The sequence below is a fragment of the Jaculus jaculus genome, chromosome 9, assembly GCF_020740685.1.
Source record: "Jaculus jaculus isolate mJacJac1 chromosome 9, mJacJac1.mat.Y.cur, whole genome shotgun sequence".
NCBI lineage: Eukaryota > Metazoa > Chordata > Mammalia > Rodentia > Dipodidae > Jaculus > Jaculus jaculus.
Genome location: NC_059110.1, coordinates 85,937,287 through 86,009,375, shown reverse-complemented (window position 1 = coordinate 86,009,375; position 72,089 = coordinate 85,937,287). Strand labels below are relative to the sequence as shown.

Genomic DNA, 72,089 nt, shown 5'->3' with positions numbered 1-72,089 from the left:
GTTAGAGGCCCTGGAGTGTCCATTCTCTCTGTCTGTCTCTCTTCTCTCAATCTCTCTCTCTCTGCTTTCAAATAAATATTTTTTTAAAAAAAAAAAGATATATTAAAAACTATAGGGAATAAGCCAGGCGTGGTGGTGCACACCTTTAATCCCAGTACTCGGGAAGCAGAGATAGGAGGATTGGCATGAGTTCGAGGCCACCCTGAGACTCCATACTGAATTCCAGGTCAGCCTGGGCTAGAGTGAGACCCAACCTCAAAAAACAAAAACAAAAAACAAAAAAAAAAACCTATGGGGACTTTTAAAGATGGACTGAATGCACTACATTTTACATCATGGATGGTTATCAGTTTATGGGGGCCAGGGACGGAATGTGGTGGTGTCCCCCATGAACTTAGGTGTTCTGAATGCTAGGTTCCCAGCTGATGGAGATTTGGGAATTAATACCTCCTGGAGTCAGTGTATTGTTGGGGGCGGGCTTATGGGTATTATAACCAGTGCCCCTTTGCCAGTGTTTGGCATGCTGTCCTGTCTCTGTTGTCCACCTGACGTTGGTGAGGAGGTAATGTCCACCTCTGCTCACGTCATTGTTTTTCCCTGCCACCATAGAGCTTCCCCCTTGAGCCTGTAAGCCAAAATAAACCTTTTCCCCACAAGTTGCTCTTGGCTGGGTGATTTCTACCAGCAATGTGAACCTGACTGCAACAAGAATGTTTATAACAATGCTATTTATACTAGCCAAAAGGTGAGAAAATATCCAAGCGATTAGCAACACTAGAATGGAATTTTCATGGACTAGGCTGCAAAATGGTTAAACTGAACTATGCTACAGGAATAAATAGGACTACCAGGAGAAGAGCGATTGAGAGAGCCGGGGAGGCCTCAGCGCTGCTCTGTAACTGGATCAGTGTGACAGACTGCTGCAGTCAGGTTCGCATTGCTGGCAGAAAACACCCAACCAAGAGAGCCTGTGGGGGGGGGGGGAGGTTTATTTTGGCTTACAGATTCGAGGGGAAGCTCCATGATGGCAGGGAAATGATGGCATGAGCAAAAGGTGGACATCACCACCTAGCCAACATAAGGTGGGCGATAACAACAGGAGAGAGTGTCAAACACTGGCATGGGGAAACTAGCTATAAAACCCATAAGCCCACCCCAACAATAAACTGCCTCCAGGAGGTGCTAGTTCCCAAATCTCCATCAGCTGGGAACCTAGCATTCAGAACACCTAAGTTGCTGGGGGACATCTGAATCAAACCACCACATAGGTGTATAGGTGTATGTATTTTATAAAAACTCATCAGTCGGGCACGGTGGTACATGCCTTTAATCTCAGCACTTGGGAGGCAGAGGTAGGAAGATCTCTGAATTCCAGGGCAGTCTGGGCTAGAGTGAGACCCTGCCTCAGTCTCTTGATGGGAGCCAGATATTGTGGCACACACCTATAACCCCAGCACTCAGGATAAACAGGAAGGAGGTTTGTGAACTCAAGCTCAGATGGGCTACACAAGGAGACCCTGTCTCAAACATCAATGGCTAAACCAAGCAAATCAAACAAAAATCTAGTTGGGCGTGGTGGCGCACGCCTTTAATCCCAGCATTCAGGAGGCAGAGGTAGGAGGATCACCATGAGTTTGAGACCACCCTGAGACTACATAGTAAATTCTAGGTCAGCCTGGGCTAGAGTGAGACCTTACATTGAAAAAGTAAAAAACAATTAATTAATTTTGGTCTGTAAGGCATGAGATTGGGATTACTGAAGGCTTCTGAGAAAATTTATCTTTGATCATTAGGACAGCCCTGAAGCCTTTCTCTGTGTGTTTATTTCTGTCTCATCTCTCTGTCTCTGTCTCTGTCTCTCTCTGCACACCCCCTCCCTCGACGGCGCGCAACAATGAAGAACACAGCCCCAGTGGCTACTGGACAACATCCAACGATGATGAGAGCAGCCAGCCTCAGAGTGAAGTCAGCACTGAACAGCATGGAAAAAAACCAGGTCATTGAAACATCACTGGAGGGAACAGTCCAAAGCTTACGTTACCTTGTTAATTTCTGTTAAATGGATTAAATAATTTCCTTATTGTCTGAGGTAGTTGCAGCCACTTTCTATTATTTGCAGCTGAACTTATAGTAACTGATATAATGGAGCCAGAGGTGTGAGGGCACAGACGATATGAGGAAGACTTCGCAAGATTCAGCCAAGACATGGATTCAGTGGTGTGTGAGAGAGATGTCAGGATTGGTTTCCAGTCGGATAAGGTGGTTCACTTAAGAGGTAGGCAAGAGGAATAGGAGTGCAAGGTCCTCCTCAGTGATTTATCTATATACCTGAATATAGCTATATCAATGGCTAGCCTGGGCTACATGAGCCATTAATCTCAAAAAAAAAAAAAAAAAAAAAGGAGCCAGACATGGTAGCACACGCCTTTAATACCAGCACTTGGGAGGCAGAGGTAAGAGGATTGCCTTGAGTTGGAGGCTACCCTGAGACTATATAGTAAATTCCAGGTCAGCCTGGGCTACAGTGAGACCCTACCTCAAAAAAAAAAAGGTGACACTGGACCCAGCCAGCCATACATCTAGCCAGCCAAGCAAGAGGTTCCATTGGTATAACAGTGGCATGTCTGTTTTGGGGATAACAAACTGCTCTGGACTTGACCAATCTGTTTGGACTTGAGGCCCACTCCACAGGAGGGAAAGCTAGTTAAAAGCCTATGGCTTGGAAGGTTGTGGGGCTCTAGGGAGAAAGATACTACTGTTGCATTTAACAAAAATGTTAAAAAACTGAACCTATGAAAAAATTAGGCTTTTGGGTTTTTTTTTGTTTGTTTGTGTGTTTTTTGTTTTTGTTTTTTTTTTTTTGAGGCAAGCCCAACAGGTTGGCCTTTTTGTTGTTGTTGTTTTGGGTTCTTTTTTTATTTTTTTGGTTTTCTGGGGTAGGGTCACTCCGTAGTCCCAGGGTAGCCTTGAACTCTCAGTGATTCTCCTATCTCTGCCTCCGAGTGCTGTGATTAAAGGCAAGCACCACCACGCCTGGCCCCACAGACATTTTATTAAAAATACCTCAACAGGACTTCCGGTTAAGATGGCATATGAACCCCGCCAAAACAGCCTAGGGGAGAGAAAGCCAAAAAAAAAAAAAAAAAAAAAAAAACCAGCAAAATACACTCTTCTAGTAAAAAGTGAGGTGTATAAGAAATTACCAATGGCAGCAGAGAAGTAGGAGAGATCCAGAGCATCCGGAGCCCGCACAGGCAGGCAGAAGCGGCTCCAGCAGCAGCAGCACCAGATCCACCCCGCCATAGCTACAAGGCTCGGCTTGAGCTGCAGGAAAAGCCAGGTGAGGGGATTTTCCACTCACACCGGAGCTCTTCGCAAACTCAAGCAATGTGGAGAACCACAGTGAACAATGGAGGAGCAGATCACGAGGTAGAGGATCACGTGGACCAGTGGGAGAACTGGAGCCATATCCACAGCCTCCCCTCCCCCACCGCCAGTGCAAGAGCCAGCAAGCACCAGACACCAGGAGAAGGGATATCATAGCACCCAGCACCGGTGACCATTGCAGCGATCCAGCGACTCAGCCAGCCTACTTGAACCCACAGTGCACCAAAGAGGGACCCAAGCAGGAGCACAGCATAACTGAGACCAAAATCATACCAAAAGGTAACTGGGATCACACCAGGTCAGTACCCCCAAAATAAGCCTGGTTATAGGCCTGAACTGGAAGTGCTAATTGCACCTTCCATATCAGGATAAGTTATATGTTAAATCTGATGGATAGTCAGATTTGCCATTCTTGTTTTTTCTTTTTCTTTCTTTTTTATTTTTCTGAGGTAGGGTCTCACTCTAGCTCAGGCTGACCTGGAATTCACTATGGAGTCTCAGGATGGCCTCGAACTCACGGTGATCCTCCTACCTCTGCCTTCCAAGTGCTGGGATTAAAGGCATGCACCACCATGCCTGGCTCAGATTTGCCATTCTTAAATAAGCTGTATTTTGGGCTTGTTATTTGTTGCTTCTTGATTTATAGTGGCTTTATTTCCTCTTCTGTTGTACATTAGGGAAGGGTCTCACTTGGTCACAGGCTGACTTGGAACACTCAACAGACCAGAAACCTTAACCTCCTTATTGACAAGATTAAGGGTGTAGGTGGGACACCACACACCCTAAGGGACAGTTAGAGGATCTGGTTGTCATAATACCTACTCTTGCATAAATATTCTGTGTTGTTTTTCATTGAAAGTGTACCTTGTTTAGTTAAATTTTAGAATCCGCCTGTATTTTGTTCCACTCAGCCTACTTGAATACTCTCATAGCCAGCAAACCCAACACCTAGGGTCACTTTTGTAGGTATTCTGATAGTCTTGAGGGCCACACCTAGCACCTTAAGCTCCTACCCTGAAGATATAAAACATCAGATTGACACATCTAATAATACTGCAGCTAACTATAAAATCCATGCATTAAATTAATCCGAGATGTAAAATTATATACATTATAACACAAGAAATACCAAAAATCAAGACAATATAAATCCACCAAAAAGTATTAACGCATCAGAAATGGCCTCCAGTGAGAATGAGTTAGAGGAAATGCCTGAGAAAGATTTCAAAAGAGTGATTATAAATATGCTCAAAGAAGTTAAAGAGGAAATCAAAAGAATCAAAGAAGACATAGGAAACCAATTTAATGAAATAAAGAGGTCAATACAAGACATAAATAACAAAATATAAATAATAAAGAACAAACAGTCAGAATTACTAGCAATAAAGAACATAGTTAATGAAATAAAAAAATCTGTAGAAAATCTCACCACTAGAATGGATGAAGGAGAAGACAGAATGTCTAAACTAGAAGACCAGGTGGCAAATCTAATACACTCCAACAAAGAGAAAGACAAGCTAATAGGAAAGCACGAATGGGAATTTCAAGATATTTGGGACACTATGAAAAGATTAAATATAAGAATTCAGGGTATAGTAGAGGGAGAAGAATTTCACTACAAAGGCATAGTAGGCATTTTCAACAAAATCATGGAAGAAAACTTCCCCCAAATTGGGAAAGAGGTGCCAATGCAGATACATGAATCCTTTAGAACACCAAACAGACAAAACCTGGAAAGAACCTCTCCTCACCATATTACAATGAAACTACCAAACATACAAACCAAGGAAAAAGTATTGAAAGCAGTTAGAGAGAAAAATCAAGTTACCTACAAAGGCAAGCCCATCAGGATCACAGCAGATTACTCCACACAAACTTCAAAAGCCAGAAGAGCCTGGAGTGATGTATTCCAAGTTCTGAAAGATAACAACTGTCAACCAAGGTTACTTTATGCTGCAAAGCTACCCATTCAAATACATGGAGAAATAAGGACATTCCACAACAAAAGCAGGCTAAAAGAATATTTGAAGATGAAATCAGCTATATAGAAAATACTTGAAAGAATCATCCATGCTGAAGAGAAAAAAAAGCACACATATAAGGAACCTGGAAAAAACAAACCATACTCAAATACTAGTTAATACAAGAGAGCAAAGGTAAAACTGGAAGAACTACAAAATAATGGCAAAAATAAATACATACCTTTCAATAATGTATCTTAATATCAATGGCCTCAATGCCCCCAACCAAAAGACATAGGTTTGCAGACTGGGTTAAAAAGAAGGATCTTTCAGTTTCTTGCCTCCAATAAACTCACCTTTCTACAAAGGATGGACACTATCTTAGAGTGAAAGGTTAGAAAACAGTATTTCAAGCAAATGGGCCTAGAAAACAAGCGGGGCGGGGGGGTTGCTATCCTAATATCTGACAAGTTAGGCTTTAGTCCAACATTAGTCAAGAAAGATAAGGAAGGTCACTTCATATTGATTAAAGGCACACTCCAACAGGAAGACATTACAATCCTAAACAGATATGCACCTAATATGTGGGCTCCCAAATTCATCAAACAAACTCTATTAGAACTAAGGTTACAGATAACACCAGACACAGTGGTAGTGGGTGACTTCAACACCCCATTCTCATCAATTGACAGGTCATCCCAGCAAAAAAATAAACAGAGAGACATCTGGGTTAAATGAGGTCATAGAAGAAATGGACCTAACAGATATGTACAGGACATTTTATCCAAATGCTACAGAATATACATTCTTTTCAGCAGCACATAGGACATTCTCTAAAATAGACCATATATTAGGACACAAAGCAAATCTTAACAAATTCAGGAAAATTGAAATAATTCCTTGCATTCTATCTGACCACAATGGAATCAAACTACAAATCAATAGCAAGAAAGCTATAGAATATACTCAAAATCATGGAAACTAAACAACACACTACTAAATAATGAATGGGTTAATGAAGAAATCAAGAAGGAAATCAAAAAATTCATAGAGTCAAATGAGAATGAGAACACAACATACCAAAATCTCTGGGACACAATGAAGGCAGTCCTAAGGAGTAAATTTATAGCTTTAAGTGCCTATATTAAGAAATTAGAAAAGTCACAAGTAAAGTACCAAATGCTTCACCTTAAATCCTTGGAAAAAGAAGAACAAGGCAAACCAAAAATCAGTAGATGAGAAGAAATAATAAAGATTAGGGTAGAAATTAATGAAATAGAAACAAACACACACAAAAAAAGAATAAATGAAACAAAGAGTTGGTTCTTTGAAAGGATAAACAAGATTGATAAGCCCTTAGCAAATCTGATAAAAAGAAAGAGAGAAGAGTCACAAATTAATAAAATTAAAGATGAAAAAGGCAACATCACAACAGATACCAAAGAAATTCAAAAAATCATAGGGACATACTATAAAAGCATATACTCCACAAAGTATGAAAATCTGAAAGAAATGGACGATTTCCTTGATTTATATGACCTATCTAAGTTAAATCAAGATGAGACTAATCACTTAAATAGACCTATAACAAATATGGAGATCCGAACAGTTATCAAAAATCTCCCAACTAAAAAAAGTCCAGGCCCAGATGGATTCACTGCTGAATTTTACCAGACCTTCAGGGAAGAACTAACACCATTGCTTCTTAAGCTTTTCCATAAAATAGAAAAAGAAGGAATCCTACCAAACTCCTTCTACAAAGCCAGCATCACCCTGATACCAAAACCAGGCAAAGATAAAACAACAAAAAAAAGAAAATTACAGACCAATCTCCCTCATGAACAGAGATGCAAAAATTCTCAATAAAATATTGGCAAACAGAATACAAGAATATATCAGAAAGATCATTCACCGACCAAGTAGGCTTTATCCCAGAGATGCAGGGATGGTTCAACATACGCAAATTGATAAATGTGATACATTATATAAATGGACTGAAGGACAAAGAGCACATAATCATCTCATTAGACACTGAAAAAGCATTTTACAAAATCCAACATCCCTTCATAATAAAAGTCCTACAGAGACTGGGAATAGAAGGAATATATCTCAATATTATAAAGGCTATTTATGACAAGCCTACAGCCAACATACTACTAAATGGGGAAAAACAAAGCTTTTCCACTAAAATCAGGAACAAGACAAGGGTGTCCAGTGTCCCACTTTTATTTAATATAGTACTGGAAGTCTTAGTCATAGCAAAAAGCAAGAGACGCACATAAAAGGGATACAAATTGAAAAGGAAAAGATCAGGGTTGGAGAGATGTCTTAGCAGTTAAGCACTTGCCTGTGAAGCCTAAGGACCCCAGTTTTAGGCTCTATTTCCCAGGTCCCATGTTAGCCAGATGCACAAGGGGGTGCACATGTCTGGAGTTCGTTTGCAGTGGCTAGAGGCCCTGGCATGCCCATTCTCTCTCTCTCTCTATATATATATATCTGCCTCTTTCTCTGTCTGTTGTTCTTAAATAAATAAATAAAAATACACAAAAAAATAAAAAGTTAAAGAAAAGGAAGAGATCAAGTTATTATTTGCAGATGGCATGATTCTATACATAAATGACCCTAAAGACTCAACCAGCAAACTGTTAGAGCTGATAAACACCTATAGCTATGTAGCAGGATACAAAATAAATACACAGAAATCAGTAGCCTTCATATATGCTAACAACAAGCACACAGAGGATGAAATCAGAGAATCACTCCCATTCACAATTGCATCAAAGAAAATAAAGTACCCTGAATAAACCTAACCAAGGAACTGAAGGATCTCTACAATGAAAACTTTAAAACACTCAAGTGAGAAATTGCAGAAGACAATAGGAAATGGAAAGACATCCTTTGTTCTTGGGTCAGAAGAATCAATATTGTGAAAATGGCAATCTTATCCAAAACAATCTACACATTTAATGCAATCCCCATCAAAACTCCAATGGTATTTCACAGAATTAAAAAAAAAAAATCCAGAAATTCATTTGGAATCACAAAAAATCTCAAATACGTAAAACAATATTGAGCAACAAAAGTAAGGCTGGTGGTATCACTATACCTGATTTTAACCTATACTACAGAGCCATAGTAACAAAACCAGCATGGTACTGGCACAAAAGCAGACATGTAGATCAGTGGAACAGAATAGAGGACCCAGATGTAAGTCTGGGTAGCTATAGCCACCTGACATTCAATAAAAATGGCAAAAATACTCATTGGAAAAAGACAGCCTCTTCAGCAAATGGTGCTGGGCAAATGGATGTGGGGAAAACTGGATGTGTATCTGTAGAAGGATGAAAATAGATTCTTCTTTCTCTCCATGCACAAAAATTAAGTTCAAATGGATTAAAGACCTTAACATCAGACCTGAAACTCTGAAACTGCTAGAGGAAAAAGTAGGGGAAACCCTTCAACATATTGTCTTGGCAAAGACTTTCTGAATATAACTCCAATTGCTCAGGCAATAAAATCACAGATTAGAGCTGGGCGTGGCGGTGCACACCTTTAATCCCAGCACTCGGGAGGCAGATGTAGGAGGATCACCATGAGTTGAGGCCACCCTGAGACTCCATAGTGAATTCCAGGTCAGCCTGGACTAGTGTGAGACCCTACCTTGAAAAACAAGCAAACAAACAAACAAAAACCACAGATTGACCACTGGGACCTCATGAAATTACAAAGATTTTGTACAGCAAAGGACACTGTGAATAGAGCAAAGAGGCAACCTACAGAATGGGAAAAAAATCTTTGCCAGCTATACATCTGATATCTAGGATATACAAAGAACCCAAAAATTAAATAATAAGAAATCAAACAAGCCAATTAAAAAATGGGCTTTGGAACTAAATAGAGTTCTCAAAAGAAGAAATACGGATGGCATATAAGCATCTAAAAAAATGTTCTACATCCCTAGTCATGAGGGAAATGCAGATTAAAACTATATTGAGATTCCATCTCACTACTGTCAGGTTAGCTACCATCATGAAAACAAATGACCATAAATGCTGGTGAAGATGTGGAAAAAGAGGAAGCTGTCTACACTGTTGGTGGGAATGAAATCTGGTTCAGCCATTGTGGAAATCAGTGTGGAGGTTCCTAAGACAGCTAAAAATAGATTTACCATATGACCCAGCTACAGCACTCCTAGGCATGTATCCTAAGGACTCACCTCATTACCTTAGAGATACTTCCTCAACCATGTTTAGTGCCACTCAATTCACAATAGCTGGAAAATGGAACCAGCCTAGATGTCCCTCAACTGATGAGTGGATAATGAAGATAAATATGGCACATTTATACAATGGAGTTCTACTCAGCAGTAAAGAAAAATGAAGTCATGAAATTTGCAGAAAAATGGATGGATCTGGAAAGGATTATACTAAGTGAGGTAACCCAGGCTGAGAAAGCCAAGCATCACATGTTCTCTCTCATATATGGATCTTAGCTACAGATGATTGGATTTCTGTGTGAGTAGGAAGAAAACTCAGTAGCAAAGGCCAGTAAGTTAGAAAAGAGATATAAAGGGAAGAGAAAGAAAGGGAGGGGAGTACTTAATAGGATGGTATTGTATATATGTAAGTAGAAGAATAGATTAATGGGGGTGAAAAGGCCCAAAATGAGGACAGGGGAAGAGATTGAGTAAAGGAAAGGTTTAGGGAGGGCTAATCCAAATCTAAGAGGATATAAATAAATCATATGGAAACCTACTTTTTTTGGACAATGGAACACTCAGGAGCCATAGATTGTTGCTAGAAAATTTTCAGTGCCATGGATGGGATACCTTCCAGTGAGTTGTTAGTCAGGGAGATCCCTGATGCCCCAAAAACAATATAAGCCATTGCTGAGGCCCTTGGTTTCCCACCAGGAATAGATGGTAAGACCCTATTGCTGAAGACTCCACATACTTGGGCTGCAAGGCCACTGAGAAATCTTGCTGGAACTGAACTGATAACCTCCTCCATGTAGTCCAGCTGAAAGTAAGCTGGAAGAAGCCATGCTGCATGCAGTTCAATGGGAGAGAGAGAAATCACCAGTGAAGATACTCAACAGTGGACACTGCAAGTTTATATTTGGCCAGCTAGGCCAAATGAGCCAACAGGTGCAATAGTGGCATATCTGTCATGGTGGAAACCAACTGCCCTCTAATTGGACTGCAGGCCCACTGCATGGGAGGGAATACATCCCTGATACTGAAAACTTAAAACAGGGGTAGTCATGAGCCTTAGGGGTGTAACGTCTGAGGCTGTCTGACTAAATGTATATATGATGCTTATCAAACTGCCCGGTGATCATTTTTCTTAATGTTCAAACTCTTATATTCATGCAACTCTCACTTTTGGTAGAGAATCTTTTCTTTTCAGATGGCCGTGAGCTTGGGATGACTCAGGACACATCATGGTGCTGGAAAGGAGTGACAGGAGTACTCTGTACTGAAATATCTCTATCACACCTTCCAAGGCTCAAAGTCCATTGCAGAAGAGGTGGCTGAAAGAATGTAAGAGCCAAAGGAAGGGTAGGACTCCTTCCAACATGCCCCTCCCAGACACAAATGGCCTGGATATCCAAGACCTCATAGTGCCTGACACTACCTACACAAGACCGTCATAAAAGGAGGAAAAGATCATGACATCAAAATAAAAGAGAGACTGATGGAGATGGGGAGGGGATATGATGGAGAAAGGAGTTTCAAAGGGGAAAGTGGGAGGAACTAGGGTATTACGCTGGGTTTTTTTTTTTTTTTTTTATAATCATGGAAGTTGTTAGTAAAAAAAAATTAAAAAGAAAAAAAAAAAAAAACCTCAGCAGTTGAGGTGTTTGCCTGCAATGTCTGGTAACCTGGGTTTGATTCCCTAGTACCCATGTAAAGCCAGATGCAAAAATTGAAACATGTATTTGGAGTATATTTTCAATGGCTGGAGGCCTTGGCACACCCATTCTCTCTTTCCCTCTCTCTGTCTTGCTCTCCTTGCAAATAAATAAATAAAATATTTTATTATATTTATTTGAACAATAGAAAGAGATCATGGGCATGCCAGGGCCTCTTGCCACTGCAAATGAGCTCCAGATGCGTGCACCATTTTGTGCATGTAGCTTCATATGGGTACTGGGAAATTGAACCAGGTTGGCAGGCTTTACAAGAAAGTGCCTTTAACCACTGAGCCATCTCCCTAGCCCCAAATTAGACTTTGTTTGTTTGTTTGGGGGAGGTATAATCTCACTCTATCTCAGGATGACCTGGAACTCACTATGTAGCCTCAGGCTGGCTTCAAACACATGGCGATCCTCCTATCTCTGCCTTCTGAGTGCTGAGAATAAATATGTGTGCCACCATGCCTGACATCAAAACCAGACATTTAAAATTTTTATTTTTTTTTTTAATTTGAGAGAGAGAGAGAATTGGCATGCTAGAACCTTAGCCACTGTAATCGAACTTCAGACGTTTGCGCCACCTAGTGGGCATGTGCGACCTTACGCTTGCCTCACCTTTGTGCATTTGTGGGATCTGGAGCTAGAACATGGATCCTTAGGCTTCTCAGGCAAGCGTGTTAAAAAAAAAAATTAGCCAGGTGTGGTGGCACACACCTTTAATCCCAGCGCTTGGGAGGCAGAGGTAGGAGGATCGCCATGAGTTCGAGGCCACCTGAGAATACAGAATGAATTCCAGATCAGAGCCTGGGCTAGAGTGAGACCCTACCTCCAAAAACCAACCTTCTTATTTTTAGGGCTGGAGAGATGGCTTAGCCTTTAAGGTGCTTGCCAGCAAAGCCACAGGACTCAGGTTTGATTCCCCAGGAAGCAAGCCAGATGCACAAGGTGGTGTGTGCATCTGGAGTTCATTTGCAGAGGCTGAAGACCCTGGTGCACCCATTCTCCCTCTCAAATAAATAAGAATTCAAAAAAATCATTTTAATTTTGTGTGTATGTGTGTGTGCATGTATACGTGTATATGTGTGTTGAGGGGTCAGAAGACAACCTTAGGTATCATTTCTCAGGCACCATCTGCCTTTATTTGAGACAGGGTCTCTCAGTAGTCTACTAATGGTCAAGAAGGAGAGACTAGCTAGCCAGCAAGTCATAGTAAGACACCTGGCTCTACCTCCCCAGCACTGGAATTAGTGTATACCACCACACCTAGCTTTTCTTTCCCTTCTTTCTTTTTTTCTTCCTTCCTTCCTTCCTTCCTTCCTTCCTTCCTTCCTTCCTTCCTTCCTTCCTTCCTTCTGTCATTCCTTCCTCTCTCTCTTTCTCTCTCTCTCTCTCTCTCTCTCTCTCTCTCTCTTCTCTCTCTCTCTTTCTTTTCAGGGTAGGGCCTCACTCTATCCCAGACCAAATTCACTACTATGTTGTCTCAGGCTGGCCTTGAACTCATAGTGATCCTTCTACCTCTGCCTCTTGAGCGCTTAAAGTCCAGGTGTGTGCCACCAAGCCTAGAGTTTTTTTTTTATTTTATTTTATTTTTTTGCAAGCAGAGAGAGCACTAGAGAGATAGAAATAAATTTCTTTTAAACTTTTTATTGACAGCTTCTGTAGGAATAGACAATAAATCATGATAATTCACCTTCCCCACTCCCATTCTCCCCCTTTCAAATGCACCCTCCATTGAATCCCTTCTACCTATGAGTTTCTATTTGATATTGATGTCATCATTTTTCCTGTTTTTTTTTAAATTTCTTTTTTATTAACATTTTCCATGATTATAAAATATATCCCATGGTAATTCCCTCCCTCTCCACCCCACACTTTCCCATTTGAAATTCCATTCTCCATCATATTACCTCCCCATTACAATCATTGTAATTACATATATGCAATATCAACCTATTAAGTATCCTCCCCTCTTCCTTTCTCTACCCTTTATGTCTCCTTTTTAACTTACTGGCCTCTGCTACTAAGTATTTTCATTCTCACGCAGAAGCCCAGTCATCTGTAGCTAGGATCCACACATGAGAGAGAACATGTGGCGCTTGGCTTTCTGGGTCTGGGTTACCTCACTTAGTATAATACTTTCCAGGTCCATCCATTTTTCTGCAAATTTCATAACTTCATTTTTCTTTACCGCTGAGTAGAACTCCATTGTATAAATGTGCCACATCTTCATTATCCACTCATCTGTTGATGGACATCTAGGCTGGTTCCATTTCCCAGCTATTATAAATTGAGCAGCAATAAACATGGTTGAGCACGTACTTCTAAGGAAATGTGATGAGTCTTTTGGATATATGCCTAGGAGTGCTATAGCTGGGTCATATGGTAGATCAATCTCTAGCTGTTTTAGGAAACTCCACACTGTTTTCCACAATGGCTAGACCAGATTGCATTCCCACCAGCAGTGCAGAAGGGTTCCTTTTTATCCACATCCCCGCCAACATTTATGATCATTTGTTTTCATGATGGTGGCCAATCTGACAGGAGTGAGATGGAATCTCAATGTAGTTTTAATCTGCATTTCCCTGATGACTAGTGACGTAGAACATTTTTTTAGATGCTTATATGCCATTCGTATTTCTTCCTTTGAGAACTCTCTATTTAGCTCCATCGCCCATTTTTTGATTGGCTTGTTTGATTCCTTATTATTTAACTTTTTGAGTTCTTTGTATATCCTAGATATTAATCCTTTATCAGATATATAGCTGGCGAAGATTTTTTCCCATTCTGTAGGTTGCCTCTTTGCTTTTTTCACTGTGTCCTTTGCAGTGCAAAATCTTTGTAATTTCATTAGGTCCCAGTGGTTAATCTGTGGTTTTATTGCCTGAGCAATTGGGGTTGTATTCAGAAAGTCTTTGCCAAGACCAATATGTTGAAGGGTTTCCCCTACTTTTTCCTCTAGCAGTTTCAGAGTTTCCGGTCTGATGTTAAGGTCTTTAATCCATTTGGACTTAATTCTTGTGCATGGCGAGAGAGAAGAATCTATTTTCATCCTTCTGCGATATATATCCAGTTTTCAAAACACCATTTGCTGAAGAGGCTGTCTCTTCTCCAATGAGTATTTTTGGCATTTTTATCGAATATCAGGTGGCTATAGCTACTCGGGCTTACATCTGGATCCTCTATTCTGTTCCACTGATCTACATGTCTGTTTTTGTGCCAGTACCATGCTGTTGTTGTTACTATGGCTCTGTAGTATAGGTTAAAATCAGGTATGGTGATACCACCAGCCTCTTTTTTGTTGCTCAGTATTATTTTAGATATTCGAGGTTTTTTGTGATTCCAAATGAATTTTTGGATTTTTTTTCTATTTCCATGAAGAAAGTCTTTGGAATTTTGATAGGGATTGCATTAAATGTGTAGATTGCTTTAGGTAAGATTGCCATTTTCACAATATTGATTCTTCCAATCCAGGAACAAGGGATATTTCTCCACTTTCAAGTGTCTTCTGCAATTTCTCGCTTGAGTGTTTTAAAGTTCTCATTGTAGAGATTCTTTACTTCCTTGGTTAGGTTTATTCCAAGGTACTTTATTTTTTTTGATGCAATTGTGAATGGGAGTGATTTTCTGATTTCATCCTCTGTGTGTTTGTTGTTAGCATATATGAAGGTTACTGATTTCTGTGTATTTATTTTGTATCCTGCTACATTGCTGTAGGTTTTGATCAGCTCTAACAGCTTGCTAGTAGAATCTTTAGGGTCCTTTATGTATAGAATCATGTCATCTGCAAATAATGATAACTTGATTTCTTCCTTTCCAATTTGTATCCCTTTTATGTGTGTCTCTTGCCTTATTGCTATGGCTAAGACTTCCAAAACTATATAAAATAAAAGTGGAGACAGTGGACACCCTTGTCTTGTTCCTGATTTTAGTGGAAAAGCTTCCAGTTTTTCCCCATTTAGTAATATGTTGGCTGTAGGCTTATCATAAATAGCCTTTATTATATTGAGATATGTTCCTTCTATTCCCAGTCTCTGTAGGACTTTTATCATGAAGGGATGTTGGATTTTGTCAAATACTTTCTCTGCGTCTAATGAGATGATCATGTGATTTTTGTCCTTCAACCCATTTATGTAATGTATTACATTTATAGATTTGCGTATGTTGAACCATCCCTGCATCTCTGGGATAAAGCCTACTTGGTCAGGGTGAATGATCTTTTTGATATATCCTTGTATTCTGTTTGCCAATATTTTCTTGAGAATTTTTGCATCTATGTTCATGAGGGAGATTGGTCTGTAATTTTCTTTTTTTGTTCTATCTTTACCTGGTTTTGGTATCAGGGTGATGCTGGCCTCATAGAAGGAGTTTGGTAGAATTCCTTCTTTTTCTATTTCCTGGAAAAGCTTAAGAAGCAATGGTGTTAGCTCTTCCTTAAAAGTCTGGTAAAATTCAGCAGTGAATCCGTCCAGGCCTGGGCTTTTTTTAGTTGGGAGATTATTGATAACTGTTTGGATCTCCATGTTTGTTATAGGTCTATTTAAGTGATTAATCTCATTTTGATTTAATTTAGGTAGGTCATATAGATCAAGGAAATCATCCATTTCTTTCAGATTTTCATACTTTGTGGAGTATATGCTTTTATAGTATGTCCCAATGTTTTTTTGAATTTCTCTGGAATCTGTTGTGATGTTATCTTGTTCATCTCTGATTTTATTAATTTGTGTCTCTTCTCTCTTTCTTTTGCTAAGGGTTTATCAATCTTGTTTATCCTTTCAAAGAATCAACTCTTTGTTTCATTAATTCTTTGGATTGTTCTTTTTGTTTCTATTTCATTAATTTCTGCCCTAATCTTTATTATTTCTTCCCATCTACTGATTTTTGGTTTGCCTTGTTCTTCTTTTTCCAAGGCTTTAAGGCAAAGCATTAGGTCGTTTACTTGCGACCTTTCTAATTTCTTAATATAGGCACTCAAGGCTATAAATTTACCTCTTAGAACTGCCTTCATTGTGTCCCAGAGATTTCGGTATGTTGTGTTCTCATTATCATTGACTCTATAAATTTTTTGATTTCCTTTTTGATTTCTTCATTGACCCATTCATCATTTAGTAGTGTATTGTTTAGTTTCCATGATTTTGTGTATGCTCTATAGCCTTTTTTGCTACTGATTTGTAGTTTAATTCCATTGTGGTCAGATAGAATGCAAGGAATTATTTCAATTTTCCTGAATTTGTTAAGATTTGCTTTGTGTCCTAATATATGGTCTATTTTAGAGAATGTTCCATGTGCTGCTGAAAAGAATGTATATTCTGCAGCCTTTGGATGAAATGTCCTGTATATATCTGTTAAGTCCATTCCTTCTATGACCTCATTTAGTCCAGATGCCTCTCTGTTTATTCTTTCCCGGGATGACCTGTCAATTGATGAGAGTGGGATGTTAAAGTCACCCACCACCACTGTGTTTGGTGTTATCTGTGACCTTAGTTCTAATAGTGTTTGTTTGACGAATTTGGGAGCCCCCATGTTAGGTGCATTTATGTTTAGGATTGTAATGTCCTCCTGTTGGAGTGTGCCGTTAATCAATATAAAGTGACTTTCCTTATCTTTCTGGACTAACGTCGGACTAAAGTCTACCCTGTCTGATATTAGGATAGCAACCCCTGCTTGTTTTCTAGGCCCATTTGCTTGAAACACCGTCTTCCAACCTTTCACCCTAAGATAATGTCTATCCTTTGTAGAAAGGTGAGTTTCTTGGAGACAACAAATTGTAGGATCCTGCTTTTTAGCACAGTCTGCAAATCTATGTCTTTTCGTTGGGGCATTGAGGCCGTTGATATTAAGAGATATTATTGAAAGGTGTGTATTTTTGTTTGCCATTTTTGTGTGTGTTTCTGGTTCTACCTGTGCTCTCTACTGCTGACTAGTATTTGAGTATTGCTTGTTTTTTCTAGGTTCCTTATATGTGTGCTTTTCCTTTTCTTCAGCATGGAGGATTCTATCAAGTATTTTCTGTACAGCTGGTTTTGTCTTCAAATACTCCTTTAACCTGCTTTTGTCATAGAATGTCTTTATTTCTCCATCTATTTGAATGGATAACTTTGCAGGATAAAGTAACCTTGGTTGACAGTTGTTATCTTTCAGAACTTGGAATATATCACTCCAAGCCCTTCTGGCTTTAAAAGTTTGTGTTGAATAATCTGCTGTAATCCTGATGGGCTTGCTTTTATAGGTAACTTGATTTTTCTCTCTAACTGCTTTCAATATTTTTTCTTTGGTGTGTGTGTTTGGAAGTTTGATTATAATATGGCGAGGAGAGGTTCTTTCTGGGTTTTGTCTGGCTGGGGTTCTAAAGGCTTCCTGTATCTGCATTGGCACCTCTTTCCCAATTTGGGGGAAATTTTCTATGATTTTGTTGAAGACGCCTACTATGCCTCTGGAGTGGAGTTCTTCTCCTTCTACTATGCCCTGAATTCTTATATTGGATCTTTTCATAGTGTCCCGAATATCTTGAAATTCCCACTCATACTTTTCTATAAGTTTGTCTTTCTCTTTTTTTGACTGCATTAGGTCTGCCACCTGGTCTTCTAGCTTAGATATTCTGTCCTCTCCCTCAACCATCCTACTGGTGAGATTTTCTACAGAGTTTTTTATTTCATTTACTGTGTTCTTCATTGCTAGTAATTCTGACTGGTTTTTCTTTATTATTTCTATTTCCTTATTTATGTCTTGTATTGCCTTCTTTATTTCATGAAATTGGTGTCCTGCATCTTCTTTGATTCCTTTGATTTCCTCTTTAAGTTCCTCTTTGACTCCTTTGATTTGTTCTCTGACTTCTTTGAACATATTTACAATCATTCTTTTGAACTCTTTCTCAGGCATTTCCTCTAACTCTTTCTCACTGGAGGACATTTCTGATGCATTAATACTTTTAGGTGGGTTTATATCGTCTTGCTTTTTAGTGTTTCTTGTGTTATAATGTATATATTTTTGCATCTTGGATTAAGTTAATGCTTGGATTTTCTAGCTAGCTGTGTATTCTTAGCTGTATCAGTTGATTTGATGTAATATATTTTCAGGGTAGGACCTTAAGGTGTTAGGTGTGGCATCTCATATGACATCTCGATAACACCTTCCAAGACTCAGGGTCTAATGTGGAAGAGGTGGCGGAAAGAATGTAAGAGTCAAAGGAAGGGTAGGACTCCTTACAACGTGCTCCCTCCAGACATAAAATAGCCTGGATATCCATGACCTCATAGTGCCTGATACTACCTGCATGAGACCATCATAATAGGAGGAAAAGATCATGACATCAAAATAAAAGAGAGACTGGTTGAGATGGGGAGGGGATATGATGGACAATGGATTTTCAAAGGGGAAAGTGGGGGGGGGGTGTTACCATGGGATATTTTTTATAATCATGGAAAATGTTCATAAAAATTGAGAAAAATAAATAAATAAAATATCAGACATTACTTGGCTGAGCAAGTGAGTCATATTTACAAAGTCATAGAAATAAATATGGATTTTTCCATATTTCAACCCAAAATTTGTAATGTATCTATAGAATGGAAGGGAGGATAAAGGGCCACAATAGAGAGAAAATCTCATCTTCCAAGACAGGAAATCCATATTCAATGTCTAAAGTGGATGAATACCAAAAGAAAACCTGATGGAGTGGGCAATGGTAATCTCTGAAGAGGTTTTTTGTTTTTGTTTTGCCTCATCGAAGTAGGGTTTCACTCTAGCCCAGGCTGACCTGGAATTCACTATGTAGTCTCAGGGTGGCCTCCAATTCACAGTGATCCTCCTACCTATGCCTTCCAAGTGCTGTGATTAAAGGCATGTGCCACCACGCCCACTGAGGCTTTTTTTTAATATATAATTTTTTTTTTATTGACAACTTCTCTACATACAGACAATAAACCATGATAATTCCCTCCCCTCCCCCACTGTCCCCTTCACAACTCCACTGTCTATCATATCCCCTCCCTTTCTCCATTATACTCTCTTTTATTATGATGTCATCATCTTTTCCTTTATTATGAGGGTCTTGTGAAGGTACTAAGCACTGCAAGGTCATGGATTTTGAGGCCAATTTCTGTCTGGACATTCACATTGTAAGGAGTGGTACCTTTCCTTTGGCTCTTACATTCTTTCCACCACCTCTTCCTCAATGGACCCTGAGCCTTGGAGGGTGTGATTAGAGATGTTTCAGTGCTGAGCACTCCTCTGTCACTTTTTCTCAGCACTATGCTGCCTTTGAGGTCATCCCAGTGGTCACTTCCATCTGAAAAGAAAAGCTTCTCATGTGTGGGGGGGAGGGAGGGTATTACCATGGAATTTTTTTTTATAATCATGGAAAATGTTAATAAAAATTTAAAAAGCCGGGTGTGGTGGCGCATGCCTTTAATCCCAGCACTCGGGAGGCAGGGGTAGAATCGCCGTGAGTTCAAGGCCACCCTGAGACTTCAGAGTTAATTCCAGGTCAGCCTGGACCATAGTGAGACCCTACCTTGAAAAACCAAAAAAAAAAAAAAAAAAAAGTTCATTAAAAATTTAAAAAAAGAAAAGCTTCTCTACCCAAAAGTGAGAGTAACATTAATATATGAATATGAACATTAAGTGTAGTGCTTACAGGGCAGTTTGGTGAGTATAATATATGCCTTTAGCCAGACAAGGCTTTACACCCCTAAGACTCTTGACTTTTCCTGCCATAGGCTTTTGATTAGGTTTTCAGTAGCAGGCAGGTAAGACCCTGTTGCTGAAGACTCCACATACTTGGGGTGCAAGGCCATTAAGAAATCCTGCTGGAGCTGAGCTGAAAACCTCCCCCATGTAGACCAGCTGACAGAAAGCTGGAAAAAGCCAGGCTGCATGCAGTTCAATGGGAGAGAGAGAAATCACCAGTGAAAATGCTCAATGGTGGATACTGCAAGCCTTACATTTGACCAGCCAGGCCAAATGAGCCAACGGGTGCAATAGTGGCACATCTGTTATGAGGGAAATTAACTGCCCTCTAATTTGACTGGAGGCCCACTCCAAGGAAGGGAATACATTCCTGATACTGAAAACCTACAACAGGGGTAGTCATGAGCCCTAGGGGTATAACGTCTGTGACTGTCTGGCTAAATACATATACTATGTTTACCAAACTGCCCAGTAAGCACTTCTCTTAATGTTCATACCCATAAATTACTGCTACTCTCACTTTTGGTTAGAGAACCTTCTCTTTTCAGATGGCAGTGACCTTGGGATGACTTGGAAGGTATCATGGTGCTGGGAAGAAGTGACAGAGGAGTGCTCAGCACCAAAATATCTCTATCACATCTTTCAAGGCTCAGGGTCCATTGTGGAAGAGGTGGCAGAAAGAATGTAAGAGCTAAAGGAAGGGTAGGACTCCTTATAACATGCTCCTCTATACACAAAATGGCCTGGCTATCCATGACCTCACAGTGCCTGACACTACCTACACAGGATGATCATAATAGTAGAAAAGATCATGACATCAAAATAAGAGAGACTGATTGAGAGGGGAAGGGATATGATGGAGAGTGGAGTTTCAAAGAGGAAAGTGGGGGAAGGGAGGGAATTACCATGGAATATTGCTTACAATCATGGAAGTTGTCAATGAAAAACATATATATCTTATAGAGCCTGGTGTGGTGGGTGGCACATGCCTTTAATTCCAGCATTTGGGAGACAGAGGTAGGAGGATTGCCTTGAGTTTGAAGCGAACCTGAGACTACATAGTGAATTCTAGGTCAGCCTGGGCTAGAGTGAGATACTACCTCGGAAAAAAAAAATGGGGGGAATCAACTTATCCTAATGTATTTATTGTTTAGATGATTTTAAATTTAACTGCATGTAGCTGGGTGTGGTGGCGCACACCTTTAATCCCAGCACTCTAGATGTAGAGGTAGGAGGATTGCCATGAGTTCTAGGCCACCCTGAGACTACATAGTGAATTCCAGGTCAGCCTGGGCTAGAGCAAAACCCTACCTTGAAAAAACAAAAACAAAAACAAAATATTAACTGCGTGTTCTGCATTTTCTTTGCTCAGTCTGGCAACCCTACAAGAAAAGAGTTGGACTGATTGGTGGCAATGGAGAGAATGGGACAAACCTCACCTGGGTACCTATTGTCTAATATTTTATTTATTTATTTGAGAGAGAGAGAAAGAGTCAAAGAGAGTGAATGGGCACACCAGGGCCTCTAGCCACTCACTGCAAATGAACTCCAATCACATGCACTCCAACCCCCGCCCCCCCACACACACACACACACTGCATCTGGTTTACATGAGTACTGGGGAAATCAAACCTGGGTCCTCAGGCTTCACAGGCCACCGCCTTATCCAGTAAGCCATTTCTCCAGCTCCCTGGGTACCTACTCTTCTAACAGTTTCATAGGTCACAGTTGGAAGGAAACAAAATGATTTGCAGAAGTGAGAATTTAGCGATCCTGAATTGCACTGAAATGCTCACGAGCCAATCACGTAATGAAGAAGCCGGACTGGCAGGCTGGCTCTGCATGACAGCAGTACCGCTGATCAGCTGGCATCTATTTATGCCAGGAAACGAAGGACCGAATGACCTCAGAAAGGGCTTGAAAGAACCGGAGGCTTGATATGCCTCCTAAGTTCTCCTCCATTTCACCCCCTACTGCCTTTCTAGGCCCAGGCAGGCAATAGGGGAGAAAAGGTCCCCCAGAGCAGGCCCTTGTGGGGGAGGTAGGTGGTGGCTGAATGCTGACTGCGTCCTTTGCTTTGTACCAATCCTGCTTATTCTCAAACAACAAAACTGCTGCTTAGCCTCCTGGCCGGCCCCACTGTGCTATGATCACAAAGTGCTGAGTCCAAGGGCTCCCCTGGCCCCATGACCTCACTCCCCCATCCCCTGGGCCCAGAGGCAAGGCCAGGAGGTCCAAGCCACCACACAAGATTCTGTTGAGCACCAATCACCCTTGGCATGCAGTCCTAACATTCAGAAGCTTAAGGCTCAAACTGCCCAGTTTACACATCATCACATTCCTCTTAATGTCAGTCATCAACCCTAAATCTAATAGCTCATTCCCCTGGACAGCTGTCCTATTGCTGGGCTTGTCAGTGACTATGTAGCTCATGATTGATGTCCCCAACAGACTTTCAGAAAATGTAGACTGACAGGGGACAGGAGCTGGGATACAGCTCAGTGCATGCGCAAGACCCACTGGATTCTGTCCCCAGGAGAGAGAGAGAGAGAAATAAAGACAGATTACTAGATTGATACGATACAAAGCTAAAACTGAGTAAAGAAAAATAATGGGCAACAGGCATGGAGGTGCACAGCGTTAATCCCAGCAATTGGGAGGCAGAGGTAGGAGTATTGCCATGAATTCAAGGCCAGCCTGAGATTACATAGTGAATTCCAGATCAGCCTGGGCTAGAGCAAGACCCTACCTTGAAAAAAAAAAAAAAAAAGATCATGTCAGGGCTGGAGAAACAGCTTAGTGGTTAAGGCGCTTGCCTGCAAAGCCTAAGTATCCAGGTTCTGTTCTCCAGGTCCCATGTAAGCCAGATGCACATGGTGGTGCATGTATCTGGAGTTTGTTTGCAGTGGCTAGAGGCCCTGGCACACCCATTCTCTCTCTCTCTTCCCCTCCCACCCCTCTCTGTCTCTAATAAATAAATAAAAATAAACCTTTAAAAAAAAAAGATCAGGTGTAGAGGGATAGCTTAGTGGTTAAGGCATTTGCCTGCAAATCCTAGTGACCCAAGTTTGGTACCCTAATGCCCATGGAAAAGCCAGATGCACAAGGTAGCACATGTGTCTAGTGTTTGTTTGCAGTGACTGGAGGCCCTGGTGCACCCATTCTCTCTATCTGCTTCTTTCTCTTTCTCTCTCTCTCAAATAAATAACTAAAATATTAAAAAATCATAATAATGAAAAATAAAATGAATGTTTTTTCCAAATAAACGTTCATCTGACAAATTTTTATACAGTCTTCGCTTCTTTTTAAAAAAATTTTTTTGCTTATTTTTATTTATTTATTTGAGAGCCACAGACAGAGAGAGAAAGAGGCAGAGAAAGAGAGAGAGAATGGGCACACCAGGGCTTCCAGCCATTGCAAACGAACTCTAGATGCGTGCATACCCTTGTGCATCTGGCTAAAGTGGGTCCTGAGGAATCGAGCCTCGAACCAGGGTCCTTAGGCTTCACAGGCAAGCACTTAACCACTAAGCCATGTCTCCAGCCCCAAATATTTTTTAATATATTTATTTATTTGAGAGAGAGAGAAAAAGGCAGAGAAAGAAATGGGCGCACCAGGGTCTCCAGCCACTGCAAACAAACTCCAGATGCATGTGCCCCCTTGTGCATCTGGCTTATGTAGGTCCTGGAGAGTCAAACCAGGATCCTTTGGCTTTGCAGGCAAACGCTTTAACAGCTAAGCCATCCCTCCAGCCCCAATAAAATCTTTTAAAATGGGTAGTGCAGTGACCGATCTCACGGAGTTGCGGTGAGGGTTGGGAAAGATACTTTTCAGGTTTGCAGTCAGTGCTATGTGTGCTGTGGTTATAGTGATTAAGGAGGAGCTGGTAATTGCCTAACTCCTTCAAAAGCCCTTGCTCCGACTTTCCTGGACAGAGATGGTGCAAAGGGTGGAGCAGGTGAAGTGGTGGTCTCCGTACAATGCGTGACAGGAAACCCTCTGTGACTTTTCTAGAGGTGGTATCCAGGGGCTGGATGTGGCTCAGTGATAAAGCACTTGCCTAGCAGACACATGCCAAAGGTTTGAGTCCCACTGCCGTAAAGCAAATAAACGTACGACAACTGACCAGTCCTCAAAACCCACTATGTTTGGTTGTGGTTTGGAAAGCTTAGTGCTTGGCACAGAAGTCATCCCAAGTTCTAGGGACATAAGATAATGTAGGAAAGAGGCAGAAGCGCTTTTCATCATGGCTCATCATCACTCCAGGAATGGGTCATGGGTATTTGTGGATTGCTTGCACAAGTGAATTCTATGTCAGCCTGTGCTAAAGAGAAATATTGCCTAGAAAAAAATTAGCAAAATCAGACACAACTCAACCAACACATAAGTGTGTATGAAGCTCCCAATAAGCCACTGGGAGTAGTCGGGCATGGTGGCACATGTCTTTAATCCCAGCACTTGGGAGGCTGAGATTAGAGGATCACCGTGAGTTCAAGACCAGCCTGAGACTACATAGTGTATTCCAGGTCAGCCTGGACTAGAGTGAGAGTCCACCTTGAAAAAAAAAAAAAAAAAAAAAGGACTGGAGAGATTGCTTAGTGGTTACAGCACTTGCTACCAAAGCCAAAGGACCCAGGTTCAGTTCCCCAGTGCCCACTTAGAGCCAGATGTACAAGGTGGCACATGTGTCTGGATTTCATTTGCAATGGTTGGAGGCCCTGGGATGGCCATTTTCTCTCTCTCTCTCTCTCTCTCTCTCTCTAATCAATTAATTAATTTTAGAAAAACCTAAAGAAACAAATGACACTGTTGAGTGTAGGGAGCACCCAGCGCATATGAAGCATACAGAGGGCAGAGGAAGCTCATATGCAGAGGGCAAGCAGACCAGCCAAGCAGGCTCTTAGCCATGAGGCTAGACCACAATTTTCTCTGCACCTCCATCCATTCATTCATTCAAAGTATATTTATCAGGCTTAGAGGAAGAAGCAAGTAACTAGAGACATGTTTCTTTTTTATAACTTTATTTTATTTTTAACATTTATTTATTTGAAAGAGAGAGAAAATTACATACAAGGGCCTCCTGCCATTGCAAATGAACTCCAGACACATGCATCACTTTTTGTATCTGGCTTTATCTGGGTACTGGAGAAATGAACTGAGGCAGTCAGGCTTTTTAAGCAAGCAACTTTAACCACATTGCACCATCTCTCAAATCCATTTCATTATTTAAAAGAAACCTTTTTAAAAATACAATTATATCTATATCTATCTATCTATATATATATATATATTTTTTTTTTTCTTTTTTGAGGAAGGGTCTCGCTATAGCCCAGACTGACCTGGAATTCACTATGTAGTCTCAGGATGGCCTCAAACACACACCTATGCCTCCCAAGTGCTGGGATTAAAGACATGTGCCACCATACCTGTGAAAAATACATTTTTGATGTTTAAAGTTCAAAGCTTATACTGTGAAAGTTTTTGTTCTATATCTGAGCTCCAAGTGCCCCAGTTCCTCTCTTTGGAGCTCAATTTTTCTAATTCCTAAGAAATCTCTACATTATGAAGATACCTAGGCCTGTCCAGAAATTAGGGAGTGAATGAACAAATGACCAAAGAAATATGTCCCTAAAGCCCAGTTCTGGGCTGGGAAGAAGACAAAGGAAAGGAGAGCTCCCAGCAGTGGAGCCAGGGCGCTATGCTCTTCAGAGCCAGCAGGCTCTGATACGTACGGTTCCCAAGCAACACAGTCCCTTGCCAGCTTGAAGGCCTGACATTACCAATTAATCAAGGCAACAGAGACAACCTTGAGGTGGTAGTGGGCTATGCTGATATTCCGATTCATACACGTAGAATATTCTGTTCAAATTCACAAATACATACACACCAAACTGTATCCTCTGGTCTTTGGTTCTAGAAAGAAAAAGAAAAAGAACTCTGATGAAAGTTGAATCTGGGGCTAGAGCCTGTGCACCGGGACTGGGAGAACTGCTGTGAGGTCCACTTTAGTGTCTATTGCTAGCAAGAGAGCAGGGCAGTATGTAATCATTATTGACTATCAGGTTAGCCTGGGATAGAGCAAGACCCTATCTCAAAAGACCAAAACATAAACAAAACCCCCAAAAGCCATTGGATCTAAATTTATTTATTTTTATTTTATTTTTATTTTTTTTTAGGCAAGCACAAAAGACTGGCCTTTTTTTTTTTTTTCCAAAAAAGATTTATTTATTTGAGTGAGAGACAGAGAAAGAGGGAGAGAGAGGGAAAGAGAAAGAGAGCGCCAGGACCTCTAGCTGCTGAAAACAAACTCCAGACACATGTGCCACCTTGTAAATCTTGCTTACGTGGGTCCTGGGTAATCAAACCTGGGTCCTTTGGCTCTGCAGGCAGGTGCCTTAACTGCTAAACCATCTCTCCAGCCCCTTATCCTTTCTTCTTCTTCTTTTTTTTTTAATGTGAGAGTGAGAAATAGAAAGAGAAAGACCAGGTCAGCCTGGACCAGAGTGAGACCCTACCTCGTAAAACCAAAAAAAAAAAGAAAGAGAGGGAGAAAGAGAATTGGCATACCAGGGCCTCAGCCACTGTAAGGAAACTACAGAATACATGGGACCCCTTGTGCACACTTTGTGTGTCTGGCTTTTCTGGGACCTGGAGAGTCTAACATGAGTCCTTAGGCTTCACAGGCAAGTGCTTTAACTATGAAGCCATCTTTCTAGGACAGATCTAAATTTTGAAAAATATATTTATTTGTGAGACAGACAGAGGGGCAGATAGAGAGAATGGGCATGCCATGACCTTCAGCCACTGCAAACAAACTCCAGACACAAGTGCCACCTTGTGCATCTGGCTTACATAGATCCTGAAGAATTGAATCTGGGTCCTTTGGCTTTGCAGGTAAGCACCTTAACTGCTAAGCCACCTCTCCAGCCTGTATCTAAATTTTTCAAAGCAAACTACAACATTAAAATGAATATTTAAGCTGGGTGTGGTAGCACACACCTTTAATCTCAGCACTTGTCAGCAGAGATAGGAGGATCACGGTGAATTTGAGGCCAGCCTGAACTCCAGCCTGAGCTAGCCCCTGCAAACAAACTCTGCCTGGCTTTAAGTAGGTACTGGGGAATAGAACATGGGTCATTAGGCTTTGCAGGTAAGCACCTTAATCACTCAACCATCTCCCCACCCCTAAAATAGAGATTTTTGAGAGCACAGCAAGCTATTTCTCTTTTCTCAACAGTATCATAATCCTCACACTTTTTATTATTTATTTATTTTAGTGTTTTCGAGGTAGGGTCTCACTCTAGCTCAGGCTGACCTGGAATTCACTATGTAATCTCAGGGTGGCCTCAAACTCATGGTGATCCTCCTACCTCTCTCCTTGCACTTTTTATTTTATTTTATTATTTTTTTTCTTTGTTAACAACTTCCATGATTATAAAATATATCCTGTGGTAATGCCCTCCCTCCCCCCACTTTCCCCTTTGAAACTGCGTTCTCCATCATATCCCCTCCCCCTCTCAATCAATCTCTCTTATTTTGTCACCATCTCCTCGCACCTTTAAAAACCAGGAATGTATATTTGTATGGATGCAAGGAGCATTTTGATGTGTCTGATAGACCCTCCCAAGATTTTAGGAAGGTCTTGGGGTGGAATGATGGAAAGGGGACAAGTATTTACCATTGACTTCTTGTCCTAAGCTCCCAGCACTGGGAAGTGTGAAGACCACAGCAGCCGAGGCCTGTGGCTGCCAGCCTTGCTGAAGCACTTCTGCAACTCCAGTTTAAACAAAAGCCCCAGGGATGCCTGCCCAGTAGGCTGAGCCTCCAAAGCTCTGGGGATCAAGAGAAACAAAGAGAGAGGGAAATCAGAATGCTGACAGAGCCATCAGCCACCAGCCCCAGGACTATAAAGAGGGGATCCGCAGAGGAAGTGGCACCAGATGGAGACCCAGACTGTGCAGCGGGAGCTGGGTGAGTAAGGCTCTGAGGGTGCCCTGGTCTTTCCTCAGAGACATGGGCAGAAAAGGGCCCAGTGTTCCTGCCTAGAGGTCAGAGACTTCAGTGGTAGACAGGGAAAGAGTGGAAGACTCTAGGGGAAGGAAGCTTTCTCTAGCCACCTATATGGCAATAACTATATCCCTAGAAAGCCCTAGAAAAGATTGGGGGCAAGGGGCAATAAGAAATGAGTGAGCTCCAGAACACAGGGAGAAGGTGTGGCAGGCAAGAACAGATAGAGGATCCAAATAAAAGTGTCAGAATTTACATGCATTAGTTCCTGGGCCAAATGTGGGCCCAGGAAAGAGTCACAATTGCCTATCCTGTCAAGGAACCAAAACATAGACCTTTCTTCTCCTCCCCCCATCTCCTCTTTCCTCTCCTTTCCCTTCCCCCATCTTTCCTTTGTTCATTCTACCATCAGTAATGTTTATATAACCTCTTTGACCCTCTGTGACCTCTTCTATGAAATGGAGATTGTGATAGGCTTGTGGGAATTGATACATTATTTTAGGTATTTAGAACAGGGTCTGACATGGAGTGAACCACTGTTGTGTTACTTTAATTACGGCTTTAAAATATTTTATTTATTTATTCAAGAGAGAGGGAGAGAAAGAGACTGATAGAGAAAGAGAGAGAGAGAAAGAGAATGTGTGTGTCAGGTCCTCCAGCCATTGCAAATGGACTCCAGATGCATGCACCACCTTGTGCATCTGGCTTTAAATGGGTACTGGGGAATAGAACCTGGGTCCTTTGGCTTACCCAGCAAGCGCCTTAAACATTCAACCATCTCTCCAACCCTAATTACAGTTTTTTGTACTGAAAATGGAATCTGGGGCCTTGTACATGCTAGCCATGTATACCACCATTTAGCTATCTCCCAATTTTTTCTCTCTCTCTCTTTCTCTGCTAGAAATAGGAACCAGGGCCTTGTTTATGCAAGGCAAGCACCACCAAGCTACAATGCCTAGTCTTATTTCTAGGAGGGCTGGTCTCCCAGGGATTGGACGTAAAGCATTGTAGGCAAGCTGTCTACCACTGAGTGTATTCCCAGCTCCTTACTTTTTATTCAGTTGCCCAGACAGATCTTGAACCCACAATCCTCTTTCCTCGTCTTCATAAGTCTTTTTCAAGAGCCCCCCCTGCTCTATCTCACCATGGGCTTGGCATTGTGTCTGCTTTACCCGTTTCCACAGGCCTGCCGATGACGTGCTTATCAAGGACATAGTAAGCAGGAAAATATCGGTACTGTGATGAGTGCTGGAAATCAAAGGGGGGGGGCACAGGCTAGAGTAGGACAGTCTGTGAGGTGGCAAGTTCAAGACCAGATAGGTCTAGACAGAATGGGAAGAGGGAATGGTGGCATAGATATGCAGAGCAGTAAATTAATTTCTTTTTTGGGGGGGGCGGGGGCGCATTCCATAGGCTCTTGATCTAGCCCAGGCTGACCTGGAATTCATATGTAGTCTTAGGCTGGCCTCGAATTCATAGTGCTCCTCCTACCTCAGCCTCCTGAGCGCTGAGATTAAAGGGGCATGTGCACCACCATGCCCGGCCACATTAAGTTAATTTGAGTGCTGTGAAGAGCCATGTAAGGGAAGACCAAGAAGAGTCAGAACGCTGGCTATCCTTGATTTGGGGGCAGGTGAGATGGGGACTCAAGCACTGTATGATTCATGGCATTAGGGGGTCTTGTCTAGATGGCTGCTAGGGAGTTGATACTGAGGAATGTGAGAGAAACCATAAGCAATGTTGCCACGTGGAGGCCAGCAAGAGGTCCCAGTGCCTTGCACTGCTTTGCCTGAATTCTTGTTTCTAATCCTGACAGTTACTTCATATGCATAATTACCACCAGAAGCTGGGCATGGTAGCATATGCCTTTAATCCCAGCACTCGGGAGGCTGAGGTAGGAGGATCACTGTAAATTCAAGGCCACCCTGAGACTACATAGTGAATTCCAGGTCAGCCTAAGCTGGAGTGACATCCTACCTTAAAAAAAAACAACAAAAAAACATGGCTGGAGAAATAGCTTAGTGGTTAAGGTGCTTGCCTGTAAAGCCTAAGGACCTTGGTTTGATTTCCCAGGACCCATGTAAGCCAGACACACAAGGTGGCACATGTGTCTGGAGTTCGTTTGCAGTGGCTGGAGGTCCTGGCATGCCCATTCTCTCTCTCTTTCTCAAATAAATAAAAATATTTTTAAAAATTACCACCAGAAAGCCTCAGATATAGAGAGTAAGCAGCAGAGAGCCAGGATTCCACCCAATCTGCGACTTCAAGCTTCCTTTTCCTATTCCTGTGCTCTCTTACCTTGTCCTCCCCATCCCATCCCAGAAGCCCCATTACTGATGTGTATTGTCTTTCAGAAACCCTTCCAACCACCAAGATGGCTCAGACCAACCCTATGCCAGGGTCCTTGGGACCATGGAAGGTAAGCTGACCCTATCACATAGAAACCAGAGGGATCAAAGAGGATAGGGCAGCTACCAAGGCTGACCTTGTTTCTGAGACAGTGACCAACCAGTGTGTAGGGGAAGGGACATTCTGCCAACAGAATGTCCTCAAAAGCCCATGATCAGGTGGGAGATGATACTTGGATTCCTGTATAAACTTTTCTCTATACTTAAAAATCATATTAAAACAGATAGTTTATAGCCAGGCATGGTGGCGCACACCTTTAATCCCAGCTCTTGGGAGGCAGAGGTAGGAGGATCGCCATGAGTTTGAGGCCTCCCTGAGACTACATAGTGAACTCCATAGTGAGACCCTACCTGAAAAAACCAAAACATTAAAAAAAAAAAAAAATAGAAACACAGCTCAGCCACATGTGTGCTGGTGCCTGTGGTCCAAGGTAGACAGGTGTCTTCTTAGATTGCTCTGTACTGTTATTATTGCAATAGGCTCTCTCTCAACCTAGAGCTCACCAATGCTGCTGGACTGTTAACCTGAGTCTCTAGTCTTCCTGCTGGGCCAGGTTCTAACCTTCTTGCCCCACTCAATCCCACTTCAGATAACCATCTACGACCAGGAGAACTTCCAGGGCAAGAGGATGGAGTTCACCAGTTCCTGCTCAAATGTCTCAGAGCGTAGTTTTGACAATGTTCGATCCCTCAAGGTGGAATGTGGAGCGTGAGTATGGACCTCAGCAGAGCGCCGGGCCCTTCTCCCGAGCTCTTTAGACATGGGACCGTATGAGTAAGGACAGGGGAAGATGTTCCCTCCTTCACCTCTTGCAGAGGGCCATCTTGGAGTGTTCTCACAGGGAAATCACTACATGCATAATTTGGTAACACTAAGCTAAAAGGAATGTGAGTTTGTAATGACTTGGTATTAGACTAAGGGGGTGTAGAAATTTTTTTTTTAAATCATGGAATGGGGCAAGACAGGGTCGGTAATCACATCAGGTTACTATCTAAAATCCCTTCAGAACATCCATAGGAACTTCCTGTTTTTATTGCCCACAGAAGAAATTAAAAAAAAAAATAGAGAAGAAACTATCAAGAGGCAGCTTCTCCTACCTGTACCACAGCAGACACTGTTAGCTAATTTTTCCATATAAAGGAACTCAACCCAAAGGCTCGAGACATACTATTTCTTAGTCTTCCAGAAGTTTCTTGTTAACAGCCTATTTGGGTGAGGGAGACCCTCTGTCTGCTGTTTGTCATCTGATTCTATTCTTGACATGTTAGCTCAGGCCTGAAACCACACAAGGAGGGAACTCTCCTTTGGCCTATGTAGAAGTGGCTTAAATGTGACCAGGCTTCAAGTTGCTTCATATCTAATTAGAGCTCCTTGGCTCTTTCAAACAGGCAACGGCTTTAAGCTCTCTTCAGCAAATAAGACTTAATTGTGAAAAGCTTAGCTAAGGTGTTCCAACAAATAAGATATAAATGGACTGTAGGAGAAAGAATCCACAAAGTAACAAGGGATCAAGTCTAGATATCCATCCTACCATCCATCCTTTTGCTTCCAGAAGATGCCTACAAGATCTGGAGCTAAAGAAAGTCTCTAGGTCATGAGCCTGGCCCTCCAGATAAAGTGATTTGGAAGGAAAAGAAATGTAGCGTTCCTAATACACATTACTGGAGCTAATACTCCAGTGAAGGAGGATACCCTTTCAGAGGGTAATTCCACAACAAACACTACATCTACAGACCTGCTTGAATAGCCGTAGTTGGTCATGACGCGCCACCTTATGTGGCCCTGGGATTGGTTTGACCCTCTACCCGACTCTAAATTTACTCAAAATGAAAGAGGCCTTCTTCCCAAGGCCACGGAAGGTTTGAACACCACTACCTACCTGTCTTTGGCAGCTGGATTGGTTACGAGCATACAAGCTTCTGTGGGCAACAGTTTATACTGGAGAGAGGAGAATACCCTCGCTGGGATGCCTGGAGTGGGAGCAATGCTTACCACATTGAGCGCCTCATGTCCTTCCGCCCCATCTGTTCTGCTGTGAGTCTTGGAGGTTCCAACTTCTGTTCATGGGGCGGGGCAAGAACAAGACTGGGCTGACATCTGTGTTACTATTCAATTATGTTGAATGTGACAGGGAGAAGGATTAGGCATAATAGTAATACTTCCCTTGAAGTCAGTCATTTGATTTTTAAAAAATTAACAGCTGGCCATCATGGTACATGCCTTTAATCCCAGTGCTTGGGAGGTAGAGGTAGGCGGATGGCTGTGAGTTCAAGGCCACCCTGAGACTACTAGCATTAAAGGTGTGTGCCACCACACCCAGCTTTATAGTCAACATTCTTAACTCCATACAGAACAACCCCACTGCCACAGAAAGTTCCCTGATACTCTTTTCCAGTCAATTGCTTCCCCATCATTAACACCAGGGTAAACCTTCATTTCTGAACATTCAGAAGGTTTCTACATTTTTTTCATTTTCTTCAAGGTAGGGTCTCATTCTAGCCCAATCTGAACTGGAACTAACTCTATAGTTCTAGGCTGGCCTCAAACTCAGTGATTCCCCTTTTGGCCTCCCAAGTGCTGGAATTAAAGGCTTGCAACACTCCTGGCAGTTTGTACATTAAAAAAAAAAAAAAAATGTTAGAGAGAGGGAGAGAATGGGTTTGCCAGGGCCTCCAGCTGCAGCAAACAAACTGCAGACGCATGCGCTACCTTGTGCATCTATCTGTCTTACATGGGTACTAGGGAATCAAATCTGGGTCCTTTAGCTTTGTAGGCAAGTGCCTTAATCACTAAGCCCACTCCAGCCCTGGTCTCTACATTTTTAATGCTTGTTTCATATTCATGTCTTACTGTACATTATTGCACACACACATGTATCAGACAGCCTTGTGTTTAGATCTTGATGGAGCTGTAGCTCAGTCATATAGCACTCACTCTAGCATGTGCAAAGCCCCGAGTTTCATCCCAACACTAACCCTGCCACTCCCCACCCCCGAAAAAAAAAAAAAACAACCCTTGGCATTTCTCATCAGTGGTTGTTATAGCCATGCAGTTTTCTTTTGTCATGGTATCTTCCTTTGTTGTAGTCTTAGCGCCTACATCTTTCAGCCACGTGTTCTGTAGGCAAGAAAATGTTTCAACTTTTAAAATCATGTCAGTTGAATCGTCAAATTAGGTTAACTATTACACCATTACTAAAAGTGTTAACTTCTGGATTATAGAATCACAAAGAGTCAAAGATTACCATCTTTGAGAAAGAAAACTTTATTGGACGCCAGTGGGAGATCTGTGATGACTATCCTTCCCTGCAAGCCATGGGTTGGTTCAACAATGAAGTTGGTTCCATGAAGATACAATGTGGAGCGTAAGTTTAACAACAAGGTTGACTGAATTTCAAAGTAATTCATACAGGCCTAAGGCGTGTTGATGTTATGACATGAATATGGCTTATTAAATTCCATACATTGGCATCATACTGGTATGTCACTACCGAGCTTAGAGTTCTTTGTACCAACTACCACTTGTTTTTAGATTTTCCTCCATTGGACATTTCTATGGAAAACATCTTGACTACTCTGGAGCTTTAATTCATAAATTTTCAATTAGTTGCAGCCATACTCATGCTTATCCACAGTGCCTGACGTTGTTTTCTACGCATGCGCTCAGGTTTGGAGGTGTAGGTCAGGTTGCTTTAAGTAGTTATAATAACGTAATACGCTTTGGATTTCCTAGCTGGGTCTGCTACCAGTACCCTGGGTATCGTGGGTATCAATACATCTTGGAATGCGACCACCATGGGGGAGACTATAAGCACTGGAGAGAGTGGGGCTCTCACGCGCAGACTTCCCAGATCCAGTCAATTCGCCGTATCCAGCAGTAATGGATTAAAACGCCGAGAGAATTCCTCAAGCATGAGACCTCTAGACTTTTATGTTCTACTCAGACATTGCTTCTGAATGTTAGCTTCTAAAATCCACAATAAATGTCATTAAAAAAAAAAAAAAAAGGCTTGTAGAATGAATTGTTTTACACAAACGACATTTTCATGGCTGAGAATTTTAAAAGAAACCTCCAAATTTTCCAGAGTGGTGATTCATGCCTTTAATCCCAGCGCCTAGGCTACTATCACCATGAGTGTGAGGTCAGCCTGGGCAAGAACAAGACCCTACCTCAAAAAACAAACAAAAAAAGCCCTCCTATACTGGGCATGGTGGCACACACTTTTAATCCCGGCAGTAGGATTGCCATGAATTTGAGTCCACCCTGAGACTACAGTTAATTTCAAGTCAACCTGGGTCAAGATCCTACCTTGAAAACAAAAACAAAAACCACCAAAACCTCCCCACCTAATTCCCTATTTATTTGAAAGAGGCGGGGGGTGGGGGAGAGAATGGGCGCGCCGGGGCAACCAGCCACTGCAAACGAACTCCAGATGTGTGCGCCCCCTTGTGCATCTGGTTTACGTGGGTCCTGGAGTCGAACCCAGATCCTTTGGCTTTGTAGGCAAATGCCTTAAGTGCTAAGCCATCTCTCCAGCCCACCTAATTCCCTTTTGAGACCTTGAAGTCACTTACCAAAGACTCTCCATGTCAAAGAATCATTCAAAGGTGTGTAGTGACCACTTAGGTTCTCTCCTCGTTCCTATTCATCTTTCACTTCAGCATTTTTTCTCCCTAACTTGTGACAAAGGATGCTAAAGCAATAGGAAAGTTCCTCAAATGCACACAGCCATGGACTTCTACTGTTATTTTGGAAACTTAATCTACTTAATTGATGAGCTCAACTTTGGTTTCTTTTTTTTAATTGGAAGAGCATAAGGCTTAATGCCCTTCAAAAACCAAGGCATCTGCTTTCAAAGCTGATTTTTCAATAAATATGGTAATTCTAATAACCTGTATGACCAAGAAAACAAAGACATATGACAATGGAGTACAATTAAGTTCTTTGCACATGTGGCCCATTGAAAGGGGGAAAAGTCATCAGTGTCACAATCACAAGTCTTCAGTAAGGAATTTAAAAAATTAAAGCACACAAATATAGTAACACAAACACCTCGAAAACTTTTAAAAAATTTTATTCAGCAACGTACACTTATTGTCTTAGTTTGAGCTACAAATCTCTCATTTTTGATAAAATAACTGAATCTAAGTATAATGTAATTGTTTTTTTAAACACTGAACATTAAGACATTAATAAAAGGAAGATCATGTAACTGACACTTCCTTATAATCCATGACACCAGAAATAGCTACAGAAAAAAAACCTAAGCAGTCAGCAAAAGGGAAAACTTCTGGTTAAGGATCTTCTATCTAGAAAATACCATTTTTAAGGTTTAGAGACTTTATTAAGCAAAGAGGAAGGGAAGTATACAGAGTGCTCCAGCCATGAGAAAGGTGAGAGGGTTGGTAAAATATAGGTATAGGGGGGGGTCCCCTCCCTCCATCTCAAACCAGAAGGATGAGAGAAATAGGAATTACCAGAGAAGGGACCTAGAGGTTTAAGAGATGATCAGTTAAAAAGAGCTTTGTTGTTGTTTTTGAGGTAGGGTCTGGCTCTATCCTAAACTGACCTGAAACTCACCCTATAGTCTCAGGCTGGCCTCGAACTCATCCTCCTTCTTCTGCCGGGATTAAAGATGCGTGCTGCCACGTCCTTTTTTTTTTTTTTTTTTTGGTGGGGGGAGGGTTCGAGGTAGGGTCTCACTCTAGCCCAAGCTGACCTGAAATTCACTATGTAGTCTCAGGGTGGCCTTGAACTCACAGCAATTCTACTTCTGCCTCCCAAGTACTGGGATTAAAGGCATACACCACCATGCCCGGCAAGCTTTTTTTTTAATTGGGCAAAATATGGGGAAGGAGAAAGGCCAACATCTTCTAACCAAACTTGTAACCTACTAATTATCCCCTCCCCCAAATTAGAAGGTAACCAGCTCCTTCCTAAGTGCCTATACTCACAATACAGAAAATTACTTTGTTTCTTCAATGTACCTGTTTTGCTTTTTGAAATAAGGTCTTGCTACCTATGTACCTCAGGCTGGCTTCAAACACTTCTGGCTTGCCTTCCTGGGAGTTGGGCATGCACCACTAAACCTGGCTTCCAGTACATTTTAAGACTGAACATATGGGGGTCATGGGAGGAGAGTATGATCATGGTATATTGTCTATACTTATGGAAGTTAATTTAGAAAAAAACTGAATATGATCTGGAGACAGCTCAGCAGTTAAAGGTGCTTGCTTACAGCCTGGGTTCAATTTCCCAGCACACACATAAAGCCAGATGCACAAAGTGGCACATACATCTGGAGTTCATCGCAATGGCAGGTGGCCCTGGCATGCCCATACTCACTTCATTAAAAAAAAAAAAAAAAAAGACTGAACATAAACAGAACTGACAGATGCTGGGGTAGTCTAAACCATCTTGGGATGTTGCTACTGCACTCTTGAATTTCTGCCTTCAAGGCAATGCATAAAGGAACCACTTCTTGAATGTTTACTACTAGATTTAGTTATTAACTGCTACTTTCTATGAAGCCATTGGAGGGCTTTGTTGCATTTTCAAAGTAAGTAAATATACACCAAAAGCAAGTTTCATGAAATAAAAGTAACCCTTCTTTCTACATGGAAAAAGCTACAAAAATGGTCACTTTTTTCCTTATCTAGGAGCACAGGAAAATCACCCCTGGGAATATTTCCTAAAAAGGCTCTAAAGAGATAACAAATGTTATCTTTAAAAAGATTTGACAAGCTCTGGCCAGTACATCTGCACACCTTGTAAAGTACACATACTTCATGTGAAATAAGGCTATTTAGTATATACATGCTGCTGTGATTGAACTAAATGCCCAATTTCTGAACTTTAATCCATTTTATCAGGTGATTTTGATTGCAATCATTCAGTAAATAAAATTCATGCTAAAATAATGAAGGTAAAAAGGCTATCCTACCTTTAAACCAGTTTTAAGACATAAAATTGTGGCAGAAGTACTTTCTTCATTTCTGTTTGAATGACTGTATTTCTTTTTTCACCAAATAACCCAAAATTGTATGGAGAAGAGCACTAGATCCGATCCAACAGTTTATAAAAATGACGAAATTAGCCGGGCGTGATGGCAAAAGCCTTTAACACCAGCACTCAGGAGGCATTGGTAAGAGGATGCTTGTGAGTTCAAGGCCACCCTGAGGCTACAAAGTAAATTCCAGGTCAGCCTGAGCTTAAAGTGAGACCCTACCTCAAAAACAAAAACAAAAACAAAAAAAACCCACAAAACAACAACAAAATAAAAAATTGACAATACTGCCATTTCAGGAAAAGCCCTTTAATAGACACAAGTCAAGCTCTCATTTAAACTGAACTTTATTCAATAGGTGCCAGTTTTTCTTCCTTCTAGTTCCTTCCAAAGATGATAAAGCTAATAGCAAAGTAGTAAGGACAGGTAGGTAGGTTACTTTTGGTAATGACACACAAATTAAACTTTCAAAACATGTGCATAGCTTTATTCATCTACTTAGATCTAACCTTTTCATGGAGCTTCGGCAGAATTGAGTGTGCAAAATGCATTTCTAAAACGTAATGCAAGCAAAGCTTTTCACATTTACACTGGCAGGAAGTACAGAGAAACTAACAAGTCACATTAGGGAGATTTCATCTTTTTTTAATGACAAGAATCGCACAGTTTATTATTTTGAGACAATTGTTGCAGACATGAATATTTAATTTTTTTCTCAGCAAGGTGCTTTAACAATAATTTTTTTTAAGTTGGAAAGAGCCAGTAACTTGGATCAAAGCTCACAGACTCCCAAATTAATGTGGACTCCATCATCTCCCTATATTTTCCAAACAATACTTTTAATAACACTTTTTATAACACTAAAGGAGACAGCAAGCTGAAACGTTTTTCAAAGCACAAGAAATGGTTTCAGAACATTACTTAAAAAAGGTGCTGAGGGGGGAAGGGAGTGAAAAATCCTTTTAATATTTCCCACTAGACAAGCCACTAACAGACTAAAAAGAAAAAGAAAAAACTGAAAAAGTGACTTTCCCAGTTTATAAAATAGTTCCAGTTTGACAAGATCTATGACTTTAAACAGAGAGCACCAGTTGGGCAATAAAATGAGCATTTCAACTGCATAAAAATCAGTGAGGTGGTAAGAACCATCAACTATCTCAGGCATTACTACATGGCCTTTCCAAAAGTTTAATATACATGCAAGGCACATTGATATAAAAATAGATCTCTGGCCAACAAATATATTAAATAAGCAAATTAAAATTTTGGCTCTGCAATATTGGCAACATCAAAATATAACCAGACAGCTTTGGACCACACATCTTTCTCATATTCCTCCACCTCATTTGGTGTCCCCTCCACACGTATGTTCGGGTGTGTGCTTGCACAGACATCCTTTGTCATGGAGCATTCCTACTCAATGGACCTTGCTAAGCAAAACTACACTAGAGAAGGCGGGAGCTTTGTTTAAATCTGACTTGTTCAGGACAGCATCACTTCTTTGTATAAAAAAAAATTAGGTCTTCAGATTACAGACAATTGTTTTCTAAGAAATAAGCAACAAATCAATGACACTATTATTTCAAGTCATTCTTCCCACTTCCCATTTTGAGGCAGAGAGGGAATAGAAAACAAAGCTAGGATTTATAATATTCTCAGTAGAAGACATTTTAAGGCCAAAAGTTTTGTTTTCCTAAGTAACTATCCTTCATAGGCCAGTTTCAACTACAGATGACTTACTTATTTCACTCCCTCCCAAAAAGAACTATGAACTTCATTCACTTTTATTAGTGGCTGTGCTACAGAAGTCATCAAAGCAACCTATGGTATGTAGTAATGTAAAAAGTGCATCACATTCTTGATTTTCAGTTTTTCATAGCAGCAGCAGGCTTAATCTAAAAAAAAAAAGTTGTATTTTCATTGTAAAAAATGTTAACAACATTTAATGAAATGTATTCAAGATCATGAAAACAACTCTCTATAAAGGATAAATGCAAAAAATAAACAAGGGCTAATTAAAGGTATCCATTCATATATACATATTAAAGCCACTTTTGCTAATACCAAATCTTTACAAACAGCAAAAGAAAATATGCATTTTAACAATAAAGCAAAAAAAAAAAAAAAAAAAAAAAAAAAAAAAAAGGCTGGAGAGATGGCTTAGCGGTTAAGGTGCTTGCCTGCAAAGCCTAAGGACCCACATTTGATTTCCCAGTATCCTCATAAGCCAGATGCACAAGATGGCACATGCATGTGAACTGTTTGCAGTGGTTGGAGGCCCTGGTGTGCCCATTCACGCCCATTCTCTCTACCTGTCTCTTCATCTCTCTGCTCCCCTTTCTGTCAAAATAAATAAAAATTTTTAAAAAGAAAAAAAAAGGCAGATGTTACTAAAGCAGTATCCACTTTGGAGCCTTTGTTTAGCACCTGAGGGAAACTGGGAATATGGAAAGCTACTGTAAGTGTATCTCAAGTTGGTTTGTTGGTCTATAGAGTTCAATTCTAATATACAGTAAAAGCAAAACTGAGTTGGGAAACACATTTGTAGCTATTTTTAATAAGGCTATAAGAAAAAGGATACTGCAGTGTTTTTCTAATTTTTCTTAATAAGTAGGGAAGCCTGAATCAGTAAGCCCATCAGTGTTGTGCGACATTCCAAGTAACGCAAAAGCAACATACCACCCATGCTTCACTGGGTATTTTTATGGACCACCTAAAGCTCTATTCATGATTGCTGGCACCCTTCATCTACTTGAAGACCCTTGCTTAAAAGCAAAGCAGGAAACTGAACATTGTGACACATGCCTTTAATCCCAGCACTCACGAGGCAGAGGTAGAGGATCACTGTGAGTTCGAAGCCAGCCTGGGACTACAGAGTGAATTCCAGGTCAGCCTGAGCTAGAGTGAAAGCCTACCTCAAAAAAAAAAAAAAAAAAAAAATTAAAGCAGTACTTATGGTATTCATTCTTTAAACCAAATGAGGCCGGTCTGGATTCTTATGCATCTGACCAGTTTGATGTTTTAATACACTTTAAGATAGTTAAAGTAGAAATCCATTGTTTTCACCATAGCTGAATGCTGTTGACTAGTAAGACCAATTTTGGCATGTCTCTTGGGCCCTTTTCAACTCAGAGCAGAAGAAGATAAGCAAATCTACTCTTCCTTTAAAACAAACCCAAGTTATGCCCTACCAGAATCCACCTTGAAAGGAATAACTTCAGTGGGCCCTTCCCATAGAAATTGTTCATTATATATTTGTCCCACTATACTGTTATCAGTTTTCCACAGTTAGCTGTATGTGAGGGATCATGTGTGATATGAGTGTATGACCAGTGGCATAACTATACCCATAACTCTTTGCAATCTGACTTCTATTTCTCTGAAGCTATGAAAGACTTCTTTGACGGGATAAACTAAGCTCTCTTAATTTCCTTTCTTTTGTAGCCACTTGATACATAACTTCACATTACACGGCTTTTCTGTGAGTTTAAAAGCTTACAATTAGCTGGACATGGTGGCACATGCCTTTAATCCCAGCACTTGGGAGGCAGAGGTAGGAGGACTGCTATGAGTTCAAGGCCAGCCTGAGACTACATAGTGAATTGCAGGTCAGCCTGGCTAGAGTAAGACCCTACCTCGGGGGAAAAATGTTAACAAAATGTTACAAAAGGAAAACCATGAGATGCTCTCATGTGAATTAGCAACAAACCTAACAACAACATAAAGTACTGCTGCTATGTCATGTCCTGGGAATATGTTTTATAATGTGGACAAATGCCAGAGTTGGAGGTTTGTCTAATTTTCCTTAAAACCTGTTATTTGAAAAAACCTTTATAAAGTTTTTGTCGATTTGAGTGATTACATGAGCAGCTGATTAACAGCAAAATTCAAGAAAATCAAAGCTGTCATTAACAAATTTCTATATACTAGCCATCCCCATCCTACAAATAGGAGAGCAGGCTACTATAGACATCATAAACACACTTTATGTGAAAACTCATTACTAAGGAGGTTAGAAGAAAGACTATGCAATTAACTTCAGTTCAGCGAAGTAGGGGTGAATAAAGAGAAAAGATAAATACACCCTGTCATTTGTGGGGAAGGAGGATTATTCAAGAAGCCTGTACAAAAGTGAGTGGTATGTGACACAAAAACCTACAATCAAGACAAACTGAAAAAGAAACCTTCACTCACAATTAGTATTTTCTTAGCTATTAAAAAAATAGGTCATGATTTCATCCTTGGTGCCATTTTCCTAAGACTACCCTTTTAAAGATTTAAACCACCTGACTTCATTCTATGTAATGAAAACAAATGGCACAAAATAAATACAAGTTTCATTCTCTGAATACTAATATAATGTCTTACACATTCATTTACTATTTTTTAGTATGTCCATCTTTCCCTCACACACAAGCACTCAACACATACATCCATATTTACTACACGTGCGCATACACGCACGCACACACACACCTTTTTCAGTCTTTAATGGAGGGATGTTAAAAATTCCCTCTAGACTGTATTTGGTTTATGCTACAGTACTAATACTCTGAGTTGAAGGAAAATTCTTTATACCAACAATAACACATTGTTATTTAAATGTGCTAAATTAATCACAGCTGATGTTTGTTTAGAAGCTTACACAAAAATAATCAGAAAACAGATCAACTCTTAAGATTTTTTTAATAAGTGCTCTGTAAGGAATTGTGTGAGGGACTAAGGAGAAAGATTGCAACAAGTATAACCAAACAGCACAAAGGAGAGATTTGTCCCAAAGTCCTGCTTGTACCTAGGCAATTAAGTTGATTAACCCAATGCCCAGAAAATACTGACAGTTAATATGATGGGCACTAGGGTTCCCAGAAAGTTAAGAGACATTCCAAACTACTATATCTCTACCCATTTTATCAAGAAAATTACAGTGGAAAATCAACATGAAATGTTGCATTGCTTCATTAGAAGTGAGACTCAAAAAACCTTTGGACAAACAGAAGGAATACATTCTCTTTAGCTTCTCTAACCACAGAGGCATGGGGTATCTGGAAAAGGAATTACCAAAGTGAAGGCTTTGTAAAGATACTAAGTGTTGTTTCTAAGTTAAAAGCCCAATTTAGACGGAAACTGAATTATTTCCATTTTAATATATTCACTCAACCTCTGTATGTCAAAAATTCAGAAGTTTCTTGTGATTTGTGAGAACTTTTAAATCCCAGGCAAGCAAAATGGACATTTAGAAAAACAGGGGTGGGGTGAGGATCTGGCCCTAAGGCGACAAGTGGTTACACAAGGCAATTAAACACACAGCAGAACTTTAAAACCTAGAAAACAAACTGGAGCCTTTGTTTGTTTAATCAACCTTTTACCTTTTTTTTAAACTTTTTGAAAATTTTTATTTAAAAAAAAAACACAAAAACACAGACTTTTTCACTTCAGTATGTGGTATGTTGCATTTTCCAGTTTGTTCAATGCTTTAAAGCTCAAGGATGCCTCTGTTTTAAATTGTACATGGGCCTGAAGCATCCTAGCTTTTGGCAAGCAGGCAGGAGACTCAACAAAAATCAAAATAAGAACAAGGCAGACTAAATGCAGGGCACATCTGTAAACATATTATACATTTGAAAATTACAATTATCAGTAAAAGTGATACAGTTTACAGGTGAAATGAAACTATCTGAAACTGGCCTACCACAAGTTTCTGAACCTGGACTGATACAATAAGTTATTATATATATATATTATGTATAAAAAGTTTTGTTTACATCAAGTGGAATTGGCAATCCATGCTTATACTTTTTAAAAATCTAAGCAGGGCAGAAATCCAGACTAAAAAGGTATTTTCTCTACGGTGAATCCAACAGCTTCTTTCTTGAACTATTTGTTAAAAGCCTCAAATAATTAACAAAACAAGAAAACCCATCCATACTAGTCACTCAAAACTGGACATAATAGAGGTGAAAAAAAAAAAAAAAAGCAACTACTTTCCCCCCAAATAACCCGAAGGATCCAGTCTACTTTTATTAGAAGACTGAAAATCTATATAAATGCCCTGCTATTTTAACCTGTATTTGACATACAAGGATATACTCATTTTTGTATGTATGTGTGTGTGCGCGCACGTGTTTGTGTGTATGATGTGATGCTATGTCAGGCCAGAGAACTTGTTATTATGCCACTAACATCACCCAATCTTAAATTGGACCCTTAGTTTCTGCACACACACACACAAAAAAAATTTATTTTAGCATGCTATACACAAGCTGCAGTGCAACAGGATGGCAATGTGATGATGAGACAGGGCTAAAGCTCTTCTCTGCCCAGAACAAAATTTCCAGAATTTCACATTATTTTCCTTAAAAACCCATTTTGCTCTAATAGTAAAATATATTAAGATATAATTAGACGCTAAAAGCTCAGAATTGTAATTTGCATGAAAACATCCCTAATAAGCAGTGTTTATTACCTCCTCACTGGCTAAAAAAGAAAAGTTAAAGACCTCATGGGATTTTTTTTCTTCTCCTTTTAGATTTTGCTGAGAAACTGAAATTAGAATTTACAGACAGGTATAAGTTTCTCTTAAGAAAACTGCACATTTAGTGTTAGTGACAGAGAGCAAGTCTGGAGCACCTACAGTTGAAAAGCCTTATATACTTTTGCTCCCAGTTATACAATTACATTAATTAAAATATGGGCACATGAATACTTTTTCTGTATCTAAGCCAATCACTTGTTCTGCAACTTTTCTTAAATGACACTCATGAATTCTTCAGTTGTTGAGGTCCAACATGTAACCGAACTATGTCCCCATACCCAGAATTGTAGAACTTAAATGCCCTCCCCCTATTCCCACCCCACAAAAAACAAAAGGAAAGAAAATGTTTCCCCAACACCCCACTGCTGCTTAACTCCTGGCAAGACATGCAAATCATATCTGATTAAAAAAATACACCCCTGCAAACTTCAAGGCATTTATCCAGCATTCTCGCAGGGCTTAAATCAAAATCAAAAGATCAAGGGAAGGAATAGGGGAAAACGTTGAATCATTCTGGGTTCCCCGTGATTAGTGTCTCACTTTAGTCACAGAACAAGATACAATGATCTTTTAAGTGGATTTGCCTTTCCAGTGGGTCATTTGTTGCCCAAGTTGATGACAGCAGGAACTTTAGAACCACGCTTGTTAAGTCTGTATTCATTAATCACTTGCATTCACACTTAGAAACAAAAACTAACAAAAAAAGGGGGAAAAAAAACTATTCAGTACCGGAGATTAAATAACCATGTGTAGTCTCTTGAAATAAATTTGATTCCTTAAGAAGTCTAATTACTTTCAGTTGCCATTTTTAAATAACTATATATATATATGCATATATATATATATATATATATATTTGTATATATTATCCTGTGATTCTACTTATGGTTCCTCTGCTGCATTGAAGATCTAGGAGCAAAAAAGCCTTGTGTCTCCCATGAACGGTGGCTCTAATGCTGCAGAAAGGTTACGAATAGGCAGTCTGGTCCTTCATTGATCTGGACTATCCATGGCTTCATTGTAAGTGATTATCCTTTTGGGATCTAGAGAAGTTAAAAACAAAAATTAGAAAACAAAACAACCAAGGCCTGGAATCCCAAAATATCCAAGTTTCAGAAACAACTCCTAAGCAACCACCATTTAATTTAAAACAAAATTTAGATGTTCTTACTACCTTCCTCCTTGTTTTTCCCCTATCGGCAGAGATTCATTCTGGACTATGCACATAGAATTTACTCTGTAGCTATAGGTGGTCACAAACCACACCCAGCTCTATCTCTTCTTTTTTGTATTAATAAATGCATGAATGAGTATCTCAACTCCAAAATAAATGCTTAGCCAGGTGTGCCATAGCACACAAGAAAGTTTTTTGTTTTTGTTTTTTTTCCCCAAGGTAGGGTTTCACTCTAGCTCAAGCTGACTTAGAACCCACTCTGTACTAAGTCTGACCTCAAACTCACAGTGATCCTCCTTTCTCTGGCTTCAAGAGTGCTGGGATTAAAGGCATGCGACACCACACCTAGCAATAAGGCTTATTTTGGGCTGGAGAGATGCTGAGTGGTTAAGGTGCTTGCCAGCAAAGCTTAATGACCCAGGTTTGATTTCCAGTGTCTACGTAAAGCAAGATGCACAAGGTGGCACATGAATCTGGAGCTTGTTTGTAATGGGTGGAGGCCTTAGTGTGCCCTTCCCCTCTCTCCCTCTCTCCCTCCCTCCCTCTCTCCCTCCCTCCCTCCCTCCCTCAAAAAAATATATTTTTAGGCCAGGCATAGCAGCGCATGCCTTTAATCCCAGCACTCAGGAGGCAGAGGTAGGAGGATTACCATGAGTTTAAGACCACCCTGAGATAACATAGTGAATTCCAGGTCAGCCTGAGCTAGAGTGAAACCTACCTCAAAAAAACAAACAAAAATTTAATTAATTACTTAAATAAATAAGCCTATATATGTAAGTATATATGTGATGTGTGTGTGTGTATATATGTGCTTATTTATACATACATACATACATTTTGTTTTCCAAGGTAGGGTCTCACACTAACCCAGGCTGACCTTGAATTTACAACAATCCACCTACCTCTGCCTCCCCAGAGTACTGGGATTAAAGGCGTGTGCTACCATGTCCTGCTTAGAAGACTTCTATTTTTTCTTTTAAATATATTTTATTTATTTGAGAGAGGGAGAGAGGGGGAAAGAGAGAATGGGCTTGCCACTCCAGCCACTGCAAATGAACTCCAGATGCATGTGCCCCTTTGTGCTCTGGCTTATGTGGGTTCTGGAGAATCAACTGAACCTGGATCCTTTAGCTTGCAGGCAAATGCCTTAAACGCTAAGCCATCTCTCCAGTCCCAGAGACTTATTTATTGAGATAGGTTCTCACTTTGTAGCCAATTTTCAACTCCTGACCCTTTCTTCTACTTCCCTGCTCCAATTATAGGCATGTGCCATCATGTTCCAGCTTTAAGTCAAAATTTAATTAATGTGGTTCAGCAAGGAATGGTTCAAATAAAACCTAGTACAAAATACTTAAGTTTTGTACAACTTCTAATTGTAATCACAACTCATTCCCAACAGTACTATACTCCTATCCATTTCATTCTCAGCAAAACCAAAATTAGGGTCACACAGGCATAGGAGGCGGCTGAGGTAGGATTGCCATAAGCTCAAGGCCACCCTGAGACTACACAGTGACCTTGCCTTGAAAAATAAATTAAGAAAGAAAGAAAAAAAAAAAACTATTAGGGCTATTTCTTAAAGTTTATTTATTTTTTAACAGACAGAGAGAAAATGGGCACATCAGGGCCTGTTGCCATGGCAAACAAACTCCAGATGCACGCACCACCATGTGCATCTGGCATACATGGGATCTGGAGAACTAAACCAGGATCCTTAAGCTTTGCAGTCAAGTGCTTTAACCACTGAGCAATTTCTCCAACCCTTTTTTGGAGGTAGGGTCTTTCTCTATCCTAGGCTGACCTGGACTTCACTATGTAGTGTCAGGGTGACCTCTAACTCACAGCAATCCTCCTACCTCTGCCTCCCCAGTGCTGGAAATAAAGGCGTGCGCCACCACGCCTGGCTATTAGGGCTATTTTAAAATGTTACTCTAATCTAACAATTTAGCTATTATGCTTTCTCTCTATAAAGTCAGTATTTTCATGAATATATTGTTTTTACTTACTACATTTTTAGTAATCCTGGTATGGCAACTAGTGCCTTTTGGCTGAAATTATATTAATACAATATCCAAAGTCTATTTGGAAAGTCACCCACAATTCCACTCTTATTCCAATTAAAATATAATGTACAGCGTGACTACTATTATCATTTCATCTTATCTAACTATTCTTACCTTGCTTCTGCAAATTCCAAATAGATTCCATTTCTGCAAAGAAAAAAGAAGATCATTTTATATAGCAAACTATAGTGAACAAAGCATAAAGTAATGTTTTTATCTTCCCCTCTCAAAAAAAGCAACAAAATATTAGAAAGATACTTGGATACTTGTGTTTTGTTTTTCCCTAGGGAAGGATCTCATTCTAGCCCAGGATGACCTGGAACCCTGGAACTTACTCACAGCCCCTGGCAGGCCTCTAACTCATGGCCATCCTACCTCAGCCTCCTGAGCGCAAAAGGTGTGTGCCACCATGTCTAGCTTAGAACTGAATGTTTCAATCAATAGGCTAATTATAGAAATGACCAAGTTGTCAATAAATTCCCACGCAAGGGGCCAAAGAGAAGGCTCAGTGGTTAAGAAGCTTGTCTGCAAAGCCTAAACCACCTGGATTCAATTCCCAGTGCCCACATAAAGCTGGATGCACAAAGTGGTACATACATCTGCAGTTCATTTGCTATACCTACAGGTCTGGTGTGCCCACTCATACTCTCTCTCTGTTTGCAAATTAATATGTATTTTCTTAAATGGTAAAGCGGGCATGATGACCCACCCCTTTAATCCCAACACTCGTGAGGCAGAGGTAGGAGGATCCTCATGAATTTGAGGCTACCCTGAGACTAGTGAATTCCAGGTCAGCCTGGACTACAGTGACACCCTATCTTGAAACACCAGAAAGAAAGGAAAGGAAGAAAGAAAGAAGGAAAAGGAAAAGGAAAAGGAAAGGAAGGAAAGAAGAAAGAAAGAAAGAATAGTGGCGGGGGCCTGGAAGGATGGCTTAGAGGTTAAGGCACTTGCCTGCAAAGCCAAAGCACCCAGGTTCGATTGCCCAGGACCCACGTTAGCCAGATGCACAAGGTGGTACACTCATCTGGAGTTTGTTTGCAGTGGCTAGTGGCCCTAGTATGCCCATTGGCTCTCTCCCTCTATCTTTGCCAAATAAATAAGTTATCTACATATAAATAAAAAGTTGGGCATGGTGGTGCATGCCTTTAATGTCAGTACTCACAGGATGGCCATTGAGTTCAAGGCCAACCTTAAACTAGAGTGAATTCCTGGTCAGCCTGTGCTGAGACCCTACCTCGGGAAAAAAAAAAAAAAAAGAAAGAAAGAAAGAGGAAAAAAAAAAAAAAACAAGCTGGAGAGATGACTCTGGTTAAGGTGCTTGCCTGCAAAACCTAAAGTCCTGGGTTCGATTCCCCAGTACCCACATAAAGCCAGATGCAAAGTAGCACATACCTCTGCAGTCTGTCTGAAGTGGAGGGAGACCCTGCCCATTGTCTGTCTCTCTTCTATCTCTCTGCTTGCAAATCCATAAACAAAAAATAAAAAAAAAAAAACAATACACCATAGCTGGGCATGGTGATGCATGCCTTTAATACCAGCGCTTGGGAGACAGATGTAGGTGGATTGCTGTGCCAGGTCAGGTCAGCCTGGGCTACAGTGAGATCCTACCTAAAGAAAAAAAAAAAGCAGCTAGGCCATCTCTCCAGCCCTAGGCTTTATTTTTTTATTTTTTGGTTTTCGAGGTAGGGTTTCTCTCTAGTCTAGACTGACCTGGAATTCACTCCATATTCTCAGGGTGGCATCAAACTCACGGCAACCCTCCTACCTCTGCCTCCCCAGTGCTGGGATTAAAGGTATGTGCCAACACAACCAGCACCAGGCTTTTTTTTAAAGAGTAGGATCGTCACACCTTCCAAGGCTCAGGGTCTAATATGGAAGAGGTGGCAGAAAGAATGTAAGAGCCAAAGGAAGGGTAGGACTCCTTACAACATGCTCCCTCCAGACATAAAATGGCCTCGATATCCATGACCTCATAGCGCCTGACACTACCTACACAAGACCATCATAAGAGGAGGGAAGGATCATGGCATCCATATAGGGGAGAAACTTCTTGAGATGGGGAGGGGATGTGATGGAGAATGGAATTTCAAAGGGTTGGGAAAAGCGGGGGAAGGAAGGTATTACCATGGGATATTTTTTATAATGGAAAATGTTTAAAAAAAAATTGAGAAAAAATAGCCGGCGTGGTGGCAGCACGCCTTTAATCCCAGCACTTGGGAGGCAGAGGTAGGAAGATCGCCATGAGTTCAAGGCCACCCTGAGACTACAGATTTAATTCCAGGTCAGCCTGGACCAGAGTGAGACCCTACCTCAAAAAACCAAAAAAAAAAAAAGAAAGTAGGATAGTGTGTGCTCCCAAAATGATGTAAGATTTAATGAAAACTTGAGATTAAGATCTGAAGCAGTAGGTGAATCAAATATTGTAAGTATGCTATGCCTAGTGACAATTCATAGAGGACTGATAAAGAAAAATCTATTCATAAAATAGTAAATTGCATGTGGTGGCACACGCCTTTAATCCCAGCACTCAGAAGGCAGAAATAGGAGGGCAGCTGTGAGTTCAAGGCCACCCTGAGACTAGAGTGAATTCCAGGTCAGCCTGGGCTAGAGTGAGACCCTACCTGGAAAAAGCAAAAAATAAAATAGTAAAAAATATCAGGAAAGTTAGACATAGAGAAGGAAAAAAAAATGTAGATAAATGATTTGGGAGGCAGATAGCCACACAGCATCCTCTAGAGCCCCTCCACCAAAAAAAAGGTGAAAAAGGATAGTGGATCAAGCTAAGAAATTTGAAGACAATTTAGGGAAGGAGAGTTTAATTGGCCTTTCTCTTTATTAAGTTTTTTTTTTAATTACCCATTCTTAAACACCATTAAGATACTAACAACTTTATAGGCACCAAGTCCAAGGGCACTCCCATAGTTTAAGTAGTAGCATTTCTGTTGCTAACTTTGTTTTTATAATTTGACAAAGGGAGGAAAATGCAGTCCTTAGGCTTTGCAGGCAAGCACCATAACTGCCAAGCCATCTCTCCAGCCCTGTTGATGTCTTTTTGAGGCATGGTCATGCTTTGCAGCCCGAGCTGATCTCAAATATACTCCAATCTTCTCGGTTTAATCTTGTATTCCAGGTGCCACCAGGCTCAGTTGTAGTTTTCCCCACCCTCCAGGTATAGTCTCACTCTACTAGCCCAGGCTGGCAGTAAACTTTCTAACTCTGCCTACTGAGTGCACGGAGTAATGGTGTGTACAGCCAGGGCAGGTGACCTGGTTTCTGACCTACAAAACAAGCAACTTTGTATCAGAGTAAGCATCAAATTCTAAACTTCAACTGCCATAGTAGCCCCATGCCTGTAATCCCAGCCTTAGCTACATGTCTCAAAAGACAGAAAGTTCTGAATGACGGTACTACTATTCTCAGTCCAACTGAATACTGAAAAAACCACACCTGGGTTGGAGAAATGGCTTAGCAGTTAAGGTGCTTGCCTGCAAAGCCTAAGGACCCAGGCTCGATTCTCCAGGTCCCATGTAAGCCAGATGCACAAGGTGGTGCATGCAACTGAAGTTCATCTGCAAGGCCTAGAGACTATTTGTACAGTCTCTCTCAAATAAATAAAAAGCCAACACATCAGCCGGGTGTGGTGTTGCACACCTTGAACCCAGCACCTGAGAGGCCAGAGACTACATAGTAAATTCCAAATAAGCCTGGGATACAGTGAGACCATACCTCAAAACAAACAAAATTCAGCAAAAGTACTAGTACTACCATAATTACCTTACATTTCTCCAGGTATCTATGTATTGACACTAAGCTACCCAAATCTAAAATCCTGTTTTACTATTCTGATTTAATTTTTCTCAACCAGTACATTTGCCTGTTCAAGAAATTTTCCTACCCTTTTCTTTTTCAGTTTGGTTATAACCAGAAGTCAACAATTTTTCAGTAGACACAAGAGTGTTATGAATGGTATATTCAACACATCTGAGCAAGCATAATTGTTTGGTTTTCAAAGTAGGGTCTTGCCAGGTGTGGTGGGGCACGCCTTTAATCCCAGCACTTGGGAGACAGAGATAGGAGGATTGCCGTGAGTTCAAAGCCACCCTGAATTCCAGGTCAGCCTGGGCTAGAGTGAGACCCTACCTCGAAAAAAAAAAAAGTACTCATTCTAGCCCAGGCTGACCTGGAACTCAGGGTTCCTCCTACCAATGCCTCCCAAGTGCTGGGATTAAAGTGTGAGCCTGGTTATTTTTATCTTTTCTATGAATATATTTTACAATAGTTCACTTTATAGTTATAATTATTGAATCTTTCATGAAGGTGAAATGGGTAACATGTAAGATCTGTTTTCTATGTGTCCATTAAAATTCTTTTTGTTTATTTTTATTTACTTGAGAGCAACAGAGGAGAGACAAGGCAAAGAGAGAAAGAGAAAATGGTCCATCAGGACCTCTAGCCACTGCAAACTCCAGACACATGCGCTACCTTGTGCATCTAGCTTAGGTGGGTACTGGGGAATCGAGCCTTGAAGCGGGTTCCTAAGGCTTCACAGGCAAGCACTTAACCACTAAGCCATCTTTCCAGCCCTGCGTCCATTTAAAAAAAAATTATTTACAGAGACAGAATGGGTGCACTAGGGTCTCTAGCTGCTGCAAACAAACTCCAGATACATGTGCCAGATTCACTTTATATGGGTACTGGAGAACTCAATCTGGGTCATTTGCCTCCAACATTAACCACTGGACCATTTATTTCTCTAGACCCTATGTGTCCATTTTAAAAAAATTATTTTATTTCCTTTATTAGAGACAGAGAGAGGGAGAGAAAGAGGGAAGAGAATGGGTGTGTCAGGGCCTCTGCAAATGAACTCCAGATGCATGCACCACCTTGTGCATCTGGCTTACATGGGACCTGGAGAATTGAGCCTCGGTCCTCAGGCTTCGCAGGCAACCACTAAGCCATCTCTCCAGCCCTGTGTTTCCATTTTTATGTCAATTTTTTTTACGAAGTTGATGAAATCCTGGGCTACCAGAACCCACCACAAAAAAAAAAAAAGAGTGGTGGGCTAAGGAGATGTTCAGTGGTTAAAAGCTTATGAAGTCTGCTAGCCTGGATTCAATTCCCCAATACCCATGTAAAGCCAACATGCATCTACACTTCGTTAGTCATAAGAGACCTTGAGGCACCCATTCTCTCTTTTAACCTTTCTCTCTCTGCTTGCAAAAAGAAGTATTAGTTCCCTCCTACCCTCTCCTAATCTACAAACTTTTATTTGCTTTAATGTTTTATTTACATTATAAACACAAACCCAAGACCTGTATTAGTGCTTGGCTTGGACTATTCCAAAAACCTAACAGATATTTCTACTTAATCACCAGAAAAATGACTCCCAATCCAATTGCTATGCAAATAGATGCCAGATTAATCTATCTGAACACAAATCTGTAAATCAATGTTCAATACCAATGAACTCAACTATCTTTTGGATTCAACCCAAGATTAAAAAAAATTAATTTAAGTGTGGGGGGAGAGGGAGGGAATTACCATGGGATTTTTTTTTATAATCATGGAAAATGCTAATAAAAATTAAAAAAAAAAAAGAATGGTCATAGTACCTGAAAAAAAAATTAATTTATAAACATTAGGAAAACTTAGGCTTAAGGTGCTAGGGCTGGAAAGATGGCTTAGTGGTTAGCACTTGCCTATGAAGCCTAAGAAGCCAGGTTTCATTCCCCAGAACCCACATAAGCCATATGCACATGGTAGCACATGCAACTGTTATTTGTTAGAAGCCCTGGTGTGGTGCACACGTTTAATATCAGCATTTGGGAGGCAGAGGTAGGAGGAACACTATGGATCTGAGACCACCCTGAGACTGCATAGTGAATACCAAGTCAGTCTGGACTAGAGCGAGACACTACCTTGAACTCCCCTCCCCCCCTAGTCAATATATATATATATTAGTCCTGGAAAGATGGCTTATCAGTTAAGACTTGCCTGCAAAAATCAAAGGACCCAGGTTCAATGCCCCAGGACCCATGTAAGCCAGATGTAAAGGTGGTACATGCGTCTAGAGTTCTCTGGAGGCCCTGGCATGCCCATTTCTGTCTCTCCCTGCTCGAGAGATGGCTTAGTGGTTAAGGCAATTGCCTGTGAAGCCTCAGGCTAAGGTTTAATTCTCCACTTCCCCCATTATCCATATGCACTTTATGGCACATGCATCTGGAATTCACTTGCAATGGCTAGAGGCCCTGGCGTGCCTATTCTTTCTCCCTGTCTCAAACAAATTAAAAAGTACATAAATTTTTAAAAAATATTTTTTTAAATTGATAAATAGGGGTTAGAGAGAGCACTCAATGCTTAAAACACTTGCTTGCAATGAATGTCTAGCAACCTCAGTTCAATTCCCCAGTACCCACATGAAGCCAGATGCAAAAAGAGGCCCATGCATTTGGAGTCCATTTGCAGAAGCTGAGGGCCCTGGCACACCATTCTGTCTGTCTTCTGGTTGCAAATTAATTCATGCATACAAGGGGGTACACAGGTCTCAATTCAATTGCAGTGGCTAGAGCCCCTGGCACATCAATTCTCTCTCACACATAAAAAAAAAAGACAGTATTGGGCTGGACAGGTGGCTTAGCGGTTAAGTGCTTGCCTGTGAAGCCTAAGGACCCCAGTTCGAGGCTCGATTCCCCAGGACCCACGTCAGCCAGACACACAAGGGGGCACATGTGTCTGGAGTTCATTTGCAGTGGCTGGAAGCCCTGGCACACCCATTCTCTCTCTCCCTCTCTGTCTGCCCCTCCCCTCTCTCTGTCACTTTCAAATAAATAAGTAAAATGAACAACAACAACAAAAAAAATTAAAGAAAAAAGACAGTCTAAAGCCAGGTGTGGTGGCACATGCCTTTAATCCCAGCACTAGGGAGGCAGAGGTAGGAGGATCATTATGAGTTCGAGCCCACCCTGAGAGATTACATAGTGAATTCCAGGTCAGCTTGGATCAGAAACCCTACATTAAAAAACCAAAAAAAAAAAAAAAAAAAAAAAAAAAAGCATGCCTTTAATCCAGCATTCCTCCTTTAATCCTAGCAATCTGGAGGCAGAGGTAGGAGAATCATCGTGAGTCAGAGGCCACCCTGAGACTCCATAGCGAATTCCAGGTCAGCCTGGGCTAGAGTGATAGCTTGGTGGTTAAGGCACTTGCCTGCAACGCCTTAAAACCAAAGTTTGGTTCCCCAGTATCCACATAAAGCCAGATGCAGAGGTGGCACATGTATATGGATTTCATCTGCAGTAGCTAGAGGTCCTGGTGTGCCTATTGGCCCTTTTGCTCTGTCACAAAGTAACATTTTTTTAAAGTGATAAATGAGCCAGGCATAGTGCTACACACCTTTAATCTCAGTACTCAGGAGGCAGAGGGAAAGGATTGCTGAGTTCCAGGACACCCTTAGACTACATAGTAAATTCTAGGTCAGCCTGGGCTAGAGTTGGGGGGGGGTGATAAATTATCTGGCTGGGAGGTTCTACTACTTATAAGCCCTAAAGCAGTCAGAAATTGATCTAACAAGTCCTGTTGTTTCTTTTTGTTTCTCTTTAATGTTGTGTAATAAAGCCATTTTCCTCTTAGCAAGGCACTATTAAAGAGAGCACATTTGCCAGGCAAGTGGTGCATGTCTTATTTAATCCCAGTACTGGGGAGGCAGACATAGAATATCACTGAGAGTTCGAGGCCACCCTGAGACTACATAGTGAATTCCAGGTCAGCCTGAGCTACAGTGAGATCCTACCTTGCAAAACAACAAAAAAAAAAACCCACTTTTCTCCTATACCCTATAAGTATACTCTAAACTAGTTACACAAGTGCCATAGCTGATATTACACATGTGTGTCATCACAACTGACTGAACTTTGAGATCAGTCTATGTTGCCCAACATGGACTCGAACTTCAGGGCTCAAGCAGTCCTCCTAACCTTAGTCCCAGAGTAGCTAGAACTACAGGTGTGTATTGCTGCATGGTACCCAGGGTTTTCTTTTCCTTTGGTGCTGGGGACTTCATCAAAGCACAGTTTAAACATTCAAGAAAACACACTTGGTGCTTTTTCCTACCTTTACTGTATCAGAAATTCTCTCTCTACTCCAGTGAATTCCCCTACTTATTTAAAACTTTGCCTTACATATTTGTTTTCGCTCTAGCCCAGGCTGACCTGGAATTCACTATGTAGTAGTCTCAGGGTAGCTTCTAATTCATAGCAATCCTCCTTTCTACCTCTGCCTCCCAAGTGCTAGGATTAAAGGCATGCACCCACAGCCTCAAACTCCCTACCTATGCAGCTGAGAATGACCCTGAACTCCCAGGAGCATCTTATTTTGTTTTAAGGCAGGATCTCACTCCAGCCCAAGCTGACCTGGAACTCCTTCTATTTCCCAAACTGGCATTAAACTCACAAGGATCCTCAGTCTTCTGCCTTCCAGACTACAGGCATACGTTACCACCCAGGTTCTGTAATACTAGTAGCTAGCTTCTCCATCTATATCCCTCTATATAGAAAAGGCACATCTTCACACCCATACTTTATATATATATATACACACAATAATCAATTTTTAATTTTTCTTTTGTTACATATAAACAATTTTTGAAAACTGATGTATCACTGCTGGGCATGGTGGCGCATGGCTTTAATCCCAGCACTGGGGAGACAGGTAGGAGGATCGCTGAGTATTTGAGGCCACCATGAGACTACATAGTGAATTCCAGGTCAACCTGAACTACAGTGTGAGACATTACCTTAAAAGAACCACCCAAACACACACCCTCTGTCCTTAGCAATAGAATTGGGAGGAAGGACAAAACAAAAAGACATATCCATTATTACTACTCTGAGTCAGGTTCTAATGTATCCCAGGCTGTCCTTGAACCCACAGCTATCTTCCTACCTCAGCCTCCCGTGTACTTGTGTAATAGGCACAAGACACAACACAGGGCTCTGGCCTTGAACTCCTCATTTTCCTACCTCTTCTTCCAGCATGCTAGAATTAGAGGTATTCAAAGGCCCGACAAAATGTCAACATTTTGAATGCCTGACATGCTTCAGTGCAATACTAGCCAGGCAAGATAACTCAGCTCAGTTTAAATTAGCAGCATTTCAACCATACAACTCCCATCAATCTGTATTATTTTCAGATTTGGCTTCAAATGACTTTAGGCCATTTCAAAACCAAAGGTTCACCTCAGAGAGTTGAGATTAGAGAAACTTTTTTTTTTCCTTTGGCTTTGCAAGGTAGGGTTTCACTCTAGCTGAGGCTGACCTGGAATTCACTATGTAGTCTCAGGGTGGCCTTGAACTTACAAGGACTCCCCTACCTCTGCCTCCCAAGTGCTGAGATTAAAGGCATGCACCAGGACTAGGTCTAAGAGAAACTTTTGAAGATAAATCAAGGACTGTTTCACTAAGCTAAGCATTCTATTTCAAAGGAGGTAACAGGAACATAAGGTAAACCTTACCTCAGAAAAAAAAGAACCCTTGGGCTGGAGAGATGGCTCAGTAGTCAAAGGCACTTGCTTGCAAAGCCTGATAGGCCTGGGTTCAATTCCCCAGTACCCATGTAAAGCTAGATGCACAAAGTGGCACATGCATCTGAAGATCGTTTGCAGTGCCAAGAGGCCCTACCATGCCCATTCTGTCTGTCTCTTTCTCTGCTTGCTTGCAAATAAACATTTTAAAAAGTAAATAGAACTATTACCCTTAGACAGGAGGTGGCACACACCTTTAATCCCAGAGCTCAGGCAGCCCTGGGAGGAGGACTGCTGTGAGTTTCGGGCCAGCCTTAGAATACAGAGCAAATTGCAGGTCAGCCTAGGCTAGGGTAACTGAGACCCTACCCTGAAAAACCAAAACGATTACTCTCATATATCCCAAAGTACAAGATTAGGGACACAGCTCAAATAGTAAAGTATGTGCAGGATCCTTGGTTCACTGAACCCCCAGCCAAAAAGGCTAATGAAATGATATGGAATATGGAATTTAGATGTAATATAAAAGACAGCCAACCAAATAGACAAGGCAGACTCAATAGAAAGGCTAAATAATTATGAAAACAGGCCACAGGATGGGAGAAAATATTTGCAAGTCATGTACCTGAAAACAGAAAATCCAGAATTCACAAAGTACTCCTAAATCTTAACAGTTAGGAAAGCAAAAAACAGCCAGGTGTGGTGGCGTACACCTTTAATCCCAGCACTAGCTAGGTAAGAAGATCACCATAAGGACACCCTGACACTAAAGTCTACATAGGGAATTCCAAGTCAGACACAGCTACAGCAAAACCCTACCTTGAGAAAACTAAAAAAATAAAAATAAAAAAATAATTAAAAAAAAATATATATACACACACACATATATATATGTGTATATACACACACGTATATGTATGTATGTGTGTGTGTGTGTGTGTGTGTGTGTGTGTGTATGTATGTATGTATGTATATGTACGTATGTCCGTGGCAGGGTGCTTCCTAGAATTTGTATAAGGCTTTGAGTTTGCATCCCAGCAGCACAGCAACAAAAAATAATTTAGGGGCTGGAGAGATGTCTCAGCAGTTAAGGTGCTTGCCTGCAAAGTATCTAGTGTTCATTTGCTGTGGCTAGAAGCTCTGGTGCACCCAGTCTCTCTCTCTCTCCCTCTGCTTGCAAATAAATTAAAAAAAAAATTAAAAAACAGGTCTGGCTTACAGCAATAAAGGGAAACCTCTGGCTCTTAAAAAAAAAAAAAATGCTGGGTGTGGGGGTGCACGCCTTTAATCCCAGCACTCACTGGAGAGGCAGAGGTAGGAGGATCACCATGAGTTCAATCAAGGCCACCCAGAGACTAACTAGTTAATTCCGGGTCAGCCTGGACCAGAGTGAAACCTTCCTCAAAAAAAAAATTAATAAAATAAAAATCAACAAATACAAAAAAATACATAAAGCTACCAACTAAGCACCTCTTACAAAAAACCACTCAAGTTTTTTGGAAGTGTCAGGATAACACAGCACACTGAGGTATCTTCTCAGACTCCCAGAGTGAATGACCAAAGTCCAAGATACTCTGATGAACAGTTTCTGTAATAGGTCCTAGAGAACAGATGGCATAAAAGGTAACACCAAAACACCTAACTATTGTGATAATTTATTATATATAATCAAACACATTTTAGGAAAATAGCATTTTTTAATATCCTACTTTCCAAGCATCCTGCACCTACATTTTTATTCCCAAAGAAAAACTTAAGAGATCAGGTTTTACCTGGAAGGATTCCTGTTCTTAAAACCTTCAAAAATCAGAGCTGGGCGTGGTGGTGCATGCCTTTAATCCCAGCACTCAGGAAGCAGAGGTAGGAGGATTGCCATGAGACTACATAGTGAATTCCAGGTCAGCCTGGGCTAGAGTGAGCCCCCATCTTGAACCTGACCCCCCCAAAACTTTCAAAAATCAGTGGTGGAGAGATGGCTTGATGGCTACAGACCTTGCCTACAAAGCCAAAGGACCCAAGTTTGATTCACTAGGATCCATGTAAGCCAGATATACAACGTGGCACATGCATTGGAGCTCATTTGCAATAGCTGGGGGCCCTGGTGCACCTGGGACTACATAGGGAGTTCTAGGTGAGACTGGGCTAGAATAAGACCCTACCTTGAAAACAAAAACAAAAACAACTATCTCATTACTATCTAGTAACATATAAGATCATCCTAGTAACATATAAGATCATCCCTTTAGGAAAGGGACTCATAGGCACATATCCCTTTATTTTTTGAACCAGGTGATCAATCTTATCTAAATCATTTTACATTGGAGAAGTGAACATTCCTTCTAAATTTTTAGCTGTACTATTTCCATAAAACCCCAAGTTAAGAATCTGATACTACCCGCTTATCCAGTTATTCTCAACTAAACTTTGGAATTCACAAAATCTACTAATTACTAACAAACAATCAGCAACCAGTCTTTAAAAAGAAAGCAAATGAGTTACCTTTAGTGTGATATACAATAGCAGCCCTCAGGTCAAAAGAACCCCAGCTATCATTCCTTTCTAGGCCTCTCTGGTATCTCTGTTCTTTGGCAGAGCCTAACAAAGTGTTCGTAGGAGAAGCCAGAGGATTCTGATTTTCTATTTCATAGTCCTTTGAGAGAAACACTAAAGCACCTTGACTACTGGTGTCTGCTTTTTGCAGATCACCTATATGACTGGGTTCCAAGGATAAGGCTCCACTCTCAGAAGTCCCGGGTTTTAGAATGCTACCCAGAACTTGAGGACTAGTCCGTTTTTCCAGCTCATAAGCCTTGGGAAACACAGGATGCTCAGTTCCTGAGGGGATTATTTCAGCACCCTGTGAAACCAAAGTGGCAGGATATTCTCCTTGAAATGTCACTTCCATCACTTTATGGTCTGATGACTTTCCAATAACAGTCTCAGGGCCAGCGCTGGGCTCATTTATAAATGATAAACCCCATTGATTCTGGAAGATATCTCCCAGGTTTTGCTGATCTGTCTGAGAGGGCAGATCTACCTGTGCTGTGCTTAATAGCACAGTTTGCATATTTGAAGGGTAGATAAAAAGGCTAGACTTAATTTGATCAACAGCTGCTGAAGTCAGACTCATGTCCTGGAGAACTGAATCAGTCCCGGTGGAGATGGGTGTCAAAGTATTAGCAGCAGTAGTTAGCAGTGGCTGACCCCCTGACGGATACACACTTCCATCAGTCCCTGCTAAAACAGGCCCATTAGAAAAGTTGGCAGAAGTAACAGATTTCAGAGCTGACATAGGAACCTGGGATAACCGACTTGAAGACTGAGTCTGAGTTTCCCCAGCAGATGAAGAGGATGAAGATGAAGATGGTGACACAGATGAGTTCTGTACAGTTTTGTTGAGGTTTTCCTTAACTTTGCTTGCATAACTTATTTTAGGAACTATTTTAGCACTGCTATTGTCCACTGGAAAAACCGGGGGTGGTTTAAACAGGGTCCATGAGTCCTCTTTGGAGGAAGCAGTTGAAGCATGCTTTCCTTTAGGCCGATCATCGAACTTTTTGCTATTCACACCAGGTTTTATATCTGCACTTTTTCTAAGCATCTCTCCAACAGCAGGCTTTCCTCTGCTTGTTCCTCCAGGCCCAGTTTCATATTTCCAAATGGGCTTTGAGCCTTCTACTCGATTTCCCTTTTGTTCATTGTAGTCAGGCTTTAAAGTTTCAAGTCCCTGTTTTAGGGTCGGGACACTAGTCTCTTGTTGCATTATTTTGTCCTGCATTAAATTAAGGTTTTCACAACCCTTAGCACTATTGCGCCTAGCTTTCCTTTTTTTAGGTGTGGTATATCCACTCTCTGATCCACTACCATCATTATCTGCGCCTCTGCCCATATAACCATTAGTAATATAGCCTGAATTATTTGTCACAACACCATTCGGAATTGCTACAGTATCGATCTTATCTATGGACTGGTTCTCTCCAGATTTGTTTTCATAAGACTTCCCATTCTTTTTGTCCATACTGTTTTTCTGAATGAAATTCTTGGTTTTAATTCCTGCTTTTCCAAAGGTGCTGGTCTTGACAGTCTGCTTCAGGCTAGTGTCTACAACTTGCTGGTTGCCATTGAGGACCCTGGAAATAGGGTTGGTAGTTTCATCAGAACTGAGGCTCTTTAAAGATACTTCTCTTTCTCCAGCATTACCATTTATTTCACCATATCCTATGGGAATTAAAAAAAAAGATTTTAAAAATAAAAATCACATTTAAATTGCAGTAGTAACATTTAAAGTCTGTTTATTTACAGAATGCCGGACATTTTACTTTACATCTCTACAAAAAGAAGCTTGTCAACTGGACTGGTGGCACATACCCTTAGCCCCAGCACATAGAAAACTCAAGTAAGAGGATCCCTGTAAATTCAAGGCAAGCCTGGGGCTAAAATGAGTTCCAAGTCAGCCTGGGCCAGAGTAATAACTCAAAAAAAAGGGGAGGGTGCCACATGTGGGAGGCACAGGTAAAAGGATAGCCATGAGTTTGAGGCCACCTTAAAAAAGAAAAAAAATATATATATATAAATTTATTTCAGAGGCAGATGGAGAGAGAATGGACACACCAAGGCCTCTAGCCAATTGCAAATGAACTCCTTATGCATACACCACGTTCTGAGGTTGCTTTTATGTGGGCACTGGGGAATCGAACCTGTGTCTTTTGGCCATAACCACTAACTCATCTCTTCAACCCTAGAGTCCATGGTTTTCTACCACTATGCATCACTGCTCAAAAGATTCAGTGAAGGGCTGGTGAGATGGTTTAGCGGTTAAGGCACTTGCCTGCAAAGCATAAGGAGCCATGTTTGATCTTTCTCCAGATCCCACCTAAGCCAGATGCACAAAAGTGATGCAAACACCAAGGTCACAAATGAACACTAGGTAGAGTAAGCATCTGGAGTTTGACTTGAGTGGCTGAGGCCCTGGCGCACACAATTTTCTCTCTCTCTAAAAAAGAAAAGGTTTAGTGAAACTGGGCATGGTGGCATGCATCTTTAGTTCCAGCACTCAGGAGGCAGAGGTAGAAAGATTGTCATGAGTTCAAGGATACCCTGAGACTTCATGATGAATTCCAGATCAGTGTTGGAATAGAATGAGACACTACCTTGAAAAACCAAAAAGATTCAGTGAGAAAATATTAACAATGAAAGGAATATAATCCCTTGAAGTGTCATGTATTCAAATAAACACTTCCACCACCAAAACTAACTTACTATGGGCAAGTCAACTGGGCCAACCACAACTTTTCCACTCACTAGTAAATATTATCAACCTTTATGTAAGAGAGAGAATTGGCACACCAGGGCCTCCAACCACAATTCAACTCCAGACGTGTGCACCCCCTTGTGCATATGTGTGACCTCACATGCTTGTGTCACTGTGTCTGGCTTATGTGGGATCTGGAGAGTCAAACATGAGTCCTTAAGCTTCATAGGCAAGAAAATTAACTACTAAGCCCAGTTATCAACCTTTCTATGACATGCTCCCCAAAACAATGCTGAGGTTAAGCCATCAGAAACAGATATAAGATAAACACATTCAAGACAGTTTTTCAGGGAACACAGGTCAAGATCCAATAGGAACACAACATTATTTGCCTTTAACATTTTAGAGCTTTGTTTTTGGTTTAAGACAAAGTTACACTATGTTTTGGAGACTGGCCTTGTACTTGCTCAGTGGCCAAGGCTGTCCTCAAACTTGATCTCCTGTTGCCTTCCAAGTGCTAAGATTTACATGTACCTTTGAGCCATTTCCTTCATGGTTTTAGGCTTTTGGCTTGTGAAAGAAAAAAGGCACAGGACTTTACATGTTCTCTTTATATTTTCAGTTGTACTTTCCGATATGGTGAGTATCAATATAACCCGCATTAAGAACCCTTTAGTGGACTGGAGAGATGGCTTAGTGGTTAAGTGCTTGCCTGTGAAGCCTAAGGACCCCGGTTTGAGGCTCGATTCCCCAGGACCCACATGAGCCAGATGCACATGAGGGCACATGCATTGAGTTCGTTTGCAGTGGCTGGAAGCCCTGGTGTGCCATTCTCTCTCTCTGCCTCTTTCTCTGTCACTCTCAAATAAATAAATAAAAATGAAAAAAAAAAAAAAAAGAATCCTTTGGTAAATCCTCAACTGACCAATGAGAAAAAATTTTTTCTTGGTTTTTCAAGGTAGGGTTGTGGAATTCACTATGGAGTCTTAGGGTAGCCTCAAACTCATGGCAATCCTCCTACCCCTGCCTCCCAAGTGCTGGGACCAAAGCTGTGTGCCAACATGACCAGCTATCAATGAGAAAAAATTTTAAGTTGAGAGCCACTGTTTCAAATTAACAATGTTTAACAAGAGTCTGGGATGATTCACAGCAGTGTTTACTAAATTTTCAAGTCTCCCATTTCTGCACGAACTTCCAGGAAAAAAAAAAAAACAAAAACAAACAAAAAAAAGAAAACACACTCAAGGCTAGGCATGGAATCCTAGCATTTGGAAGGCCAAGGTAGGAGGATCAAGGTTAAATTCAAGGCCACCCTGAAACTATAGTGAATTCAAGGTCAGCATTGGCTAGAATGAGACCTTACCACAAAAAAAAATTACTCAATCTCAGAAGTAGCAGAAAAGGGCTGGAGAAATGGCTTAGCGGTAAAAACGCTTGCCTACAAAGCCAAAGGACTTAGGTTCAATTCCCCAGGACCCACAAAGACAAATGCACAAGGTGGTCTATGTGTCTGGAATTCATTTGCAGTGGCTGGAAGCCCTGGTGTGCCCATTCTCTATCTGACCCACCCTTCAAATAAATAAAAGCTTTTTTTTTTAAGTGGCAGAAAATACATGTTTTAAAGATAATTTTGTAAAAGTTCCTAACTTTAACAGTGTTGCATTTCTATTTTTCAGCTGCTAAAAAGTGGTATTTTTTTCCAGGTACAGTTTTACTAGCCCAGGCTGACCTTGAACTCAATGACTCTCCTACCTCTGCCTTCTGAGTGCTAGGATTAAAGGTGTGTACTACCATACCAGCTACAGTGATTGTTTTAGACGGGCGTGTGCACCACGCTGATAACTGAACCCAAGGCTTTGCCTATCTAATGTAGGCTCATTCTACTACTGAGCTACACTACATCCCTAGCCACTCAAGTATTTTGGCAAAAAAAAAATCTAACTAGGAAACAGGAAAAGTGAACATAACTTAATGTTTTCCTACAAGTTTTTCTTTTAAAAAGCAGAAAGTTACTTATGCCAGGCATGATAGTGCAGCTCTATAACCAATCCCAGCACTCTGGGAGCTGAGGCAGAAGGACCGTCTTTGAGGCCAACCTGGGCCATATGGTGTGATCCTGTCCCAAACAAACAAACAACAACAACAAAAAAAAACCTAAAAAACAGAAAGTTTCTAGGTAGATACTCCAAGAGCTATGTAAGTTTACCTCTGGACCAAAGATAAGTACCTATACCATTTAGTATGCTAACTGCTTAAATGATGCTTATGCCCTTTCTCAACTACAGGTGGGCATTGTTATAACACATTCCATGTTCCAACTACACTGAATCAAAGCAAAGATTTCTAACTAAGGAAACTAGGATACTTTTTTGCAAAGACTATTACTAGATACATCAGAAAGAAGTCATCAATGGAAAAAAAAAATAGGTAAGAAATGGTGGCCCATACTCATTCTAGCTACTCTGGAAGCTGAGGCAGGAGGACTGCAGTTTAAGACTGAAACCCTTGGGCTAGAGAGACTGCTCAGTTTTTGGGACATCTGCCTGAAAAACCACATGTACAAGGTGGCACATGCATCTAGAATTCATCTGCAATGGCTAGAGGGCCTGTCACACCCATATTCTCTTTACTGTGCAGGCAAGTGCCTTACCTGCTAAGACACAGTTCCAACCCTCACAAAAAAAGGGCTGGAGATGTAGCTCAATATGCTTAGCATATGTAAGGACCAAAGCTCAAGCCTTAGTTTATAAAACAACTCATAATCCACTACAATCAAAATCCTCAAGGTGTTTATTTATTATTATTTTTTTTGGATGTAGGGTCTCACTCTAGTCCAGACTGACCTAGAGTGCTGGAATTTAAGTGTATGTCACCATGACAGGCTATCTCAAGTTTTCATTTGTTTGTTGGTAGGGTCTCACTCTAGCCCACACTCTGCAGGCCAGCCTCATCTCACAGACATTCTCCTACCTCAGCCTCCAGGTGAAGAGATTCAAGACACATGCCACCATGACAGGCTAAAATCCTCTCATTTAATGAGAAATTAACTACCTAAACTTTTTTTCTCCATGGCCATCTTGTTGGCATGCAAGAAGCATGTAGGAGAGATGTCTTTATTTAAAGTTGAGGTATTTGGGCTGGACAGATAAGATTATTTCAGTGGTTGAAGGTGCTTGCTTACAAAGTCTGAAGGCACAAGATCAATTCCCCAGCACCCACATAAAGCCACATGCAGAAAATGGCACACGCATCTGGAGTTCCTTTGCACTGGCAGGAGGCCCTGGAGTCCCACTCTCATTTTCTCTCTCTGCTAAATATATTAATTCAGGTATTTATGAAAAATGTCTGTGGGCTGCAGAGATGGCTCAGCAGTTAAGGGACTTGCCTGCAAAATATAATACCTGGGTTCTATTCCCCAGTGCCCATATAATGCCAGATGCACAAAGTGGCTCATGTGTGTGGAGTTCGTTTGCAGCAGCTGGAAGCCCTGGTATGCCCATCCTCTATCTGTATCTCTGCTTGCAAATAAAGACATTTTAAAATACTTTTAAAATTTTAAAATTGGCCTGGAGGCCCAGCATGCCTCGGAATACCCATGTAAAGCCAGATGCACAAAGTGACAAATGCTTCCAGAGTTCCTTTGCAGTGGTAAAAGGCACCCATTCATTCTTTCTCTCTGCTCACAAATAAATGCTTACAAGAAAAATGGGGCTGGAGAGATGGAACAGTGGTTAAAAGTCCCTTGCTTACAAAGCCCACCAACCTAGGTTTGATTCCCCAGTACCCAAGCAAAGTCAGATGTACAAAGTGGTACATACATTTGGAATTCATTTGTAGTGTGTAAGAGGCCCTGGTGTGCTCTCTCTCTCTCTCACTACAAATTCAAGTATTTTGGGTTTTTTAGTTAAGGTAGGTTCTAGCCCAGGCTGACTTGGAATTCACTATGTACTCTTAGGGTGGCCTTGGACTAGATGGAAGAGATGGTGCACACCTTTAATCCCAGGTCAGCCTGAGCTAGATCAAGACCCTACCACAAAAACAAAACGACAGAAAGAGAAAGAAAAGAAAAATTTAAGGGTTTCCAAAGCTTCTATTATGCTAAGTCAAATAGATTCTGCATAACTTGTACTCTGATAAGTCTGTTTTGATTAAAAGCTGCAATTACTCAACACATTTGGTCTTCTCTTGCACCCTCCTCAGGATAAAGAAAACCTGCTCCTTACAGGTTTGTGGGTATAATGGGTTATTATTAAAAGCCCACCTTACAGTATGTTCCAAAAATATTAGAAACTTTTCTTAACAGTGCACACACTGAAGCAACACTACCAGGTGACCAAAGCACACATGGAAAACTGCTCATCCCAAATTGTTAATATTCTCTTAAAATTTAATCAATCCCCCAAGATAATTTTGAGAGAAGCCACCTGGAACGGTTCATGGTCTGTCTGCATCTCCGTACAATAGACCTACGGGAATAGTTAGCCTTACTGAAAAAAAAAAAATGTAAACAGTATCATTATATGCCAAGCAATATCGAGTTAATACATTTCTCATGCTAATGTTAAAATAATCTGGTGTTCTGCGACTACACGGTGAATTCCAGGTCAGCTTGGACTAGAGTGACACTATCTCGAACAAAACATAAGTATAATAATATTAATAACCTGATGTTATGTCGTTTTAAAACGTTTAATGTGCTCACTTCTACTGAAAACGGCCCTGTCTGTCCCTAACATTGACTTCCAAAAGCAAAATCTGACATCCCAATGTCAGTCTTCAAGTTACACTAAGTCTCCAATACAAAGTAGATTTGCCCCAGTTCTCAGTATCTGGTTGTATTCAATTTGATACGCTAGGTTTAACATTCTCTTTCTTACCATACCCCACATTTCTCCTCAATTTACAAAGAGGCAGTTTATGATGTGCGAGGCTATCAACTCTTAAGCTCTCATTGCAAGACTTTTTGGGAATCTATATCGTGTGCAAATGCACTAAACACCTTTCACTTTAACGTGGGGAAAGCCCTATGGTGGGCAAGATGGTAGTGCTCCAACCTCATGGACCAGCCACTTCCCCAGGAGAGGGGGGGGGGAACCAAACCTTCCCATCCACCCAAAGGTCTAAAACCCTCTCTCTCCTCCAAGACACTACGGAGGCCGGGAGGACTGAGTGCTGGGTGAGGAGACTTAACACAAGGAGCTTTCGGAGAGGGGTGTTTTCCCTTTATGTAGGCAAGAAGCTTGCTAAGAAGGAAAAGGCCCAAGTGAAAGCCTCCGAGGCGGAGTCGCGAGCGAACCTGGCAGGAGAAGAGGTTCCAGTGGCAGAGCAACTCGTGACCCGGGAGCTCGATCCCGCTGGGTACCCCACCCGGCCTTAGGCGCCGCCTCTACCCAAAATGAATCCCCTCCGTCGCCGCCGTCGTCCCCCACCGCCAGCTCCGCGGAACGCCGCCACCGCGGCCTCCGCCCGCGCCTGGTTTGCCCACCTCGGCTCCGCTTCCAAGGCCGGCGCCTCCCCGCCCCGACAAGCCTGCTGCCTCCCGCCGCACTCGGGAGCGGGAAACACGGCGGCCGGGCGCGCGAGGCCCCGGCGCAGGCCGCTCCCCTCGTGGCCGCTGCCCTCTCTCCCTCCCTCCTCTCCCCCCCCCCACAACCCCAACCGCCCCCGCCCCTCACCCCAGGGACCCGCCCGGGGCCCGCGCGGCCGCCACCGGGTTACACAACCCGACCGGCGGCGGCGGGGGGGGGAGGGGCGGCGGCGTGAGGGGCGACGGCGACCCCGTCGTGCGGGGGGCTAGATAGAGGGGGACCCCGGGCGACGACCGGTGATGAGGTGGGGAGGGTCCCCGGGTCACGGGTTCGGCCGCACCGTGCGGCCCTCGGCACCCCTCCCCCCGCCCGCCCGCCTCCCTCCCTCCGCTCCTCAGCGGGCCGGAGTCGGTGACAGGAATTGGCTTCCAACATGGCGGACAGGAAGCGGCCCCGCGAGGAGGAGAGAACATTCCAGCCGCGCCGGCTCTGGAGGGGGGGGGGGGAGCGGGCCCGGGGCGCGCCGGCCTCGGAAAGGAACCTCACGGAAAGACAGCGAGGTCCGGGGCCGAGGTGGGTGGGAGGGGAGGAGGAAAAAAAAAAAGAAGAAGAAGAAGAAGGACGTTTAGGGGTGGAAATGACCCGCGGGACGAAGGGTCTCGGCCACCTCCCCAGCCCGCAGGCGGAAGACAACCTCCTCACGCCCGGCGGCCGCAAGGCCACAGGTGGGCTCGGGGCGGCGGGCGAGGGAGGACGGACGCTTCCTCCCGACAGCCCCGGGCGCCCGCAGGACAGGCGGGTCTCGCGACACCAGCCGGCCCGGGGTTCGCTAGGCCCGCCTGAATTTCCACCCCGAACGGTTTGCGTGTGTGCGTGTGTTCGAGGGGGTCTAGCTCCACTCCTTTCTCAGGGTTCACCCCCCCCCACCTCCAAACACACACCCAAATGAAAGCAACTCCAGGGCCGCACAAGGTGAACGCCAAGGGAAAAATAATAATAATCGGGCTGGACTTCCAAGAGGGCCGACCCTCCTCTGGGTCTCCCTCCAGCCCCGGGGCGGGGGCCGGGGAAGGTCACGCTGGCCTGCTTGGGCTTCTCCCGTGCCGAAGGGAAGGAGAGAGGCCGCTGCAATCCCCACTGGGCCGCCCCGAGCTCGCCCGGAATGAAAAGGGACGCATCCCCGTACCCCGCCAGGGCGCACACCTCGACCCCGGCCGCGCTTTTTTTCTCTTTTTTTTTTTTTTCCCCAGATCTGGCCCCACCCCCCATCCATCTCTCCCACCTCCCCCCACCCTCCATTCCCCTTCCCCACCCCCTCCCCACCCGGCCGGCCTCCCCTTCCCAGACCTGTTTTCTTCTTCGGCGTTTCCTGGTGCTGCTGGAGGGTGTGTTTCTGTTCATGTTTCAGCGGCTTCGGCTGGGCCTTGGGGCTGCCTTCGGCTCCATGCTGCAGGTACTGGTGAGGCTGCTGGTGATGGTGGTGGTGATGGTGGTTGTGGCTGTGGTTGTAGAAATAATAATGGTGGTGGTGGTGCGACTGCTGCTGCTGCTGCTGTTGCTGCTGCTGCTGAGGATGGTGGTGCGGATGGTGGTGGCTGTGATGGTGCTGAGGCTGTGGCTGGCCGGGCTTCTCCTCCATTGAAAGCGGCTGGGACTCCCTGGCTGAGGCTGCGGGCTGCTGCACCGTCAGGATCTGAGACAGCTTCTCAGCGCTCTCTCCCTATATCTGAGCGCGTCTCGCCAGCGCACTGGTTAAGCGAGCGAATTGGGAGAGATTGGCGCGGCGCTCCAGCAATCAGAAGCCACGCTTGGGGCCTCAAGCCCCGCCCCCCTAGCCCAAATCCTCTTTCCTTCCCCTTCAAACCACTGCCTCCTGGCCAACGCCACTTACCCTATGCAACCTCACAGGGCCGGGCCTTCAACGTCAGCATTATGGCTCTCTCCGCTGTCGCTCTCTCTCCTTCACCACGCAGTTAGCGAACGCACTTTCTACACTCCTCGCCGCCAAGCAAGCTCAGGTCGACTGGAGCAGATTCCACGGACGATTTCACTGGCGCTGGGAGCCATCTGTTGGTTTGCACCTCCTAGAATGTTGGCTTTACCAAAAAAAAAAAAAAAAAAAATCCTTTTCGGAGTAGTCAGAGGGAGAAGCTCACTCAGTTCCCTTAACCCTGAGACCACTAAAGGGGCAAAACAAGAAGAGGAAATAAATACATTTTTAAGATTACAAGAGCTTCACAACTCAGATCATTTTGTATTCTGGATTCATTTTGCTTTGTATTCATATGCTAATCTCTTCCTTTCCACGAAGGGATTATAGGGTTCCACAATGGGGTATCTGTGTAATTTTCTAAAAGGGCACAAAGGGTTTAAATCATTGTTTCTTTGTAGTGGGAGGCAAGGGAGAAAGAGAGGAATGAAAAATCTACATTGATGATTTTTTTTTTAATTAAACTCTGCAGGTGAGGTCAACTGTGGAACCAAAATAGGTTTTAGAATGTGAAGTTTCAAGAATGAAGGAAGGAGAGAACTAACACTTTTGAAAGACTTAAAGTTGTTTTTTTTTTTTTTTTTTTTGCATTTACAGAAGACATTAGAATTTAAAGAAATGCTTGTGTTTTGTTTGTTGATTTAACTTATCCTGCACTAACATTACAGTCTCATTTTTAAAAATACTTTTAGGGCCGGGCGTGGTGGCGCACGCCTTTAATCCCAGCACTTGGGAGGCAGAGGTAGGAGGATCGCCGAGAGTTCGAGGCCACCCTGAGACTACATAGTGAATTCCAGGTCAGCCTGAGCCAGAGTGAGACCCTACCTCGAAAAACCAAAAAAAAAAAAAAAAAAAAAAATACTTTTAGGGCTGGAGAGAGAGCTTAGCAGTTAAGGCACTTGCCCTCAAAGCCAAAGGACCCAGGTTCTATTCCCTAAAACCCATGTAAGCCAGATGCACAAGGTGGTATATGCACCTGGAGTTCATTTGCAGCAGCTAGAGGCCCTGCAGCACCCATTCTGTCCCTCCCTCTCCCCCCCCTCTCTTTCTCTCTCTCAAAAATAAAATATCAAAAAAATAAAAAGAGGGGCTGGAGAGATGGCTTAGCGGTTAAGCGCTTGCCTGTGAAGCCTAAGGACCCCGGTTCGAGGCTCGGTTCCCCAGGTCCCACGTTAGCTAGATGCATAAGAGGGCGCACGTGTCTGGAGTTCGTTTGCAGTGGCTGGAAGCCCTGGCACGCCCATTCTCTCTCTCTCCCTCTATCTGTCTTTCTCTCTATGTCTGTCGCTCTCAAATAACTAAATAAAAAATGAACAAAAAATATTTAAAAAAAAATAAATAAATAAATAAAAAGAAAAAAAGCACAACTTTAATTCCAGCATTCAGGAGGCAGAGGTACGAAAATCGCTGAGTTTGAGGCCACCCTGAAACTCCAAAGTGAATTCCAGGTCAGCCTGAACTACAGTGAGACCCTACCTCAAAAAAACAAACATATACATATATGTATATATACATTATAAACACACACACACACACATATATACACACATAATTCTTTTAGCGGGTGGAGAGATGGCTCAGCTGTTATGGTGCTTGCCTGCAAAGCCTAAACACTTGAGTTTGATTCCCCACTACTCACATAAAACCACCTGCACCGGCTTAGCGTTTAAGGCACTTGTCTACAAAGCCAAAGGACCCAGGTTTGATTCTCCAGGACACATGTAAATCAAATGCACAAGGTGTCAGTCACATGCATCTGGAGTTTGTTAGCAGTGACAGAAGTGATTGGAGTGCCCATTCTCTCCCTACCTCTCTCTCTCGGTCTCTCTGCTTATCAATCAATATATAAAATATTTTAAAAAGTAAAATTTAAAAAATAAAGCCACCTGCACAAAGTGGTGCATGTGTCCAGAATTCATTTATAGTAGCTAGAGGCCCTGGTGCACTATCACTGTTTTCTCTATCTCTCTGCATGCAACTAAATTAATAAATAAATATTAAAAATATTTTTAGTCAGGCGTGGTGTTGCACGCCTTTGATTCCAGCACTTAGGAGGCAGAGGTAGGCGGATCACTGTGAGTTCAAGACCACCCTAAGACTGCACAGTAACTTCCAGGTTAACCTGGGCTAGAGTGAGACCCTACCTCAAAAAACCAAAAAAAAGAAATATATATATATATATATATATATATATATAATTAGGCTGGAGAATTGGTTCAGTGGTTAAGGTACTTAACTTGCCTGCAAAGCCTAATGACCTGGTTTCAGATCCCCAGCACCCACATACAGCCAGATGCACAAAATGGCACATGTATCTGGAGTTTATTTGCAGCAGCTGGAGGCCCTGGCATGTTCATTCTCTCTCTCACTTTGACTCACTTCTCTCTCTCTACTTGCAAGTAAATGAAAATTTTTTGAAAGTTTAAAACAATAAATGTGGGCTGGAGAGATGGCTTAGCAGTTAAGCGCTTGCCTGTGAAGCCTAAGGACCCCGGTTCGAGGCTCGGTTCCCCAGGTCCCACGTTAGCCAGATGCACAAGGGGGCGCACACGTCTGGAGTTCGTTTGCAGTGGCTGGAGGCCCTGGCATTCCCAATCTTTCTCTCTCTATCTGCCTCTTACTGTCTGTTGCTCTCAAATAAATAAATAAAAACAAAAATAATT

General features: G+C 41.8%; 2 protein-coding genes across 3 annotated transcripts; one reads left to right on the top strand and one right to left on the bottom strand.

Annotated features, from left to right (window-relative positions):
• The first annotated feature begins 27,865 nt into the window (after positions 1–27,865).
• Cryba1 (crystallin beta A1) lies at positions 27,866–34,299 on the top strand. 2 transcript variants are annotated; one of them, XM_004664636.2, is made up of 6 exons: positions 27,866–27,920; positions 30,311–30,375; positions 30,955–31,073; positions 32,258–32,399; positions 33,587–33,729; positions 34,098–34,299. In XM_004664636.2, exons 1-6 carry the CDS (start codon positions 27,890–27,892, stop codon positions 34,243–34,245), a joined length of 648 nt encoding a protein of 215 aa, XP_004664693.1. In that variant the 5' UTR covers positions 27,866–27,889; the 3' UTR covers positions 34,246–34,299. The 2 variants fall into 2 exon arrangements, with proteins under 2 accessions (XP_004664693.1, XP_045015393.1); XM_045159458.1 differs by lacking the exons at positions 32,258–32,399; positions 34,098–34,299 and having other exon boundaries at positions 33,587–33,713.
• Positions 34,300–42,040: 7,741 nt separating this feature from the next.
• On the bottom strand, positions 42,041–69,171 carry Nufip2 (nuclear FMR1 interacting protein 2). The gene is made up of 4 exons (XM_045158445.1): positions 68,784–69,171; positions 59,157–60,875; positions 47,255–47,287; positions 42,041–44,946 (listed from the first exon to the last, which is right to left on the bottom strand). The coding sequence occupies exons 1-4, from the start codon at positions 69,073–69,075 to the stop codon at positions 44,894–44,896; spliced, it is 2,097 nt and encodes a 698-aa protein (XP_045014380.1). The 5' UTR covers positions 69,076–69,171; the 3' UTR covers positions 42,041–44,893.
• Between the last annotated feature and the right edge of the window lie 2,918 nt (positions 69,172–72,089).

What these genes read in the sequence shown, in the direction of transcription:
- Cryba1 (XM_004664636.2), top strand. Translation starts at nt 27,890, where the DNA reads ATGGAGACCCAGACTGTGCAGCGGGAGCTGG. An exon ending in TCCGCCCCATCTGTTCTGCT is followed by an intron (nt 32,400 to 33,586) that starts GTGAGTCTTGGA and finishes TCTGGATTATAG; the next exon opens with AATCACAAAGAGTCAAAGAT. An exon ending in ATGAAGATACAATGTGGAGC is followed by an intron (nt 33,730 to 34,097) that starts GTAAGTTTAACA and finishes TGGATTTCCTAG; the next exon opens with CTGGGTCTGCTACCAGTACC.
- Nufip2 (XM_045158445.1), bottom strand. Translation starts at nt 69,075, where the DNA reads ATGGAGGAGAAGCCCGGCCAGCCACAGCCTCAGCACCATCACAGCCAC. An exon ending in TATTGTATATCACACTAAAG is followed by an intron (nt 47,288 to 59,156) that starts GTAACTCATTTG and finishes TTTTCTTTGCAG; the next exon opens with AAATGGAATCTATTTGGAAT. An exon ending in TTGGAATTTGCAGAAGCAAG is followed by an intron (nt 44,947 to 47,254) that starts GTAAGAATAGTT and finishes TAACTTCTCTAG; the next exon opens with ATCCCAAAAGGATAATCACT.